Genomic DNA, 63,140 nt, shown 5'->3' on the forward strand with positions numbered 1-63,140 from the left:
ATCATGCTTGGTAAAGTACCGGATCAGCAGAAAAGAGGAAGACCCTTGACAAGATGGACTGATACAGTGGCTACAACAATGGGCTCAAGCATAACAATCACGAGGATGGCGCAGGACCAGGCAGTGTTTTGTTCTGTTGCACACAGGGTCACTAAGAGCGGGAACTGACTCGACGGCACCTAACAACAACAACATGTTTTTCTGAAGAGTGTATTTTTATTTCATTAATTTCTACTTCATTAAAAGGATAATTTCTGTATGTAATCTGCAATTTAGTTTTTCTCCTATTATTATTTTGTCACTAAGATTTCTATACTATTGTGTGTTGCTGCAGTTCACTCATTTTGACTGCTATATAATAAATGCTGCATTGTGAGAATAAAACACATTCCCCTATTGATGGGCATCTGAGTTGTTTCTGTTTTGTGTTTAAGCAAAAGTTTACAAGTCAAGTCAGTCTCTCATACAAAAACTCATACACACCTTGCTGTGTACGCCTAGCTGCTCTCCCCCGAGACAGCACACTCCCTCTGTCCACCCTGTGTTTCCCACGTCCATTCAGCCAGCTCCTGTCCCCCTCTGCCTTCTCATCTCCCCTCCAGACAGGAGCTGCCCGCATAGTCTCATGTGTCCACTTGAGCCAAGAAGCTCACTCCTCACCAGTATCATGTTCTGTCTTATGGTCCAGTCCAATCCCCGTCTGAAGAGTTGGCTTCGGGGATATTTCCAGAGAATGAACGTCCTTGTATACGTCTCCTGATGTACATGTGTGAGGGCTTCTCTTGGATATACACCTCAGAGTGAATTCCTGGATTTGGGGGCATGTAAATGTTCAACCATAGGAGATAACACTTTTTCCAAGCGGCTCACCAATTTATGTTCCCACTTGCAATGAATTGTTCTGTTGAACTTGGGAACATGCACCCTCTCCAGCACTTGGTGTTTGTGCTGAATAGCTTCCATCTCTCCCTCCTGATCAACTTGCCACCCTTTTCTACCCTACTCTGTGCCCCAGAGGCTGACCTGTGTGGACTGCATCTCTGTCAGTTATGTATAGCAAATATCTTAATTTGTAGCTTTTTTTTTTTCCCCTCCTGATTTCTGGTGGGATTCATCCAGAATGGGACCTCTGCCAGGAGATCAGGTAGAGAGAACAGAGTGGTTGAGATATTCATCCCCGATCCCTCCCTGGGGGATTGTAACAGGCTGTCTGTGTTCCTTAACTGAAGGTCACAGTCTTGACAAGCATCCTTCTATCACAGCCCTTTCTGTCTCTGGGTTCTGGTACCACTCCCTTCCCCCAAGCCTTCAGTCTTAGCAGTGATAATGGAGCCCTGCCCCAGGATAATACTCTCTCTTGTGGTTTCTGTAGACCCAACGGCTGAGGAGTTGGACCCAATTCATGGTGACCCCATGCACAATGGAACAAAATGCTGCCAGGTCCTGCATCATCCCCATGCTCAGTTGGGGACTGGACTGTTGCGATTCATAGTGTTTTTATTGCCTGATTTTTGGAAGTAGGTTGCCAGGCCTTTGCATCTTAGTCTGGAAGCTCTGCTGAAACTTGTTCAGCATCATAGCAACACACAAACCTCCACTAACAGACAAGCGGTGGCTGTGCACGAGGTGCACTGGCCAGGAGCTGAACCAGGGTCTCATCGCTTCATGTATTTATTAACCTCACAGGGTTCCTTTTCTTGAAATGCTTATGTTTCTTGTCAATATTTCTATTTTTTTTCTACTTAATGATTTGTAGAAGTTTATATACACATAACTGACCATTTATATATATTTGGTATCAATTATTTGTCAATTATGTGTATAGCAAATGTATTTTCCTAATTTCTAACTTGGTTTTTTTCCCTTTAAGGTATAATTTGATGAATATATTCTTAATTTTAAAATAGCCAAATTTAACAATTCTTTCTTTTCTAATTAACACTGTAATTTTTGTTTAATATTTTCCTGCCCAAAGTCTAAAAGATATTCAACTGTATTTTTTTACCTAGAATTTTCAAGTTTTTTTTTTTAACATTCAAATCTTTCTTTCAGGGTAAGACAGTACACAATCATAGGGAAGCCAGCACAACTTGTCCAAGACAAGGTAATGGAAGCTCCATAGACACATCCAAACTCACTGAGGGACCGAATTTCTGGCTGAGGGACCTGGTGATCATGGTCTCAGGGAACATCTAGCTCTATTGGCATAACATAGTTTATAGAGAAAATGTTCTATATTCTACTTTGGTGAGTAGCATCTGAGGTCTTAAAAGCTCATAAGTGGCCATCTAAGATACACCAATGGTCTCACCCTGTCTGGAGCAAGGGAGAAAGAAGAAAACCAAAAACACAACAGAAAAATTAGTCCAAGGGACTAACAGACCACAACTATCACAGTCTCTACCAGACTGAGTCCAGCACAACTGGATGGTGCCAGGTTATGACCACCGAGTGGTCTGACAAGGATCACAATAGAGGGTTCCGGGCACAGTTGGAGAAAAAAGTAGAGAAAATTCTAATTCACACACACATACAAAAGATCAGACATGACAGTCTGACAGAGACTGGAGAAACCTAGAGAGTATGGCCCCCGGACATCCTTATAGCTCAACAATGAAGTCACTCCTGAGGTTCACCCTTCAGCCAAAGATTAGACAGGCCCATAAAACAAAACTAAATGGGCAAGGATGAGAAGGCAGGAAGGGACAGGAAAGCTGGTAATGGGGAAGCAAAGTTCAAGAAGGGGAAAGGGTTGACATGTCATGGGGTTGGCAATCAATGTCAAAAAACAATATGTGTTTGCTCTGTAAGCCTTCATCTAAAGTACAAAAAATTTTAAAATAAATATACAAAATATAGATTTTCTGCTGGATATATCTTCAGCTCTGTCCAAAAAAAGAAAATCCTTCACCGATCTGGAGTTGATTTTTGTTTATTGTGGGAGGTGGGAATTTAATTTCATCTTTTTGGCAAGCAGATAATCAATTGTTTCTGCTCTATTGATTCAACTGTCCCCACTTTCCCCACTGGCCTGATATACTTTCTCCTTCTGTTACGTCTGGGGTGGCCATGGGTCAGGGGCCAACTCAGTGGCAGCTAACAACAAAAAGATGATGTAAAAGACACCGCATAATAATTACATGTTATTGGACACAGTGTATAAAGATGTAATTGGTGACAACAACTTACGGGGGAAGACAGAACTGTACAAAATACAGAATTTTTTGGTTAGCAGCTGAGCTAGTCACCACTGTAAAGCCACATATTAAAAGGATTTGCAAAAATTTATAACATCACCTTTCTCACTAAATGTTTTTGTTTTAAAAATAGTTATTTTTCATAAAAGGCATGTTCACATGTAAAGGGTTTATTTTTAAATGAATTTAAAACATTAAAACGTTTTCTCGGTTTGAGACTCCTGTGGCAAAATGACCCACTGTCCTAGGCAAGGGCAAGGTTCCCTGGGAAACATTCCGATGAATCTCTGTGGCCAGGAGGTTTCCTGGGGGCAAGTTCTGGGGAGCATCACTTGTAAGGGAACGAGGGAGCAGAATCGGGTGGGAGGAGGAGCTGAGCTGTGATGCAGTCGCAATCTTTCGGTGAGCTCTAGAGATGGGATGGCTCTTTGGAGTTGTCCTAAACCGAGGCAAAGAGGACCAGGCTGCCTTTGGGGACGCAGTATAGCCTTTGGCAAGGCCGCTCCCGTCAGCCAAGCGCAGTTCCTAGAGAGGACCTTATCTGTGAGTTGCTGGCAGTCAAGATAACCAGCAGTTGGCATGAGGCATGAGTGTCTTGGTCCTGAAGGGGAATCTGACAACTCTGGGGGGGTAACTCACTGTGCAGTAAAGATTTTACCCTTGCCCAAAGAGAGGTCTGGTCTTTGCCCTTGGGTCCTAGGAGGTTATTCTTAAGCCCCTGGAATGTCATACCTGGTAGAAGCGCCTGTTTTTCTGGGGGCCACAGGCCACACCAGATAGTCCAACAATGTGATTTAGGGTGAGTATCAACTCAGCCTCTGGAGGGGCTGGAGTCGGAGATCAGCCAAATAAAGAAAGGGGCAGAAGACTTAAGCCATATGAAGTATGGGCCAAAGAAACAAGAAGAAAATTAGGAGAAAAATGACAATTTAGACAAAAAAAGCCTTCTCAAAACTAAAAGTATTTACACAAGTTTTCTTGACTAGATAACACATTAACTCTGAAAACTATTAACAAATAAAGTCTACAGATGTTACGCATGCTTCTGAAGCTGGATTTATCACACAGCCTACTAAAGATGAGATTATGAAAACACAACGCTCATGCAGATATTCATAAAAATCAGTCCCTGCTACTTACATACGTAAGTCATTGTCAGTCTTCGAAAACGGCTGCTAGGAGTCAAACACTGATTCAGTCATGGTTGCTCTTCACAACTTTGACAGGAACAGACTGAATTTTGTTAAATCAGCTTCAAATAGATGTAGTTGATGTTCAAACATAAAAGCTAAAGATTCCATTTGATCAACACCCCCAAGCCCGGATCTTTTAAAAAGCTCTTCAGATCAAGTAATACTGTGGAGATGGCATAATAAAAACATCAATGGAAGTAACGGTTGGTTCATGCACTGTCACAGGGAATCAGGCTCTTTTAGAGGAACTATGTTATTATTACCCAGCGTCTGAGGCCACCGCCACTGCTTCCAACCCAAACTGGAGAGGATGTATAAATCAAGGGCTGTAGAAGGAATAAAACGATTGAAGCTATTTTACATGATTGCTTATGGCCACTTCAGAGAAATAAAAAGCCTTTCTCATTTCAAAATATTCTAATAATTAAAAATACTAATGCCTATGCTAGTCACATGGCAACGTACGGACAAGAAAACTAACATCCCAGAGTCAATTTCTCAGAAAACCGTATTCTCTCCACAATTACTCTGCACCTAGTATTAATTAGTTATGAAAACAACAAATATGTTATCAAATAATGCCAGACATGCTGAATGGATGGAGAACACGAACAGTATACCATGATGCTCTAAAATTGTAAGTAAAAACATATTTGATCTGTTACACTGTCATCTGATTTTAAAATTTTTAATAATTACATATTTACTTAAACCTAAGACATTGGTTGAAAGTATGAGTCTTGACTCCGGAAATGTTACAATGTAAAAAAATATGGATCACAGAAATGAGAAAATATATTAATTTTATATTACATAATAAACATGACTATCATTTCTAATTAATTTTCTGGAAACATTTCAGTGAAATAATTTAGCATCTGATAAGGCATATGGATCCATTATAACTTATTTTCTGTACGCACAGGCTTTCCCCTGGCTCTCTAATTCTGAGATATAAGTAGAAAATGCTATTAAGACAAGACACCCACATTACCATCATACATCATAACTTTTATGATTTATTTTATATGTTACCAGTCTTCTATTTAAGACATAAAAAATTACAAGTAAAGCTAAAGGCCCCCTTCAATCAGTATCCCCAATCCCAATATGCTAGACATGACCAATATCAATAATTTGGTATACACCCTGCTAGTCATTTTAGATAGTTTTACATACATACATATATATAACAAAAGGATAGTTCTGTTCTTTGTGAATGATTTCAATTTACATTAAAGTCATTATGCAACATCATTTGTATCTTGATTTTTTTCATTTGATATTGTTTCTGATAACTATTCATATTACAAATACATGTTACACTGTAACTGATTTTAACTGTTGTATAGAATCCCATCATTTGAATATATCATTTTATTTACCCATTGCCACTAATGAATGTTTAGGTTGTTTCCAATTCAGGCACACACACACACACACACACACACACACACACACACAGACTTGTGAGTTTCTTTAGGATGTATATGCTGAAGAAGTGGAATTGCGGGGTCTTTTTATTTTTAAAAAATGCTTACCTCCCTCAATGTCATAAAGACACTCTCCTGTATTTTCTCTGAAGAGTTTCAAAGTTTGGTTTTTCACAGTCCAGTGTTCAAATCCTTTGAATTGTTTCTTTATATGTTGTAAGCTTGGATGTAATTTTATTTTCCCCAATATGGAGAGTCAAATAGTTCAACAATTTGTTCTGACTAGGCAATGGTTTCCCTACTTACGATGTCTTCTCTAACACCACGTTCACATATATTCTGGGGACTGTTCTAGACACTCTATTCTGTAAAACCTGTTATTTACCTAAAAAACAATTTCGAATGACTATAACTTCCATAATATGTGTAGTATATGATATGAGGGTGTTTCCTCTGTTCTTTTTCAAAATTTTCTCAGCAATCTATAGACTTCTACTTCACATGATTTTAGGAGCATTTTGTAAATATTCTAAAATATTCTTGTGAGATTTTGTCTGGAACTGCATTAGTCAATCAATTTGGGAGAACTGATAGTTTTTATGATATTGGATTATTCCATTTAGGTACATAGTATTCCTCTGCATTTATTCAAGTCTTATGCCCTTCAACAGTTTTACTATTTTTTTTTTCCATAAAGATCTTGTGAATTTTTGTTGTTGTTGAGTTTACTCCAAGATATTTTAAAAGTTAAATAGAGCATGGTTTGAATTTAAGAGAAGTCCTTCTCTCATTCAGTACACATGGTGTTTCTCGCCTGTATGACCTCTCTTATGTATAGAAAGAGACGCTCTCTGAGAGAACGCTTTCCCACATTCATTGCATTCAAAGGGTTTCTCGCCAGTATGACTTCTCATATGTATAATAAGTAACGAGCATTGAGAGAAGGCTTTTCCACATTTATTACATTCATAGGGTTTCTCCCCTGTATGACTTCTCACATGAAGAGTAAGGGATGAGATTCGAGAGAAGGCTTTACCGCATTCATTACATTTAAATGGTTTTTCTCCAGTATGAATTTTCTCATGCTCAAGGAGATTTTGTCTCTGACTGAAAGCTTTTCCACATTGATTACAATGATATGGTTTCTCCCCAGTATGAATTTTCTCATGTTCAGTAAGATTTGATTTTTGACTAAAGGTTTTCCCACATACTGTACATGCATAGGGTTTTTCACCAGTATGAATTCTCTGGTGTCGAATGAGGTTTGACATCTGAATAAAAGCTTTCCCACATTCATTACATTCATAAGGTTTCTCTCCAGTATGAATTTTCTGATGTGTAAGGAGATTTTCTTTCCGGCTGAAGGCTTTCCCACATTCATTACATTCATAAGGTTTCTCAGCTGTATGATTTCTCATATGCACAGTAAGGGATGAACTTTGAGAGAAGGCTTTCCCACATTCACTACATACATAGGGTTTCTCACCTGTATGACTTCTCATATGTATAATAAATACTGAGCATTGAGAGAAGGCTTTTCCACATTTATTGCATTTATAGGGTTTTTCCCCTGTGTGACTTCTCATGTGTAGAGTAACAGATGACATTCGAGAAAAAGCTCTACCACATTCATTACATGCATAAGGTTTCTCCCCAGTATGAATTTTCTCATGCTCAATAAGGTTTTGCTTCTGGCTGAAGGATTTCCCACATTCCTTACATTCATAGGGCTTTTCTCCAGTATGAATTCTCTCATGTTCAATGAGATTTGATTTCTGACTGAAGGCTTTCCAACAATCCTTACATGCGTAAGGTTTTTCCCCAGTATGAATTCTCTGGTGTCTAATAAGGTTTGACATCTGAATGAAAGCCTTTCCACATTCATTACACTTAAAAGGTTTTTCCCCAGTATGAATTTTTTGATGTGTTATAAGATTTTCCTTCCTGCTAAAGGCTTTTCCACATTCTTTACATTGATAGGGTTTATCTCCAGCATGAATTCTCCCATGTCTGATGAGGTCAAATTTATGATTGAACTCCTGTCCACATCGATTACACTTAAAAGGAATTACAACACGAGATGAGAAATGGTAAAATGGTTTCCCATACTCATTATATTCATAATTTTTCTCTCTTACACAGTCTTTCTCAAAACTAAGTAGGTCTAAATTATGTTCCAAATCCTTATCAACTGAGTCACATTCATAGAAGCTTTGTCTCGAAGTTGCAATGTCTGAGCTCAGAGGAATTATTTTTGCAATTTTTTTGCATTCGCTGACTTTTTCTTTAATCAGAGCTTTCTTGGAGATGAATGTGAGTTTCCTTACAAGTGTTCCCTGTTGCTTCTTGATCTGCTCATCAACTTCCCAAATTTCTAAAATGGAGGACCAAAAATTATTATTTGTAAATTTTTCTACTACTAAACTATTAATAACATTTCAAAAGTTTTCTAATGTGAAGTTGAATGTCTGATGTTGGCCTTAGTTTCCCAATGTGAAAGAAATCCAAAACGCAAACATCCGTAGTTCCTAAGGTTTGAGAAGGTAAACTTCAATACAAAATACTAGAAAGAGAAAACTGGTACTTATAGGTCAAAGTAGCTTTGATTGGTTTTAAAATTGTCTCTGTACAATAGAGAAATCAGTAAAATAAACAGAATAATTAAGATGAAAGGCTGAACACATAAAGAGCTGGATAGGGAGTTGAATGAGCAGAGGATAAAATTCACACTGTGGTTAAACACAGTAGATTGAATGTACATGTTTATTTCTCCCTCCTCGCTAAAATTCCATTAAAATCACAGTCAAAGAATGAAGGGTCAAACCTGTAGGGACAGAAAAAAAAAAAGAATGTAAACAAGGATGAACAAGAGATTTCAACAAAATACTGGAAGGTGAAAGGTTTATGGGGAACTGTTAAGTGATAGCAGAGCTAAGAAGCTAAAGTAAAAATACAATGAGGATGAAAGTGCCAAGAAGCAACAAAATGATTTGGCCACAGAACACTGGAAAAGCTCATGCACTGGAAGATTCAAGTACTCAAAAGGTGGGAATAAGAATGGGGCTGAAAAGAAGAGGATTAATGTAAAGTTTGAGTAGGGAGTAGTTAAATGCCCTGATGCAGGTATTGTGAATTTGCTTGGGTAACCTCTATTCCAAACGTGTATTTTTTTTATTCTGAAGAGGCTGAGACAGTTAAAAACTACATTTCCTACACACACTTGCATGTAAGTTTTTGGATGTGATTTACGTTCACCATATACAATGCACTAATAAAACATTTTAATTCAGAACTGAATAAAAAGAGGAAAGAGATGGGGCATGAGACATCCATTATGCTCATGACATTACAAAAGCAGCAGCTGGTTTCTGGAGTCCACAGCTGCTGTCTTTCTGGTTTAATCAGAAACAACTTCTTGATCATGGTGAGAGAAGGGGCTCTCTTAGCAACTCAGTTCTATGGTCTGAGTTTGATAATCCCTCAAAGCTTATCTCCTGTAGTCTATCCTTTTATTTCTCACAAAGATTCTGTAAACCATTTAATACTTTGATATAAATTTCTTCCTTCTTAAAATAAGAACTAGTAAATTCTTTTGTCTGTAACTGAACCTTAACCAATACACTCAGTTCTCTTTAATTGAAATAGGAAGTGGCAATGTCTCCACCACCTCAGCAGGCAAAGGAAGGTTTACTTCCTAGAGAAAATGAGCCAGAGAAGCTACAGATTTAGGGACAGATGATGAAGCAGATGCAGAGGAAATGCCTCATACTGAAAAAAAGGGAATTATGAGAAAGTTTATATACTGAATAGTGAGACCTCCAATTCCTTTCTGTTGCTTATCCCCATGAATGCAGGCATGTACGTCCACATAGGAGGAGATGGGAGGATTAAAAATAAAAAGCCTAAAGATACTGGCATTTGGGACTCCACGATAAAGTTGTAGGTTGTAAGCCAACCATCCTACAGTAGAGCCGACTAACCAAAATCCCTACCTATGAACACAGAGAGATAACAAACAGTTTTAGACCATCATTCTTAAATATGAACTGACAGCCAAGAATCACCAGAATTTTGAGAACAATCTTTCATATAAAAGGCAGACATCAAAACACATATGAAACACTGATGAAACACAAGTATCGGAAAGAAGCAGGTTTCAAAGAAGATTATATCAGTATCACAGAGATACTAGAAATGTGAAATAAAAAAGAGAACAATCAAAATAAGAAAAAATTCTTAGAAATTAAAAATGAGCAAACACAATTTGGAAATTAATGTCGAGGCTCTCTCCTAGAAAGCAGAACAACGATGACACATAAATAGGACAGAGGAAAAAAGAAAACTACACTCAGTCCATAAAAGTCAATATCATATTAATAAGGGAGAGAATATGGAAAAGTGAAAATATTAAAGAAAGAGTCTGAAATTTTTTTAAAGTGTTAAAACATGTATTTCTACACCAAAGGGATTCACCAGCACAATTAACGAAAAAAGCCTCTACCCCAGGGCACATCATCAAAAAATGTCAGAACTCTGGGAATAAAGAGAAGACTCTCAACGCCTTGAGAGAGAGATAGAAAACAGTTACACACAAAGTTATAAAAGTCAAAATGGCATCAGAAACTCTAAAAGAGGACGGTGGAGGAAAGCATTTACATTTCTTAGGGAGAACAGTGTACTGCCTAGAGTTTTATACGTAAGCAAAGTACAGTCAGAAAAAAGATTTTCTCAGACTTGCTAGAGCTCAAAAACATGACTTGAAATGTACCCTTCCTTCCTCAGGAAGTCACCAGAATGTGTATCCTACCAACACGAGAGGATAAACCAGGAACGAGGGGAAAGTGGGATCCAGCACACAGAGGGTCGCACAGAGGAAGAGGTAAAACTGACCGGTGTGAAACTGGGGAGAAGTGCCAAGCTAGCAAATGAGCTGGAGGTCTAGCCGTTAACTAATCCAAATGGGCAGATGACTCCAGAGGGGCTGTCTCACTCACACACACACACTCACACTCACTCACACAGACACACGCACACTCATACACACAAAGAAAAATGAAATTGACCGATTACTGGATATGCTTGGCCATGTGAAAATAGTGTTGAGAGAAATTTTACATTTCTCTTAGGGAATGTGAAAAAAAATTAATGACAGTTACTGTAGTACCTGAATAATACATGGCTGGTATTTCATTTGGTTAAAGTTATTTTTGTCCATTTCCTTTTCCATATTATAAATTTAAGATTCTTAAATATGACCTTTTCTATTGGTGCTAATGGAATCCTAGTGCTTGGCCTTGAGCACGGTGAAGGAATGTCAGGAAGACAAAAAAAATGTCCCTTCTCCTCAGTTGCAGGAAAACACCTATCATTCTGAGTTATAAAGTTAGCTCAAAATGCCTGTGATACTGAGACTATTCAAGAGGTAACCAATCTTACACTCCTCCTATCCAGTCTCTAGAATCATATGGCAATTTATAACCAGGACACCATGTTCTGACTTCAATTACAAAATTTAAGAATAACTGTTACTTGTAAAAAAAATGTTTTTAAGGCACCTGGACTTCAGAGTTTGTTACTATATCTTGTGAAAGAAAACTTTTAACCTCTAAAACAATCTGCTTTTCTAACTGCCTGTAATGCTTTTTAAGTTACTGTTCAACTTATATAATAATTAAACGGATATCTCCCTTTGGAGGAGGGAGAGATAAAGGTAAAATTTCTTTGTTAGCTACAAAATCCTTTGGAATTTCCTTCTTACCTCTTCTTGTATTAAAATGAGGTAAACTAATAACACTGATGGAGTCTTTACTCAAAGATTTTGAGACTCCTGTTTAAATTAAAAGCACCTAGAAAATCAAGTAAGCAGAAAAAATAATTTTAAAATTAGGAATTTCAAGAAGAACAAAAGCTATATAAAGGTACATGATTAATAGTCACTTCTTGGTTCAGTGGAGCCCTGGTGGTGGTGGTTAAGAAGTGTGGCTGCTAACCAAAAGGTCAGCAGTTCAAATCCATCAGCTGCTCCTTGGAAGCCCTATGGGGCAATTCTACTCTGTCCTGTACAGGGTCGCTATGAGTTGGAATCAACTCAGCTGCAATGGGTTTGGTTTGGTTTTCTTGGTTCAGTAGTGAATGACACTACAACAATCATAGTAAAGGAAGCAGTAAAGATTAAATTAGCCAAAAGTGTAGTATGTCTATATTCAGAGAAAGAGGTGAGGAAAAGTGGAGATGGTGGTATGAGACTACTAAACCCCATCTTTTACTTATATTGAGTTGATAAAAATTGGAAAATTACCAAACAGCAATATATTCGAAGATGCCTACCTCCCACCCTGTTTCTGAAACACTTTTTCCTCCTTCACCCTATGAGTAACTGGTTTTTATTAGGTTTTGGATGATTCTTTCATTCTTTTTAACTTGAAAGGTAACACACTGTTCTACAGCTTTTTTTTTTTTTTACATACATGTAGATCCTAGATGAAAGTAGGACTTCTCTGACTGTAACTTGTTTTACAGTTTTGACACTGGAATCATGTAAATGATTTTTCATAATGAAAACAAATTTAAAAAAGTCAAAGCAATCCCTAAATATTAAAAACAAATTGAAGCCTATATATGAAGTTTGGGGCATAATCACACAGAGAATAATTATTTCAAGTAACTTTAAAACACAGTATTCTGACTGTATATCCCTAGTAGAACACACCCTATAGAAGAGAAATCTAAAACTACATTCAGTAATATTGGTATTACTCTAAATTTCATAAAGGAAGAAGAAATGAAAAATAAACTGAGGAGAAATCAGAATCCTTTAGAGAGGAACGAAGAAAAAGGTTTCCAAGAGTGATCCAGGGGTGAGATGTAGCACAGAGGACCTCCTGTTTCAGTACGGTAGGGTTCTCTTTGCAAACATGGAGAACGAGAAACTGAAAAATAAGCGACACCTTTTAGGACACTAAAACTAAGCTCCAACTCGAGCGTATGAGGAAAGACCACAGTACAGAGTGGACCCGGCAGGGAGGACACCCACACAGTGGCTGCTGCTTCTTGTTAGGCATTATTCTTGATAAAGCAGTCTACTGGTGTAGGGGGCGGAAGAGACACCCTGTGTGCTATGGGAACCACGCAAATGATCATTTCTCCCTGACTGGGGAGAAGTAAAGGATAAACCGGCTCCCAGCACAAAACCTTCTAGGATAAAGGACTCCACTGTGATTTATAGAAGCTTCCAAATTGCTCAAGGTTTTTTCTGGACAATCTCCAACACTATGCTTCTGTAAAGAAGCCAGAGGAAGAAATACCCTCATTCACAGATGAATAACAATAAATGGAAAAGGAACCAGCTTCAGACCTATACAATGATGCTACAAAAGGCAAAAAACATGAATCCCTCATGAGTTGAAAGAAAAAACTGAGACTAGCTGATCAATACAAGCCAAGGCCATATAGAAATTCCAACAGGTTTCTTTGGAAGTAGACAACTGAGTCTAGAATTCACATGCAAAACCAACAAAGAATAGGCAAGATAACTCTGAAAAAAAAGTAGTATACACAGCTGGGGAAAGGAAGGGACTAGGCGTCAGGATGGGAAGAGGAACTACTTTTCAGTGTGTCTTTTGACAATCTATATTTTTTAACTGAGTCCATGTATTGTATTAAAAAAAAATTAAAGGACTGGAAGGTGGGCGTGAACGGGAGAGGGCATCAGTCCCTAAGTCAGGAACCTGGAAACCTGCGTGGGACTGTAAAGGCTGTGAAGTACAACGCAGAGCGTGAGTATCATTACAAAACAGAACTCTGAGGTTTCTGGAAATGAAAAGAAGGAATGAAATGGAAAGGAAATCCAAGTGTCAAACATACACATTTTTTAGAATATTACACACTCATGAAATACCGAATGCATAAGAAAATAAACTACGAACGTGAAGGAAAGAAATAGCCTACAGATCAGAGAGACGATAATCCTGAATGTACAGTTATAAATGAGTTAAGGAGGGATGTCATCCTGGAATCAGATAAGAGGGGCTACTGGTCCTCTAATTTGGAAAAAGGAGATAGCCCCAAGATAGGAAGAACAGTATATAAACATGTCACAGTAATCTGAAACATCTATACCATGTGTCACTCTAGAAGACTAGGGCCTTTAAGAATGGTATTGACCTCTCTAAACAACTGCCACATGGCTGCCCCGAGGCTTTCTGGTTCACAGCTGCCTGGTTTTCACTTACTCACCTGGACAGTGCCTCCCAAACATTCCTTCCTCTACCACCCAGGGCTCCTCTTCCTGCTCCAACTTGAAGATCACATCTGGTTTGGTGACTTGACAGCCTATTATGGGAAAAGGCAAAGCACTTGGATGTTACTGGTGAAGATGAAAATAAATACAGAAAAAACCCATCTCAGATCTTGGGCAGAATTCTGAGGGCTTATGAAGGATGAAGAGGGAGGAAATTCCAAAGAAGCACAATGAAGCAAGCAATCAGCCGTTACCTTGGAGACTAGGGAGCCCTGGTGGTGCAGCGGTTAAGAGCTTGGCTGCTAACCACAAGGTTGGCAGTTCAAATCCACCAGCCACTCCTTGGAAACCCTATGAGGCAGCTCTACTCTGTCCTATAGGCTATGAGTCAGAATCGACTCGATGGCAAAGGCGTTTTTGGAGACTAGAGCACATACAGTCACGTGAAGAAAAGAAAGGCCAGGCTCATCTAGCCAGTTAGTCTTCACACACTTTAGAAATGGTAAAGAACTCTGAGTTAAACGGCAAAGATACCCTTACCCACTGTGACAAGGTTGCTATAGTTCTCCAGCATCACATCCCGGTACAAGTTCCTCTGAGCAGGTTTCATTTGCTGCCACTCCTCCTGGGTGAAGTCCACAGCCACGTCTTTAAAAGTCACTGTTTCCTGTAAAAACACAATCTTAGTTAATCTGAAGTCACCTAAATGAAACATCGTGGTAAAATCACACAAAACACGTTTAGCAAGTATGTAGGGGTCAGAGTCCATTAAAAACTCCATATTGCGCCTTTATATTTATCTAACTTTGTATTATTCAGTGGGGAAAATAAACCATAGAGTAAATATACTGTTAGAGTAAGATAATTATTGAGTCAGCACACTTAAGAATTCATTGTCTGTTACGCAGGAAGGCGGAGAGGGTACTCACTGATTCGTACCAGGCTGACAGAGACGGACCTGTTGAACAGGCCTCACAGGCTCAGAGCCTTTCCAGGTGGTCGTTTGAGAAAAGGAACATGGTAAGGAACAGGAGGTGAGAGTAAGAAGGCAGAAGGAGGAAAAACGGGCTTGAATAAGCAAAAGTTAAAATCCCGCTGGGACTTTTGGATGGAAATGTCCACTGTGCAGTTGGAAGTGTAGAGAAAGGAAATGAGAATCTGTTAGCTGGCCGATCTAAACTGGACAGAAGCTGAACCCATGACTGAAGGCTGTGAGTGGTTGTCCAGAACGTGTGTGGTGGGTACAGGGCCAAGGACAGAATCAACAGGGAAGCATCAAAGGAAGGAATTCAGGGTCTTGGTTTTTTGTTTTATTTATAATCTGAAGATCAGAATTAAAACCTGAGACTGGTGTAACAGAAGCCAAGAGACAAATTTCCAAGAAATTGCTAGAAAAGAATGTTACTTAATCACAGATATCTAACTCCTTCTCCTCATTTAAGATCTTCAATGTCCAAACAGGGAAATTAGGAAATACCTCCATCTGTGAAGGCCCTAGGAAAGAAAAACAACCACATATGCCATGTTGCCGTTGAGTTGCTTCTGATTCACAGTGACCATATAATAGGAATTTATTCAAGAAATACTATAAGCTGGATGAGTCAAAGATGAGAAACACATATGGGAAGTCCCAAGGGCAGAGTCACAGTGTTTCTGAGAAATGATCTCTATGATGCTGAGATCACTACTATCATCAGTATTATCACCGTTGTCACTTATTGAGCGCTTACTATGTTTCAGGTGCTGTTATAGCTCCTTTAGGTATATTAACTTTTTAAGTGCCCCCAATATGGCTATGAAGTAGCTATTATTATCTATCTTAAATGTGAGGAAATCGGGGCTAGAAAGTAACTCCCGTGGTCAGCCAGGATCCCACCCCACATCCGGCTGCAGGGGCCATGTTCTCACCCCGCACACTACACTTCCTCTCAGAGGCAGCAAGCAGAGTCTCAGAACCCCACAAACATCCCGATTCAAGACAGACACTGGACAAAAAGGAACTTCTACACTCAAACCCCCCTTTTCTTGCTAGGTTGGAAACATGTAATATCATCAAGGATGGAACAAATGCCAGGCTTAAAAAAAAAAAATCAAAATCCACTGATACGGGACATCATCCTGACTTGGGGAAGCACAGAGAAAAGTCTGGAAGGAGACTGAAGACAAAACCAGATGTGAAAAACTGACCCCTGGCACAACGGCTTCACTAGTCACTATATTAACAAAAACAGAAATAAAATCTTTTTGGTGTTAGTGTCTAAACCTCCTGATACCTCACAAGACACTGGATTAACAAATTAGTCAAATGAACTTACAGAAATTAGTGTTTAAGATTTTATATGTGAAGACTGAGGCAATTAGTAAAATAAATTTCAAGCAAATACATGGGATGTAAGACTTGGTAAACATAAAGACAAAAATAAGTTAATTTTACAGTAAAAAAGCTATAAATATATATACATGTACCTCCATTTCTAAAAATGGATACCTTTATGATTCTAATAAAATAGACAAATACTCATCAAGACTAAATCAAGAGAAACAATTATTCAAACGTGGAATTTAAAAAGGATGTGTGTAATAAGTTGTATACCTATAAAAAGTTGAATTGGCAAAAGCTGTGTCATAGATACGTTTACAAGAAGAAGAGTAGCTGCTGAGACTGCCTGTGTACAACCAAACATGGGATGTGGTTCCTTGATTTGGAAGTTTAGGGTCATGATTTCATGGAACACTTCAGTTAATTGGCCTCATTACATGTTTAGTGCTTCTGTTCTACCTCCTAGTTTGTTGCATAGGGTCTGGGATCTTAAAAGCTTGCAAGCAGCCATCCATGGCACAACAATTGGTCTGTATTTACCTGGAGCATCAGAGTAAGAAGGAGAGTCAGAAATATAAGGAGGATATGGAATGTGTGGCTAACTGCTTCCATGAACTGTCTCCTTTGCCATGAGACCAGAAGAACTGGATGGTGCCTGACTACCAGTACCGAACATTGATTGAAGATTCCATAGAAGAATGCTGATCAAAAGCGGAAAATGTAGAACAGAATTTCAAATTCTCATGAGCTCTAGATATTCTGGAGCCACGGAGGGTGAATGAACCCCTGAAAACTATTTCCCTGAGATAATCTTTAAACCTTAAACCAAAAATATCCCCTGAAGTCACTTTAAAACTAAAAAACAGTTCAGCTCAACTAGTTAGAAAAAAAAAAGTCTGCCTTGAGCATTATGCTCTTCTAAGAACTATCTATATGGGATCAAATTGACAACAGGAACTCAAAAGATCTGATAGAAACCTGAGGGGCCAGTGTGTTTATGTTAATGAGGGAGGAACAAATCAGAAAAGGAGGGTGAGGATGGCTGCATAACTCAAATAACATAATCAATATCACTAAATCGTACATGCAGAAACTGTTGAATTGGTATATGTTTGCCGTGTACATTCTCAACAATAACAAAATAAAAAAGAGAGGGAGGGACATGTGTAATAAAAGACAGAATGAGAAGCTCTGAAAACTTATGAGAGGACTTGTACTCGGGGCAGCCTGAGGCGCTCCATGGACCTGTTCCCCAGAGAGACTAGCGTACGTAGTGAAAACTCTAAGAAAAAACACACCACCACTGACGGTTCCCGGAAATTGTCCTAAGGGTATACAGCAAACAAACACACATTTATTCAAGAAAATCTACTAAAACTTGGCAAGAATTGTAACATTTTCTGCCATTTGAGTCGTGATCCACTCCCTCTCTCCCCTGGCCCTAGCATAGCTTGACAGAAGCTCCACTCTGCATGAGTGTGGCTAAGATGGGGCTTCCTCTCTCTCAACTACCAGTCAAGAAATATGGTATCTCATCAGGAGGAGCAGGCAGCCAGCATTCTCATCCTCTTCAAGTTGAAGAGACTAAATTCCTGGTGTGGCTGAGGTTGGGGGCTCCTTTCCATCACCCAGGCCCCACTCATGAGGCAGAGGCTCTACACCAAGGATGGCAGGCCAAGAATAACACGGCCTTCATCCCAGCTTACTCTTAGGGCAGAAGTTCTACACCAACAGAGGCAAGTCAGGAAGACCAGGGGCTATCACCCTTAACCAGCATCTAGAGTAAGGCTCAGAGATTTTACCTAGGGATGCTCTCCCCAGAGGAGCTGACTTTATTTGAAACAGGATGTGGGGGAAGTTCAAGCCAAATGGCATACTCAGAAACAATGGAGATTTTGGTGATAAGCAATTAAGACGAGGTGGCATGGGCAGTGGTTAAGAGCTTGGCTGCTAACCAAAAGGTCAGCAGTTTGAATCCACCAACCGCTCCTTGGAAACCCTACGGTGCATTTCTACTCTGTCCTATAGGGTCACTATGAGTCAGAATCAACTCGATGGCAACAGGTTTGGTTTTTTGGTAGCTTCTTTTATTTCTTAAATATTTTATTGTGTTTTCGTTGGAAGTTTACACAGCAAATTAGGTTTCTATTTGACAATTTCTATACAGATTGCTCAATGGCATCAGTTACATTTTTCACAATGAGTCAACATTCTCCTTAATTGCGTTACACTTGTTCTGTTTCCAACGCTCCAGTCTCCCTGCCCCCGTATGTTCTCATCTTTGCTTTAGAGTAATGGTTGGCCTTTTGGTCTCATACAGATGGTTTTTTAATGGAGCACCGTACTAATGGATAATATCCTTTATTTTGTGTACCAATCTGTTATTTCACTAAAAGGTGAATTCAGGGGATAGTTTTGGTGCAAGGTTTAAAGAGTATCTCAGAGCAATAGTCTCAGGGAGTCTTCAGTCTCAACTGGTCCAATAAGTCTGGGCTTTTTAAGAATTTGAGTACTGTTCCCCTTTTTTTCCTGTTCTAACAGGGTTATCTATTGTGGCCCTGGATCAAAATAGTTGGTAGTAGTAGCTAGGCACCATCTAGTTCTTATAGTTTGGTAACTCCTTTTAATTAAGAGCAACAAGGTAAAATAGAGGCCAGCTAGTACACCAGAGAAAATCAGGAAGAGACAGCTAAGAAGAACTTTCCTGGGGTTAAAACAAACTTTAGAGACTGGCCTCAAGAACTATCCCTGCCTGACTTTAATTGAATCAGGCTATGGAAAAACTTATGCCCAGGGCACTGTCAAAAAAAAAATAGAGAAACCAGGAAGCAATTCGTGGCACCTAAAAGCTGGGTGTGATATCAAATTAGACAGCTTAAACAAGAGATGAAGGCAAGGGACAGTCAAAGAGGGCCCTGATAAAACCACTGTCATCAGAGAGTGTGCATGCCCAAGGCTGTGGCCTCTAAGGAGTGACACCAAAGGCTTCAAACTTCAGGGGAAATAAAAATTTCACTAAAGTATTCTAGGCAAGTCACTAAACAAATACAAGTCAACAAAAACAAGCCTCAGAAGAAGGGGGAAGAGAATCAGTACACAGAGTTGCTACAATTACCCAAAATGATTAGTTTTTTAAAAAAAATTACGAGACAGACAAAGTAACAGGAAAGCACAAAGACTACAAAGGAAAAAAAAGCAGACAATTGAAACTGCCCGTGAGAGGACCTAGATGTTAGATTTAACATGCAAAGACATCAAAGCAGCCAGTACATATTCAAAGACTAAAAGACACCATGCTTAAAGAAGTACAGAAGGTATGACAGCAACACCGCACCTAATAAAGAATATCAATAGAGAGCCAGAAGTTACACATTAAAAAAAAAAATCAGGTGGAAATTCTGGAACTGAACAGTAAAATAACCAAAATGAAAAATTCACAAGACGGGTTCAACAATAAATTACATCCAGCAGAAAAAAAATCACCACACTTGAAGATGGATCAATAAAGATCATGCCATCCAAAGAACAAAGGGAAAAAAAGAATAAAGGAAAATGAACAGAGTCTCAGAAAAATGTGGGATACCATTAAGAGCACCAACATATGCACGGTAGGTGCACAGAAGAAGAGAAAGGCATAGAAAAAAAATACTCAAAGAAATAACAGATGAAAAGCATTAATTTACACGTTTAAGACATTCAATAAATTCTGAGTAAGATAAATGCAAAGAGATACTCACCCAGATACATCACGGTAAAACGCTGAGTTAAAAAAAAAAAAAAAAGGTGACAGAATAGAGCTCTGGTGGCACAGTTGTTAAGGGCTCAGCTGCTAAAGAAGAGGTCGGCAGTTTGAATCCACCAGCTGCTCCTTGGAAACACTATGGGGCAGTTCAACTCTGTCCTATAGGGTCGCTATGAGTTAGAACTAACTCAACAGTAAAGGGTTTTTTGTTTGTTTGTTTAATCTAGCATCAGGGCCTGTCAACATCCAGGAGAAGAGATAAGAATCAGGATCACAAAGCTAACTCTTATGAGGTAGAGGTCAGACATACCTCCACTCTTCAACTTCTTCATTTCTGACACCAGCTGTCTCTCCCACAGCACTCTACTTCTCTGCTGGGTTCAATAATTCACTGCAGTGGCCACACAGAACTCACACACCATACTCACGATTATGGAGTTTATTAGTAGTAACAGGTTATAACTCAGATCAGGATCAACTCACAAGTACTGGTAACAACTCAGGAGACAGGATACAGTTCATCCATCAGGACAGTTTCTTCTCAGTCATGCCTGCAGGCAGGCCTCTGCCACTGAGCCCTGTTCTCCGCCTCGGCTCCCACTCTGCCTCGGCCTGTTCCCTGGTTGGGCCTGGCCTCTTCCCTGCTCAGTCGAGTGTTACAAAAGCTCTTTAGCTCCACTGATAAGTGCCCCGAAGCACCCCACTCCACCAGCAAGCCTCATGCCTGAATGCCCTCGGCTCTCTTGCTCCATGGGTCAGCAGGTCCACTGTGGCTGCCTCACTCTGTGGAACTATTCCGAAAGCCAACTCCTCAGACAAAGATTAGACTGGACTATAAGACAGAAAATGATACTCATGAGGAGTGAGCTTCCTGGCTCAAGTAGACACATGAGACTATATGGGCAGAGCTCCTGCCTAGAGACAAGATGAGAAGGGAGAGGGGGACAGGAGCTGGTTGAATGGACACAGGGAATACAGAATAGAGAGGAGGAGTGCGCTGTCACATTGTGGGGAGCAGCTAGGAGTACATAGCAAGGTGTGTTTAAGTTTTTGCATGAGAGACTGACTTGAATTGTAAACTTTCACTTAAAACACACACACAAAAAGAACTGGGCATTCTTAAAATTCTCTCATATCAAGTAAAAAGACTAACGATTTAAAACGGACAAACCACATGAACAGACAGCTAGTAGAATTTGCATTTCTTCACTCACGAGTAAGGTTCAATCTGTATAGTATCACACAGCGTGGGCCCTAGAGTCAGACTCCCAGTTTTCAGCTCTAGCTTTATCAGACACTTGATGTGTATTCACGCAGTTTATGCATGTTTCTTAATCTTAATCCAGACTCCTCACCTCCAGCCTTCCCGGGTCTGTACCTGTGGAGAAGAACCGGTTCCCGGGGGGCCCCGATTGCTCCCTTCACGAATCTAACTGTCCTGCCAGGCGTGACGCAAATTCCTGCAAAAACAGAGTCCGCCACCGGGTCCTCTGGGAAATGTGGTCCACAGCAGGACTCACACCGACAACATGGCGTTTGGCCTCTCGGCACCTGGCCTGGGCCGACCCAATGCTACTGCTCCCGCACCTCTCAGTGTCCAGCCAGGTCTCGGAGTTTCCGTCGTGCCATAGGCGCATGCTGGCGGAGCGTCCTCTGCGGACCTCGCTCACACGCTCCCCACAGGGTACACGCGGCCTGCGTCCTCACCGGAAGTTAAGTGCCGGAGGGGCCTTCTGGGAGATGTTGCTCTGCACAGCCCGATGGCCAGGAAGCGGTGTGGAGGAGGGTCCGTGGGTGAGGTGCTTGGCCTGGGCCTACCTATCATTGCATTGGTGATGGAAACAATGCCAGAAATGGAATGATACAAGTTTGCAAGAGCAACGACTTCTTCATTGCAAATACCTTCTGTCACCAACATAAAGGGTGACTAACATGGACCTTGCCAGATGGGACACACAGAAACCAAATTTACTACATCTGTGGAAAGAGACAATGGAAAAGCTCAGTATCATCAGTCAGAACAAGGCTAGGGGCCGACTGTGGAACAGACCATCAATTGCTCATATGCAAGTTCAAGCCGAAACTGAAGAAAATCAGACCAAGTCTACGAAAGCCAACATATGACCTTGAGTATACTTCACCGGAATTTGGAGACCGTCTGAAGATTAGATTTGACTCACTGAACACTAGTGACCAAAGACCAGACCAGTTGTGGAATGACATCAAGGACATCATACATGAAGAAAGCAAGAGGTCATTGAAAAGACAGCAAACAAAGAAAAGACCAAGATGGATGTCAGAAGAGACTCTGAAACTTGCTCTTGAACATCGAGCGGCTAAAGCAAAAGGAAGAATTGATGAAGTAAAAGAACTGAACAGAAGATTTCAAAGGGCGTCTCGAGAAGACAAAGTAAAGTATTATAATGACGTGTGCAAAGAGCTGGAGATGGGAAACCTAAAGGGAAGGACACGCTCAGCGTTTCTCAAGCCGAAAGAATTGAAAAAAAAATTCAAGCCCCGAGTTTCAATAGTGAAGGATTCCACGGGGAAAATATTAAACGACGCAGGAAGCATCAAAAGGAGATGGAAGGAATACAGAGTCATTATACCAAAAAGAATTAGTCGATGTTCAACCTTTTCAAGAGGTGCCATATGATCAGGAACCAATGGTATTGAAGGAAGAAGTCCAAGCTGCTCTGAAGGCACTGGCGAAAAACAAGGCTCCAGGAATTGATGGAATATCAATTGAGATATTTCAACAAACAGATGCAGCGCTGGAGGTACTCACTCGTCTATGCCAAGAAATATGGAAGACAGCTTCCTGGCCAACTGACTGGAAGAGATCCATATTTATCCCTATTCCCACAAAAGGTGATCCAACTGCATGTGGAAATTATAGAACAATATCATTAATATCGCACGCAAGCAAAATTTTGCTGAAGATCATTCAAAAACGGCTGTAGCAGTATATCGACAGAGAACTGCCAGAAATTCAGGCCGGTTTCAGAAGAGGATGTGGAACCAGGGATATCATTGCTGATGTCAGATGGATCCTTGCTGAAAGCAGAGAATACCAGAAGGATGTTTACCTGTGTTTTATTGACTATACAAAGGCATTCGACTGTGTAGATCATAACAAACTATGGATAACATTGCGAAGAATGGGAATTCCAGAACACTTAATTGTGCTCATGAGGAACCTTTACATAGATCAAGAGGCAGTTGTTCAGGCAGAACAAGGGGATATTGATTGGTTTAAAGTCAGGAAAGGTATGCACCAGGGTTGTATTCTTTCACCATACCTATTCAATCTGGCACTGTTTTTTTTTTTTTTTTTAAATTCAGTCTATTTTTTTTTTTTTTTGTATGCTGAGCAAATAATCCGAGAAGCTGGACTATATGAAGAAGAACGAGGCATCAGGATTGGAGGAAGGCTCATTAACAACCTGCGTTATGCACATGATACAACCTTGCTTGCTGAAAGTGAAGAGGACTTGAAGCACTCACTAATGAAGATCAAAGACCACAGCCTTCAGTACGGATTACACCTCAACATAAAGAAAACAAAAATCCTCACAACTGGACCAATGAGCAACAGCAGTGATAAATGGGGAAGAGATTGAAGTTGTCAAGGATTTCATTTTACTTGGATCCACAATCGACAGCCATGGAAGCAGCAGTCAAGAAATCAAAAGACGCATTGCATTGGGCAAATCTGCTGCAAAGGACATCATATGCATGTGAAAGCTGGACAATGAATAAGGAAGACCGAAGAATTGATGCCTTTGAATTGTGGTGTTGGGGAAGAATATTGAATATACCATGGACTGCCAAAAGAACAAACAAATCTGTCTTAGAAGTACACCCAGAATGCTCCTTAGAGGCAAGGATGGCGAGACTGCGTCTTACATACTTTGGACATGTTGTCAGGAGGGATCAGTCCCTGGAGAAGGACATCGTGCTTGGCAGAGTACAGGGTCAGTGGGAAAGAGGAAGACCCTCAACGAGGTGGACTGACACAGTGGCTGCAACAACGAGCTCAAGCATAGCAACAACTGCAAGGATGGCGCAGGACCGGGCAGTGTTTCGTTCTGTTGTGCGTAGGGTCGCTATGAGTCAGAACCCACTCAACGGCACCTAACAACGACAACAAGAACCATTATTATCCCCATTTACAGATAATGTAACTGAGGCACAAAGAGATTAAGAAACTTGCCTATGATCACGCACTACGTCACTGGGCCAAAATCTGAACACAAGTCTATCCATAAGCACAGACTGTTCTCTTGACAAGAGAAAGAGGTGGGTGAACCACATGATCATGCCGTCAAAAGATGTGTTTTTCAGGGCGAGAGATACTTGAGCTGAGAGGAAAAAAGTCAGTGAAGTGGGCAATCTTCAACATAGAGGAGTATGAGGAAGAGCTGACAGAGAGAGGCCCCAGAGGTAGAAAGGGAGTCAAGGGCAGAGAAGGATGGGTCATTTTGTAAAAGGATGGAGGATACCACATGTTCCGAAACCACTAAGATGTAGTGTATATTTTGCCTCAACTTCTATCAAAAGCTCAATTTAAAAAATACGTAGGCTCACCTGAAAGACAGGTGTTCCATTTATTCCTCCAGAGTAAGTTTTTAATCCTTAGGCAAGACAGGATTTTTTTTTAAAAACGAGTTTAACAATTATAGAATTATTTCAGAATTTCTTTTTGACCTAGTGCCACTGAAAAGCTTTTTCCCCCTAAGCAGTTTGTAATGGATTGAATTGTGTCCCCCAAAACATGTGTCAACTTGGTTAGGCCACGATTCCAAGTATTGTGTGGTTGTCCTCCATTTTGTGATTGTAATTTTATGTTACGAGGATTACGGTGGGATTGTAACACCACCCTTACTCGGGTCATCTCCCTGATCCAACGTAAAGGGAGTTTCTCTGGGGTGTGGCCTGCACCACCTTCTATCTCTCAAGAGATAAAAGGAAAGGGAAGCAAGCAGAGAGTTGGGGACCTCATACCAGGAAGCATGCAGCAGCGGGAGCGGAGTGTGTCCTTTGGACCCGGGGTCCCTGCGCCTGAAAAGCTCCTCGACCATGGGAAGATTGAGGACAAGGACCTGCCTTCAGAACCAACAGAGAGAGAACGCCTTACCCTGGAGCCAAGGCCCTGAATTTGGACTTGTAAACGCCTAGGCTGTGAGAAAATAAAGTTCCCTTTGTTAAAGCCATCTACTTGTGGTACTTCTATCACGGCGGCACTAGGTGACTAAGACACAGTTGTCAAGCTTCTTTGTCATACGCAGTACAATTTGTGAAATGAACTCTATCTCCCAGTTTGCTGTGCCTCTTCAGATCATAGTCAAAGCTGAGCCCAATCTTAGTAACTGTGCACGGACATTTCCTTGCATATTCATATCCCAAATTTCCTCTGGTTCTGGTCTTCTATTTATATTTTTCCTCATCTTGATTTTCATCTATTGTTTTTCTCCCATTTTACTAAGTGGACCTTGGTAACCCACTACAACATTGCAAAATAAGGCAGGAAATAAATAACGTGCTTAAAACGTACATGAGACCTGGTCATATCCTCCTCTTCCCTGGAAAGGGCACAGTCCTGCGGACGCCAAGCTGAGGGGAGAGAAATAAAAGAGACTTGTTTCAGAGCTGCAGAGAAACAAAGACGGAAATCTTCAGCACTGGGCGGCTGGCTGTATGGCCCCCTGTGGATGAACGACCCTTAAAGAGTCATGAGAAACGTTAACCAGCACCGGGCTATGGAGATGCTGACACGAACATGACAGACTTAATCACAAAGGGTCTGATGGGGATAGCTGGAGGGCAAAGCAGAGGGTGCCCGAAGAATTCACTGGCAATATAGTATTCTCCTAGGCTCTTGCTATTTTACTCCTGGAAACTTAACCTAAGTACGTAGTAGTATAGATTAAATACAATCCCAGCAAGGGTTAAGATGCTCTTTAAGGTGATATTTTGATAATGAAGAGTTTGGGAAAAAACTTTAATTGAAACTGGTTACAGGTAGGCATTTTGGAACAATTATATGAAAGAATGGAAAGCAGTCATGATTCTAACGACATATTAAAATAACTGATTTATTTTTCACCACAAAAAATTCAGGGCCTAAAATGTGGGAACAACCCAAGTGTCCATCAGCAGATGAATGGAAGAACAAAATATGGCGTATACGTACAACAGATGATTATTCAGCCATAAAGAGAAACGAAGTGCTGATACATGCCATTACATGGATGAACCTTGAAAACGTTATCCTGAGTGAAATAAGCCAGACACAAAAGGACAAATATTGCGTGATTCCGCTTCGATGAAATACCTAGAATAGGCCAATGCCTCAGACAAAAGTTTATTAGTGGCTGCCAGGAGCTGAAGGGGGGGGAGGAGAATGCCTAGAAAAAAATTTTTTAATATAAATGGAATATACTCCTAGTTTTTTTTTTTAGTAACAATGACCACCTTCTAACTAACTACCGTACATAATTTATCATACATATTATCTGTCAACCCTCCCCCCATATAAACTTCATGAAAACAGGGATTCTTCTCTGTCTGTTTTTCCTACTGATAACAGGCTGTCAAAAATATATATGTTGAACAAATAAACTACTACTAATTTGGGGTATTAAAAATTAGAAGTAAAACACAATAATAACAGAAATGGGTGAATAGTTTGGAGTTAAAGAGTCCTAAAGTCTTTTTTCAGTATGGGTTTCCTTAAGTACGCATGTTAAAAATTCAAGGGTAAGAATAGGAATAGAATTAGCAATTTCCAAATCAGTGGAGAGAAAAAAAGGGATAAGCTAAGCCTGCACAATTAAAAAAGGTATAGGACAAAAAGAAGAAGTAAAAACAAGCTAATACATATCAGTAATCACAATAAAGGTAACTGAATTAAGCTCACCTATTAAAGTATCAGTCAAACAGGATGAAATGGAAAAAAGCCGAGCAACATGCTCTTTACAAGAGAGAGACCTGAAACAAAGACATAAAGAGGTTAAAAAACCCGGTGCCGTCGAGTCGAGATAAAGAGGTTAGAAAATTAAATTTCTGGAAAATACAATAACAACAAAACCTCATAAACAATACTATTAGACAAAAGAGAACTTGTACTAAAAAGCATGCACCAGGATAAATTGGCATGTTTCTTAATGTGGTAGACTGGAATAATGGTCCTAATTCTTCATTCCTAATAAAACCCGTCGATTCTTAATCATAGTGACCCTATAAGGCAGAGTAGAAAACTGCCCCCATAGGGTTTCCAGCTGGTGGATTCAAACTGACCACCTTTCAGTTAGCAGCCAAGTGCTTAAGCGTTGCACGGCCTGGTCCCAATGCTTCACTTGTGATAGGATTGTACATTCACGCTATTTGCCACGCCCTCCTGCTGTGTGTGTTTTCCCATCCTGCTGATGTTAAGCTTAGGCACATGATGTGCTTGGGCTAATATCTGTATACCTGGGAGCACAGGTTCTAACGGTGTTTGCATGATTTGTTTTGTGGTCTTGCGCTTTGGTGATCCACCAGTAGAAGATCCACCCACTGCCAATTCCAACTCATAGCGACCCTACAGGACAGGGCAGAACTGCCCCATAGGGTTTCCAAGGCTGTAAGCCTTTCCAGAAACAGACTGGCACATCTTTCTCTTGCACAGGGGCTGGTGGGTTCCAACCTCCCACCTTTCCGTAAGCAGCAGAGTGCTTTAACCACTGTGCCACCAGGTTCCTTATGAGAAGATCATGCCCTGGTAACCACTGTCCCTTTAGCCAGAGCCCCAGGAAAGACTCATGTGGGGCAGATCTGAACCCACCCTAGAAAAGAAGCAAGCTATACCATGATGAGATAATGATGAGCCTGGAAAGGAGACTGAAAAGGAGTAGCCAATGCAGAGGGCGAACCACTAGAAACCAAACACAGAAATGCTTTTTTTTGAAGCAGTTACAAACTCTGTGACATGCTACAGAGAAGTCAGGTTAAACAAGAACCACACACATCATGATCACACACACCTCACCAAACTCTCAGCTCGTTCTCTCTCACACACACCACCACATCCTTCATCCTGATCACGCACACCCCACCACACACTTCATCATCATACACACAAACACGTATCATCACAATCACACAGACCATAATTACGCCACCACACACACATCCAGCCACACACACCACCATTCTCACACACGTATCACAGCCACTTAAACCACTACAGTTGCTCCTGCCAGCACCACACTCAGACAGCCCATTACACGTGTCATCACAATCACACACGCAGGGTCACGATCTCTCTCTCACACACACAATCTCTCACACACACACAACCTCTCACACACACACAGACACACCATCTCCCCCAGCGTCTTGCTCCAACAGCTCCCACCACTCCTTAGGCGCGGACTCCCAGGCTGAGCGCCCGCGCCCAGCTCCGCGGCGCCGCTACCCCGGACACTCGCCGGACTCCCCAGAGGCTCCGCCCCGTCGGCCGCCCGCGGCTCGCCATCCAGGCCGCTCCGGCCCCACCTCCACGCCCCGCTGCGAGAAGGCGGCAGCGTCACCTGCGGGAAACGCCTCCCGCGCACAGCTTCTGGGAGCTCGGGCGAAGGCGACCCGTAGGTAGGCCCGGGCCGAGCGCGGCACCGCGGACCCTCCTCCGCACCCGCCTCCCGGCCGCCGGGGCCGCGCAGAACTACATCTCCCAGAAGGCCCCGCGGCCACCGAACTTCCGGCCAGGACGCAGGCCGCGTGAACCAGTGGGGAGCGCGTGAGCGAGGTCCGCGGAGGACGCTCGGGCCCGCGCGCGCCGATGGCACGACGGAGACTCCGCGACGCTGAGAGGTGCGGGAGCGGTAACGTTGGGTTGGCCCAGGCCAGGCGCCGAGAGGCCGGACGCCATGTTGCCGGTGTGAGTCCTGCTGTGGACCACATTTCCCAGAGGACCCGGTGGCGGACTTTCTTTTTGCAGGAATTTGCGTCATGCCTGGCGGGACAGTTAGATTTGTGAAGTGAGCAATCGGGGCGGAACCGGTTCGTCTCCGCAGGTGCCGACCCTGGAAGGTCCGAGGTGAGGAGTCCGGAGGATGGTACTGACCTTGGGCCGCGGGTCTCGGACCTGTGCGGGCGGAGTGGCCTAAGAAGGAGAGGTTGTGTGGAACATTGTGACACTGCGGGCTTCAGTGCAGGTGTGGGATCCCTGTCATTGTGGGGTTGTCACTCTGTGTCCCTTGAATAGGGCGTGATTGTGTGCGACATCGCGGGGAGCCTGCGGCTACGCGGATGTGACTCTCCGTCCCGTGGTGGGTGTGGGTTGTAACTGTGGGACCCCATGTGGCGCTGTATGTGTGGGTGTAGCTATACGTGTCCCCTTGGTTTAAGTGTGACTGTGCCTGTATGTGCCGCAGTGGTTAAAACACTCAGCTGCCAAGCACAAGGTCGGCAGTTGGAACCCACCAGCCGCTCCTCGGGAGAAAGATGTGGCAGTCTGCTTTACCTAAAGATTAAAAAAAAAATTTACAGCCTTGGAAACCATATGGGACAATTCTACTCTGTCCTGTAGGGTCGCTGTGAGTCGGAATCAACCCAGTGGCAATGGGTTTGGTTTTGACTTGGTCCCTGTATGTACGTGGCACTGTGTCTGGGGGTACGAGGTTTCTGCCACCTGCGTGGTTTTGACTACAGAACACTGTCCCAGGATACCTTGAGTGGTGACCAGATTCTGGCCCTGAACAGCAGTGACCTCATCCTTGCCCTGAGACACTGGACTGGGCACCATGCTTCTCTCCCCTCTGACCTCCTGACCGTATGTGTGGTGGGTGATGGGGGGCTGTGAGGGGGTGACCTCTAACCTGACCAGTTTGGACACCACAAGCACAGTTATTTTCTCCTCCCCCAGTTCTGCCCTTTCTAGGTGAGGCCCAGAAGTGGAGGGAAGAATGCATGATGAACTTCTGCAAGCAGTGGCCAAGGTGTGGTCGAGTTTCCTCTGCTTTGCTTCTGAAAATTCTTGCTTAAAAGGATGTGTAATTTGATTATAACTAAAACCAAACCAAACCCGTTCTGACATAATTTCTAACTCATGGCGACCCCATGCAACTCAGAGTAGGTCTGTGCTCCCCAGGATTTTCAATGTCTGTGATCTTTTTTTTGTGTGTGTGATCTTTTGGAAGTAGATCACCAGGCCTTTCTTCCGAGGAGCCTCTGAGTGGATTCAAACTGCCAACCTTTCAGTTAGTAGCTGAGCACTTAACCATTTGTGCCACCAGGGACTCCTCATTTTCGTTGTTGTTAGGTGCTATACAGTCAGTTCCAACTCATAGTGACCATATGTACAACAGAATGAAACACTGCCTGGTCCTGTGCTATCCTCAAAATCATTGCTATGGTTGAACCCATCGTTGCAGCCGCTGTTATCAGTCCATCTTATTGAGGGGCTTCCTCTTTTTTGCTAACCCTCTGCTTTACCAAGCATGACGTCCTTCTCCCGGGACTGGTCCCTCTTGATAACATGTCCCAAGTACGTCAGACGAACTTTTTCCAAGACAGATTGGTTCATTGTACTGACAGTCCACAGTATATTCAATATTCTTCGCCAACACCGTAATTCAAAGACATCAGTTCTTCTTTGGTCTTCTTTATTCACTGTCCAGCTTTCGCGTGCATCTAAGGTGACTGAAAACACCATGGCTTGATTATACCCAAATCAAATCCATTGCCATTGAGTTGATTCCTACTCATAGTGACCCTATAGGACCGAGTAGAACTACTCCATAGGGTTTCCAAGGCTGAAATATCTATGGAAGCAGACTGCCACATCTTTCTTCGGGGTTTGAGTGTAAATCCTTATAATTTTCCCATTGGAGAGAAGGATAGTTAGGCCTGGTATTAGATCTCAGTACCCCCCATATACCTAATGTTCACTATTTGGATAACGGCCCTACTTCTGTGTGTTGCATTCTCAGTTCTCATCTTTTTAAATACAGTTATTTATTATAATTTCAAATCATGATTAATATAAAGATTTTGAAAACACAGAATTAGCATGAAAAAGTAGATAAAATTTAACCATTCAGAAATAACCGGTGTTAATATTGATGTGTTACCATTATTTTTCCAAAATTAAATTATGCTCCATTTATTGTTCCATAGCATACCTTTTCACTAAAAGGTATTGTAAGTATTCTCCTGTGTCATCCAGTGGAAACCCTGGTGGTGTAGTGGTTAAGTGCTATGGCTGCTAACCAAAAGGTCAGCAGTTCGAATCTGCTAGGCGCTCCTTGGAAACTGTGGGGCAGCTCCACTCTGTCCTATAGGGTCGCTATGCGTCAAAATCAACTCGACGGCAATGGATTTGGTTTTTGGTTTTGGTCATCCAATGGTCTTTGTAAATACTTTTCTTCAAAGATATGTATTATTTCTTTGGATGAATGGGCTATGATTGCTAACTTTGTGGCGTAATACAGCGTACATGCAGAAAAGTATATAATGCATATACCTGTAATTTAGCACATAACCACAAAGGGAGTCTCATAAATAAACTCAAATCAGTAGTACCCGGACTTTAAATTTTTGCCACATGTGGTGGGCAACTAATGATTTATACACCCACACACTCATGTACATGCATGAATACGCACACACACACACGACACACACACACACACACACACACACACACACAGAGTCAGTTCTCATTCGAGGTTGTTACGTTACTTAATTTGCAGATTCTGAACCATTGCCCCAGCCTCTGGTCATAATATTTTCATCAACTGCTCAGTACACACCTGTTTTATGTGTGTTTTCCTTTCCGTAAATATTGTTCACTTACGGGCAACAGCACTGTAACTCATGACTGGACGGGCTTGTCTGAGACATGCGCTTTTTCCTAAGGCACATGCCAGCCTTCTCGTGCTTAGGAAACGAGGTAGCACTGGACCACTATACTTGGGAGCCATTTTAAGTAGCAAAATCATCAACAAAAATGTGAAAACCACGGCACTAAATTCACTGTGAAAAGGACACTCGTTCACAGTATGAGAGCTGGAACGGGAAGACAGCATTGCCTTGGTCAGCGTCAGCTGGGAATGTGTGCATCGGGCAATTCACGTTTTTTGTTGCCCTGCACACATTTGTGAATAGCTGTAAAAGCACTGTGAGCGTTGATTTTGGGGCTGCCGATAAGTTTTAGTGAGCAGGATCTCTGTTTCACAAATACACAATTTGCAGGTAGTGAGGATGCACTGTGTGTGTTTTAGTTTGGACTTTCATGATTAACTATGAAATTGAACACCGTTGCAAATATTTATTGGTCATTAGTTTTTTCTTTTTTGACATGCCTGTTCATAAAAATGGCATGGCAGAGGCATCTGACCTCCTCTAACTTCACAAGGGGGAAGGAGACTCCACATCAACAGCCCAGGGCTGGTTCCTGTGAGGCGGAGGTCAGACATACCTTCTCTTTCCAACCTTTTACCAATTCCGACACCAATCTTCCCTCCCACGGCACTCTGCTGCTCTGCTGGGATTGATAATTCGTTGCAATGACCACACAGAACTCATAGACCATACTCACAGTTACGGGGTTTATTAGGGAAGTAACAGGTTATATACAATTCAGGTTCAGGAATGACTCAGGATATGGTTCTTCCATGAAGACAGCCTCTTCTCAGCTATGCCTGCAGGCAGGCCTCTCTCTGGCCCTTGGCCCATCAGCCAGGCCTCTGCCTTGCTTGGGCAATTGTTAAGAAGCTCTTTCAGCTCTGCCAATAAGTGCCCCAAGGCACCCCACTCTGCCAGTAAGCCTTGGCCTGAAGGCACTCAGCTTTCTTGCTGTGTGGGCTCCTGGCCCATCATGCCATCTCCTGCCACTATCGCTGCTATTTCTCTGCCACCACTGCTTGCTACTTCAGTGTTACAGCTCTCTCTGTCTCTCCTGGAATTCTCCGTACAGGAATTCTGGGTCCAAAGGGTACGCTCCACTCCTGGCTTTTCTTCCCTGAAGTTGGTGAGATCCTCCCTTCCTGCCTCTCAACCATCATATGTGAGTCACCAAGACAATAGCTAGAAAGCCCACATTATGCAATCCATTGCACCACACTGTTGAAGCCTTTCACCTGTTTTTCTCTTGGGTTCTCTCTTATTGATTTGTAGGAGTTCTTTATACAATTTGGGTATGAATCTTTTATTGATTATGTTTTCCTACTATTTAGACTGTTTTATCACTTTTTCAGATGGGTTTATGAACAGAAGTCCTCATTTTAACATAGTCACATCTATCAATTTGTTTTCCTTCGTGGTTAGAGCTTTTTGTATCTTCTTTAAGAAATCCTTTTCTGTCCCAAGGTCCTGCAGATATTCTCCGATATTTATGCTTAAAGGTGTAAGTTTTGCCTTTCTCATTTAGGTATTTAGCTCACCTGTACTTGGCTTTTGTGTATGGTGAGGCAGGGTCAGGTTTCTATCGGAGAGGCTAATATGTTCCGATTGCCCTGCAGATGTATGCCGTGTTCACACGTGCGTGGGTCTGTCCGTGAGCGCTGTACGCGTCCATCTGTCTGCCGTATGTCCCTGTGCCAGCACCACCTGGTCTTGGTTACTATAGTTCCTCCCTTTGAAGATAATCTGTCTTTTCTTCCTCTGGCAGTTTTTAACATTTTCTATTATTTATCTGCTTGGGATTCGTAGGAGTTCTTGAATTTGTACACTGATAGCCATTCTGTCTTCAAATATTGCTCCTGCCTCATTCTCTCTTCTTTTCAGGCTCTAAAACACTGGTTAGAAATTCTCATTCTTTCCTTTTTTGTTTCTTAATCTCTTTTTGCTATTTAGAGTTGATATTTATAGTTCAAACCAAAGCAATATTAAGCAAAAGAACCACGCCTCATCTTAGCAGGGGCCACTTACCTCAGGAGGGGCCTGTCAGGATGACAGGCTGCTGGAAGTTTTTGGATACTTCCCCCAAATGGTAGTAAACATCTTCATTCAGTTTGTGTTACAACACTTATAATCGTGGGGAACTTGCTAAATCTTGCGGCTGTCATTTACCTTACGATTATCTTATCTGAACGTTGCAGGGTACGGGGGTAGAGTACTGAAAATAGAGCTAGCATTTCTCCAGGTATGAAATTGGTACTCTGCGTGGGCTTGCTCTCAAAACAAACGTGGGTGTTTGGTACAGATGCAGAGAACATTAGGTTAAGAGTCAGTCTATTGAGTTTAAGGCCTTTGTATCTGAATTTCTGTAGAAAAGGATCGTGTCTTCCCAGTCCATCTCCTGTGCCAAAGACCAGGGTGTCCGTTCCCCTCTCCCCCTCCACCGTCTCTGCGGTGAAGATTAGTGTCTAATGCTAATGGGAACAACTCTAGAGAGGCAGTATACTGTGCAGGAAAGAAATTTTAAAAGGGGTAAGATGAATTTTGTTCTCAGAAGGTAACCTAATGTTTAATCAGGAAATATTTGAATCATCCCCAGTAAAAGCAGAAAAAACACCAGGATATGCACCGTCATCAGTGTTTATCGTTGTATCATTGGTTTTAACCAAAGCAGTGAGGCAAGAGGAAAAAACAGAGAGGTTAAAAATTAGAAAAGAAGATGCAAGATTATCACTTTCTGCAGATGGTGTGACTTTGTACTGGAACACCAAGCCAGTTTATAACCAGCACTGTGAAATACGCAGGACTCCATAGGAAGCAAGCAATTATTTTCCCAAAATTTCCACACTCAGCCTTCTCCTTCTCTGTGGGCTAATAATTTTGCTGCCCTGAAGGAAAACTAGCACAGGCCCTGTAATTGTTCTGAACACTCTTTGGTATCCCTTGGTCATTCTCAGTTACAAGATCTGTGTCACTTTAGTGATTACAGTACCTCCGTCAGTGTCATAATGTGTAAGCTTTATTTAAAGCCCCTCTGCACTTAGGCTTGCTTCAGGCTAGATGCTGGCAGTGTAACAGCGGGGACATTCCAAGCTTTTCTTTTTCCTCACCCTGAACTTGTCCTCTCCCGCTCACCAGGCAGTGTCCGGCTCCTGTGGGATTGGAACAGGGTAGGGAAGAGGTGGTAAGGAGAAGGGAAGTCTGACGTGACTGCTCTGTTGTTTGGCGCCGGCTTCCCTCGCCTGTTGGGCGTTCAGCATTGCCTCCTTTTCTCACGGTGTGCTTCTGTGACTTTCTCAGAGAAGCCGCTGCTGGGAACCTCTAACTGCACTTCCTGTGATTGGGCGGCACCCGTCTTGACAGTGACTGCCTACAGTACCTGTCTTTGGGCATCCTGTGATCAGCTCCTTTGTTGGGGTCACAGTGTCCCTTCATGGGGTCCACATCCACGTCTGGTCCAAGGAGGGAAATAGGTACCAGTCTCTGTGCCCTTAAACTCCAGGGTAAACAGCAGAGTTCTTTCAAAGAATCTCACTGTTCGACTTTGGGCTCTGGAATCTTGCTTGGCCTAAGGTGAGGGACAAGCACCCTCGTTTCTCCAATGGGACAGGAATGCGCTACACACTAACAGCTTTACGGAAGTAGACGTCTCACCTAAAGACAGCCTTTGTTCTCGGACCTGCCAACCTATGAAATACCCTTGAGGTAGGTATTGAACTAAGGGTCACAAAACCAATTTTTAGTCACCAGCTTTGCAAGTGCTGCGTAGATGGTCCCCATCCTCATTTTGGAATATATGGTACTTGGCACCTATTGTTTGCACTCTCTTTGGGGGACTTTCAACAAAACTGACAGGCACATTTTGACATCTTGTAGACCAAAAACTAGTGAAAGTAATAAGAGACTTAGGATCCTGTGTCTGAACATAACACCTAGTTTTGATGGAGCATATAGTCAGTCTGGTAGCTTCCTAAGAAAAGCTGCGTGGGAGATAATTTTATCCTTTTTACAGATCTAGAAATGTCTTGATTTAGTCTTCATGCTAGCTTGGTAATTTGACTGGGTTTAGAATTCTAGGCCAGATTTCAGGTTCCTTCATAGTTTTATGAAATTGCTTTGCTTTGTCCTTATTCCAGATGGTTCTGTTGAGAAGTCCGTTGCCTTTGATTCCTAAATTTTTTTTGAACCGCATTTTCCTTCTGTAAGCTTTTAGAAAGTTTTCTTTTTCCCCGATATACTGAAATTCCACCCTAAAATATACTGCGAGATGTTTTTTAAAGTCCATCGCGTTTTTCCCTCCCTTGGATCTTAAAAGGAAAAAGGGAAGGAAGAAGGAACTCACATGTATGAGGACTTTACTACGCGCCAGGCATTAAGCCGGGTGCTTGCTGTTTCGTCTCATTGGAAGAGTCCATTTGTACATTCCTAGACATTGCCCTCTGTTTCCAAGAGATAAGTCTCCTACTGATATAACAGGGTTCCAGCCCCTCCAGGTCGCTCCCTAATCTGTTTTGTGCAGAGCCCTCCGCCGCGTCCTCTAATACCACCTTTTTCTTCTCTCCTTCCATCCTGAAAGTGTGTCTGTTGTTTCAGGGGTTAACGATGTTCAGGGATGTGTTCGTAGACTTCTCTCTGGAGGAATGGGAATGCCTGGCCCCTGCTCAGATGGATTTGTACAGAGAGGTGATGTTGGAGAATTACAGCAACCTGGTTTCAGTGGGTAAGGATAACTGTCCCCTAGAATGTAGTCTGCCCTCAGGAACATCATTGTGAATTCCTCGTTTCCAGTAGCCTGCTAGATTTCTGCTGCCTGTTCCCAAAGGAATGGAATGGAAGTGTTGTTGACGGGCAGCTCCGGTGGGCTGCAGCTGAAGCTTTACCTTTGCCATCTTTCTCTGGTCCTTCCTGTAGTGGCATCTTTTCCTTGATCATCAAGGGAGTGGATCTCATTTCTGGGAGGACACCCACAGCATAACAATGTCCCATGTCTTTCTTGCGAGCAGGACTTTCCAATTCTAAACCAGCTGTGATCTCCTTATTGGAACAAGGAAAAGAGCCTTGGATGGTTGACAGAGAACTGACAAGAGGCTTGTGTTCAGGTAAGTGAGGGATAATGGTGCAGGAAGCAGGGCGCTTAGGGGATAGCACCTCTGAGATGTTATCCAGGAGCTCCCCTCGGAGGCCCTCGGCCTCTTTCCTGTGAGATTTCAAGCTGTTTTTCTCTTGTCCTTCCTTTGCATTTCGGCATAGCGAGTGCCTGCCTTCTTCATATCCAAGGCAGCTGTTCTCTCTGCATCTGAGATTTCATTCCTTCTTAGCATTTGCTGTATTTAGACTTGTATAAAAGTAGATACTTCTACCCCCTCTCCCCAAAAGAACTGCCTGTGTGTAAATGTGTGTGTGTTCTCTTTTTCTCTCCCTGCACCGGTTTTTCCTTTAGTTACTTCCCAGTTATTTGTTAACTTCTTTGACCAGTTCATCCTAGATTTAGCAGTTCCTCCTTTCCTTTATCCAACATTTGATTAATTTTCACTTAAAAAAAAAAATTCAAATGTAACATACATTAGAAAACTACACAATTATGATTGAACAGTGCAATAAATTATGCAAAGTGAATGCGCTCAGGTAACCACTGCTCATGACGAGAAACAGAACTTTACAACTCATGACCCCTCTGTGCCCCTCCCAGAAAATAACCACTTTGTCCTCCCCCAGAATAACTGTCCTGACCTCTGACACCATGGATTAGTTTTGCCTGTTCTTGAACGTTATATAAATGAAATCGTACAGTATATATTCTTTTGCTTGTGGCTTTTTTTGTTCAACATTATGCTTGTACGATCCACTCGTGGGGTTGCATATACCTGATGTTAGTTCATTCCCATTTCTGTGTTGCATTCCATTTTATGTATATAATAAATTACGCGTCCTTTCTGCTATTAACATTGAGTTGTTCCCAATTTTTATCTAGTGTACATAATGCTAGGAAATTCTGGTGGCGTAGTGGTTAAGTGCTACGGCTGCGAACCAAAGGGTCCGCAGTTCGAATCCGCCAGGCGCTCCTTGGAAACTCTATGGGGCGGTTCTACTGTGTTCTACAGGGTCGCTATGAGTCGGAATCGACTCGACGACACTGGGTTTGGTTTTTTTGGGAACATAATGCTGCTGGGAACGTTCTTGTACATACCTCTTGGTGAACGTATTTACAGATTTCTGTTGGACATACCTAGGGGTGGATTACTGGGTAATAGGATATGTGTAGGTCAACTTTAGTAGAGAATACTGGTTTTCCAAAGTGACGGTACCAATTTACACGTCCACCAGCAGTACGAGAGTTGCCATTACTAATTCTTGGTATTGCCGGACCTTTTAATTTTAGCCATTCTGGGTGTGTGTGTGTGTGTGTGTGTGTGTGTAGTAGTAGTAGTAGTAGTAGTAGTACTGTGTCACTGAGGCTGAGCCACTGTTCATGTTTATTGTCATTTGAATATGCTTTTCTGTGATGTGCTTGTTTAAGTTTCTTGGCTAAATTTGTTGGGTTGATTTGAAGAAGTTCTTTATATATTCTTTAAATTGAGCCCTTTATTGGTTACAGGTGATGTAAATATCTTCTACCACTTTGTAGTTTACCTTTTTACATTCTTAATAGTGTCCTTTGATGAACAGAAGTTTATTTTAATGTAGCCAAGGTTATCTATTTTTTACTTTATTAAAAACAAGCCTGTTGCCATCAAGTGGATTCCAACTCATAGCAACCTATAGGACAGAGTAAAACTGCCCCATAGAGTTGCCAGGTTGCGGCTGGTGGATGTGAGTTGCCGCCCTCTTGGTTTACGTAACCACAGTGCCACCAGGGCTTCTTTTCCTTTGTAATAGGTGGTGTTCGTGTCCCGCACAGGAAATCGTTGTCCACCCCGGTCATGGAGATACTCCCCATGTTAGATTATAGTAGCTTTATTGTTTTACCTTTTACATTTAGATCTGCAGTTCCCTGGAATTGATACCTGTGTGTGGTGTGAGTGGTGTGAGGTGAAGTTTCATTTTTTTCCATGTGGATGTCTCATTGACCCAGCTCTGCTTATTGAAAAGACTGTTTTTTCCCCCACTCTCTGTAGAGCCATCTTTGCCATAAATGAAGTGTTCTTATATTTGTGAGTCTGTCTCTGGACTCTGTTCTGTTTCATTACCTTTTTTGTCTATCTTTGTTCCAGTACCACACTATCTTAAACCTGTGTTATGTAAATGAGCCAATACAGCCTCTGTGTGGTAGCCCCCAGGTTATTTCTGCATAGCAGCGAGCTGGGGTTCATTGGCCGAAAAGCCCTCCATTACCCAACTCAAATTTTACACACCCAGTTGTTTTGAAAAACAGTCCAAATAAGTATATTTGTAGCCATTTACAGCCAGGGTATTTTGCATACCTTGTGAAGCTGGCAGCGGTTTTTGGGTGTGAAGCTGTACCTAGCATCTGCCAACCACAAAGAAGATAAACTGTAGAGACCCTAGGCCACTGCTGCTCTTCAAAGCTCTCTGACCCAGAGACTCAGTCTTGCTGCTAATGTAAGCTCTCTCTGCTTTTACTCTCCCCCTGGAGTTCCCTTGCCCTCTTCCCGTTCCAGTGGTCCCTCCATGCGGCTGGCCTGTGGAGGCTGTCCTGCAGCAAGGGACTCAAGGGACTGCCCCCGCACGCACGCAGTACTCAACGTCGGCCTCAGTAAATAGCTTGTTTTGTAACACTGCCATCCTGAAGTCATATTTTTTCCCTTGATCAGCCCGGAAATCCCTTGAATGTACTATGTACTGCAGCACGTAATCAGTCTTGATGTCTGGTAGAGCAAGTTCTGCTCTTTTCTTAAAAACTTGGATTTGTATTTTCATATGCATTTTAGAATAAGTGGGTTTTTTTTAAATTAACATTTACACAAAAAATTACTCCTGCTACCGAGGTTGAAATGCGTTTGTAGATCAGTTTGGGGAGACTTAACATCATTAAATATTAAATCTTGTAAAAACATTGAATTTTTTAAATTTGTGCAGGTAGTCTGCTGGGTGCTACATAAAAAAAAAAACCCCACTGCTGTGCTACATAGTTTATAAAATATGTAGGCTTATTCACAGACTCATTGTCCAGTGGGGGAGCTAGAACATTTCTGTAAATAGTTTCCACAAAGTAGAATCTTCAGAATTTCAAGTAGGAACGTAAAAGGAAAGTTGTAAACCAGTCAAATATAGAAGTGGAATTGATTCAAGTAGAAGTAGTAGCTGGAGCCTTGGGAGTGGACATCATCACCTGTAGAGATGAATATAGAATATCCATGTCTCTACTGAGATCGAGAAGCAATTCTGGATCTAACAGAACTCCAGGAACCTAGGCAGGAGCTTGCAACTCTTCACTCTCCCTGCCGGCAGCGTACCTTAGCTGCTCTGAAGCCTTTATTTCTCTTTTACTACTTTTCCTCCCTACCAGGTGGCTAATTTACCCTCTACTCTGTCTCCCTTTGGCCTCGTACCTTACTGCTTACTCGTGGTCTGTTTATTATTAATTTTTTCTTTCCATCAAGTTAAAACTTGTATAGTATTAACAAGCTTACATTAATGTTTTTGAGTTGTACACTTAAAAATGATTAAAATGGCAAATTTTACATTATATATATATTTTACCACAATAAAATAAAATAAAATAAAAGCTTATATTGAGAAAAAGCAGTCTCTTTTTTCATCTGTGCATTTCCTTTGCCACCACCCTAGTCCCGCTTATCAGAATAAAATCATTTCAGCTGTTAGCTTGATACTTCTAGTAATTAACTTCATATTTTGAACAGTATATTTTGTAATTTTATGATATATTAAATGTAAAAGTATCTCTTGATGTCTTGTCCTGGTAGTTGAGGCTGGGTTTGTACAACTGCCATGTATTTCTTGGTTATATCAATATTCACAGTTCATATTCTAGTTATATACATATTTTTATAACTTTCCTTTGGTAGCTTCTTAACATACATCTCATTGCTAACATGTATTACTCTCACATTTACTGTAGTTCATAGTTTCTATTTTGATATCTTTGCTAAATAAGAGTCATTTAAGACTGTTTTAATAGTTCTTCCCAAGACCAAACCCTAGATTGAGAATAAACCCATTGAAATTGATATGTCATTTATACCTAAACTCTCTCTTTTCGTTTGGAATAACCAGTTTTCTAAGACTACCACCTGTGTGTCAGTTCGTCGTACTCTGGTGGCTTGCATGTATGTGTTGCTATGATGCTATGAAAGCAGGGTTACCTGTGGTGGGCGGGTTTCATCAGAGCTTCCAGACTAAAACAGCATGGCAATCTACTTCCCAAAATTAACCAACGAAGACCCCAAAATTAACCAATGAAGACCCACTGGATCACAACAGAATATTACCTGATACTGTGCTGGAAGATGAGCCCCTAAGTTGGAAGGCACTCAGAATACACAGTGGATTCAAGCATACCAACAATTGTGAAGATGGCGCAGAACTGAGCAACGTTTTTTTCTGTTGTACATGGGTCACCATGAATTGAAGCTTATTTGATGGCAGCTGACACAACAACAGTTTTAAAGAAAAAAACTATTACCTTTTTTTCTTCATAACAAAAACACATCCATTATATCTCTGCTACCATTATTCCCAGATAGCCTCAGCTACTAATATTAATTATAATCCGAAACAGAGTAACAAAGCTTCAATTCTGTGATATTACCCCCCACAGCCACCCACATCCCTTTTAAACCTTATAAATGGACAAAAATGAATGTGTTTGTTTACATTACCCAAAGGTATAGTCACTCTAACATGAAAAATAACGAGGCGTGTATATTAGTGATTACACATAAAAATGATGCTTTGGGACCAAGATTTTAGTGTTTTATTAATTATTCTTATTTAATAGTCCAAGGTCTTAAAGTTAAACTAAGAATCTTAGGTATTATGTTTAATCAGACACACTACAGAGCAACACAATTAAACTATTGAGGTGAAAGTCTCATGAAATTAACCATTTTAAAGTGAACAATTCAGTGGTATTTTAGTATTTTCACAATCCTGTGTAACCATCACCACCGTCTAGTTCCAAAACATTTCAATCACTCCAAAACACCTTACTGGTTAAACAGTTTCTCCCCTTCCCCAGCCCCTGGTAACAAATACTCTGTATTCTGTCTATGGGTTTATCTATTCTGAATATTTCGTATAAATGGAATCATACAATATGTGACCTTTCATGTCTAACTTCTTTCACTCGGCATAATGTTTTGGACATCTCTCCACATTGTAGCATGTAACAGTACTTCGTTTCCTTTTGCTGCTGAATAATACTTTCTATCCATGAATTTCTTTATCCATTCATCTGTTGATGCCCATTTGGGCTATTTCCACCTTGTGCCTATTTTGAGTAGTGTTTCTATGAACATGCATGTACATGTAGTTGTTTGAGTACCTGTCTTAAAGTCTTTGGTTACATATCCAGGAGTGGGATGGCAGAGTCATATGGTAATTCCATGTTTAGTTTTTTGAGGAACTGCCAAACTTTTCTATAGCAGCTCAACCATTGTACATTCCCACCAGCAGTGTACAAAGGTTCCAGTTTATCCACAGCCTCCACAACACTTGCTATTTTTTGTTTTTTAATGATAGCCATCCTATGAAGTGGTATCTCATTGTGGTTTTGATTTGGAGTTCCGGTGGTGCAAATAGTTAAGGGCTGTACTACTAACCAAAAGGTTGGTGGTTCAGACTCACCCAGATGTGCCTCAGAAGTAAGGCCTAGTGATCTGCTTCCAAAAGGTCACAGCTTTGAAAACCCTATGGCGTGCAGTTCTACCCAGCACACTTGGGGTCACTGTGAATCAGAATTACCTGTAACTTGTTCATTAAATTTGGATAACCCTAATGTTGAGCATCTTTTCATGTGTTTCTTGGCCATTTGTGTGTCTTTTTTGGAGAACTTCAAGTCTTTTGTCCATTTTTAAATTGGGTCATTTCTGTTTTTGAGTTTTAGTGTTCTTTATATATCCTGGATTCTAGACCCATATAAGATGGGCCCAGTTTCTCCACATCCTTGTCAACACTTGTTATTATCTGTATTTTAGCCATCCTAGTTTTTAGTGGGTATGAAGGAGCCCTGGTGGTGCAGTGGTTAAGCACTTGGCTGCTAAGCTAAAGGTCGGCAGTTTGAACCCACCAGTTGCTACACAGGCAGACCTGCCAATCTGCTTCAGTAAAGATTATGGCCTATGGGGCAGTTCTACTTTGTCACGTAGGGTTGCTATGAGTCAGAATCAAGAGCACCTAACAATGACAACAATGTAAGATATATAATTTGCAAATATTTTCTCCCATTCTGTTGGTTACCTTTTCCCTTTCATGTTGGTTATCTTTTCTCTTTCATGATAATGTCCTTTGATGCACAAAAGTTTTGATTTTTGATGTACTCCAGTTTATCTATTTTTTCTTTTGTCGCTTCTGCTTTTGGTGGTGTATCTAAGAATCCATTGCCAAATAAAAGATCCTGAAGATTGCCTCTATGTTTTCTTTTAAGAGTTTTATGGTTTTTTTATATTTACTTTGTTGGTCTATTTTAAGTTAATTTTTAAATACGGTGTGAGGTATGGATCCATCTTCATTCTTCTGCATGTGGAAATCCAGCACTGTTTGTTGAAAAAAACTGTTCTTCTCCTCCTGAATGGACTTGGCATCCTTGTCAAAAATCAGTTGTCTGTGAATGTATGGGTTTATTTTTGGTCTTCCAGTTCTATTCCATTGGTCTATATGTTTATCCTTATACTGGTACCGCAGTGTTTTGATTACTGTAGCTTTGTAGTGCATTTTAAAACTGGAGAGTGTGACTCCTTCTACTTTGTTCTTTTTCAAGATTGCTTTGGCTATTCGGGGTGTTAAAACAAAAATCACATTAAGCCAATAATAGAAAATAGATTGAAGTTTCTTGAATATACGATTTGCAAATTAGGGTAACATTCCAACTAGAGTGTCCAGAATGTTCCAAAGATGAGAAGAACTTCCCAAGTTTTTATACCAAATCTTACCAGCATTGCCATAGAAAAAGGGGTGGGAACAGAACTAATAAACAAATTTGTGGTCAGGAAGGATTTCCATACAGCATTGTCTTAAAGAACAATTAAAATAATTACTGATTTATCCTAAACATAGCTCCTAGTTTGACCTTTTGGAGGCTGTTTCTCGAAACTGACCAAATTTTTCAAAAGAGCAAAACCCTCAAAGCAAAATGGTCTTACTAGTTTATCTGGACCATTGTTTGACTCAAAAATGGCTTTTAGGAACCAGTGTTTCCAAGGTTCAAAAGGACACCTAAGGGCAATGGCCTGTGTGGGTTACCCCAACTTCCATGACAGCCAGAAATCTGGATTCTGGGAGAAATAAAAGGATTTTGTCAGGGCGCTCCTGGCAATTCCGTGTAGCTTTTGCATTTCTGTAAAAAAGGCTGTTGGAATTTTGATAGGGATTGTATTGACTATAGATTACATTTAGTATTGACATTTTAACAATATTAAGTCGTCCAATACGTGAACACAGGATGTCTTTCCATTAACCGTTTGAGGAACTGCCAGCCTGTTTTCCAAAGTGTCTGCACAATTCTACATCCCACCAGCAGTGTACCAGGGTTCCAATTTCCCCACATCCTTGCTAGCACTTGTTATTATCTGTCTTTTTTATTTTAGCCACCCTAGTAGGTGTGAAGGAACCCTGGTGGCCCAGACAGTTAAGCCCTTGGCTGCTAATTGAAAGGGTGGCAGTTCAAGCCCACCCAACAGTTCTGCGGGGGAAAGACCTGGGAATCTGCTTCCGTAAAGACGACAGCCAGGACGCCCTGTGGGGCAGCTCTGCCCTGTCGAATGCGACTGCTGTGAGTTGGAATCTACTCGGCAGCACCCAGCACCCAGCACCCAGCACCCAGCGGCCACGTGGGTGGGCGGTGCTATCTGACGGACCAGTGATGCTGAACATCTTTCCATGTGCTTTTTGGCCATTTGTATATCTTTTTTTGAGAAATGTCTATTCAAGTTCTTGGCCCATTTTTTAATTGGATTGTCTTTTTATTATTAAGTTGTAATAGTTCTTTATATATTCTATATGTGATTGCCTTATCAGCTATAATTTTCAAATTTCTCGGTATTTTCAAATATTTTCTCCAATCCTGTGTGTTGTGCGTTCACTTTTTTGAAGGTGTCCTTTGAGGCACAAAAAGTTTTTAATTTCGTTGAAGCCCAATTTATTTTTTCTTTGGTTGCTTGTGCTTTTGTTGTGAGCTCCTTTAATTTAAGAGCCTTTACAATCCGATTTACTAATACTCTCTGCAGGCAGGAAAATATTTCACACTCGCCCTGTTGACAGGTGGAGGTTTTTCACAATTACAGACACACACAGCTTTCAACTTTAGCTCTGCAACTTTGTCCATTAATCAGTAATCAAAGAACTCACTGTTAGAGATCTCTAGTGCTTATTCTCCTTTCCAGTAGGCACAAAACATTACAAACAGATGTAAAAGAAAGATTTGAAAACAACACATTCTCTGCTGTCTCACCCAACAATACGGATCCCCAGATAACTGGGACAGATTTCCACCATCCATTCAACAGAAATCATCAAAGAACTGGATTCCTAATCAGTATAACTTACAGCTTTGCACAAACGAGAACCAAAACTAGACTTGGCCAGAAACAAAACCGAAGACACACTGAGGAAAGGAGATAGTACAGAGTGAACGAAAATAGTTTTATTGCTGTCTGGGATTTACTTTGGCAGCCAAGAAAAGAAGACATGCCCGGGCTTTCACAGCACGTGAGGTTCACTTCCCAGGCATCACAACTTAGTTGACTCCTCAATGGGATCTTCAAAAGTTAAAAACATGACTCTTTTGTAAGTATATGATAAACATGTTTCAAAGAATTATTTTGTTCATTACCAAGAGGACAGTGAAGCTGGTTCAGAGGGTCTAGGAGAGATTGAGTTCATACATTCACCAAAGGAAAGAATGCAGGAATGACATCACTAAGTAAGATGCAAAATTGTTTTACAGGGCAGTAAAACCGTCATCTTCAGATTATTTTTTCACCAGACAAATCATTAGCAAGTTACCAATCTTCTTCAAATTAACATCTAAATTTAACAGAGCCTGGCCTGGGTCCTAAACAGTAGTAAATAGTAAACAAAGGTACATTTCCCTAGAGAATTCAATAATCCTCAAATGGATCTGTTAGATGATACATTGATATGACATTGGAGGGACATGCAGTAGTCATCCTTTTACATTGTTTCTAAGTTTGCAATTATTTTCCTTAACAGGGATGTCTGCCCCAAAGTGGAGCATGTATGTACTGTGTGACTAAGTAGTACCAGACAGCTCTGTGGAATGGTAGCACAAGTCCACAGCCCCTCCAGAAATGCCTAAGAGTATCTGTATCCCTGCCCACACCTGTCTATCCAGCTTCCTACTTTCCCAAGTTTAGTGGGTGAAAGGCCATCTCTCATTTTACTTTAATTTGCATTTATAATGGCTGATTAATACGAACATCTTATATGCTTACTAGCATTTTAGCCTTGTTCATAACCTTTGTTTTTTTACTGAGGTCAGTAACTTTTTCTGTAATTGATTGCAGAGATCTTCTGGTCTATTGTCTGTGCATTAAATTTATCCATGGTGTCCTTCATTTAACAAAATCCTTAATTTTTATGCAAATTCATGTTTTTTGCCTTAAGGTTTGTGCTTTTGGAATTTTATCTTTGCCTGCCTATTTCATAAATATTTTCTTCTGTAAACTATAGATTGACCTTTCACATTATATACTTAATCCATTTGGAGTAAATGCATTCAGGTGGTGTGAGGCAGGGATCCAGGCCCCCCACCTCCCATATACCAAACCAGTTTTCTACCATTCATTAATAATTTTGTGCTTTCTTCATTAATTTGTAGTGACAACTCTATTGGATAAGGAATTCTCATACATGGATAGGTATATAGTGATCTCTTCCTTTGATATATTTGTCTGGATTTATGGCAGTACGAGAATGTTTTTAAGTCTTGGGGTGTTTCTTAAGATCTGAAAGAACACCACCTCTTTTACTCTTGCTTTTATATCCAAGATTGACTTAGCCTGTGATGTACTTTTATTCTTCCATATAAAATTTTAGAATAAATTTACTGAGCCATTCAAAAATATCCAACTGGAGTTTGGGTTGGGATTACTTTCAATTCATAGATTAATTTGGAGAGAATTACTATCTCTATAATATTAAATTGTCCCTTTCAGGAACACATAACACATAACATTTCTTGATTCATTCAGATTATTTTTATATCCTTTATTAGAGTTTAAAATTATTCCCCATAGTGATCTTTTTATTCTTAGTTGAGTTACTTTCTAGAGTTTTAACTGGATTTTGTTGCTGTTATGACCGAGATACACATACATATTGTTATATTTAATTTTCTAGTTGAGTATTGCTGGTGTAGAGAAATATTACTAATTTTGTAAGTTGACCTTGTATCCAACAACTTCACTGAATTTTCTTATTCTAATAGTTTTTATTTTTTATTCTGCTGGTTTTTCAAGGTAGATCATCATATTATCTGCATGTAATTAGATTTATACCTTCCCTTCCAGCCCTAATACTTCTTAATTCTTTGTGTATACTGGGAGCCAGGACTTCCCAGACTGTTTCCATGGGTAGCAGTGACAGTGGGCATCTGATTCTTTTCCCCATCTCACAGGGAGCATATTTTAAAGTTTCTTCGCTTACCTATTACGTTTGCTATAGTTTTTGTAACTTTTATCAAGTCACAGATGTTACGCTGCAATGCTTTGTTTGCCAAGAGTTACTAAAAATAGGTGTCGATCACGTCATACAACTTTTCTTTGTTTCTTAGGATGATCATGGCAGTCTGTGGCCTGACTTCACAGCAGTTGCCCCCTCGGGTGTGTGCCTCTTCTGGCTTGTGAGCCTGTGTTCCCATATTCCTATCTTGCCTGTAGTGTGCCTGAGCAAAGGCGGAAAGCCATGCCCTGACCTGTCCCTCCAGGTGGATTTAGGAAATGTGAGGAGATGGTCTCAGAGAGGAGAGCGTCACAGATCTGCTACGGAGATCACGCCCACCTGCTGCTGCTGCACACGCCGCTTTTCTCATCAAGGTGTCCTCTTTCTACACTTACAAAGCAGCAGCCTCCGCAGGAAGAGCTGTCTCCCCGTGTTGTAATCCACCAGCCCTGGGGGGTTGAGTAGTGCCCGAGGTGAGGTGAAGGAGGGGACATCTGCAGGCACCTGTCGGTCCTCAGCTTCTGTGGTGAAGCCACAGGCAGCGATAGTCCCAAGGCAGTTCAGGTAAAGGCAGGACTGGGACTTGCAGACTTCACTGCCAGCCTCTCCCTGCCTCCTCCTGCTATCATCTATCCAGGCAAATAGCCTCCACCCTCCAACACAGAGTGGTCTGCACCAGTGTTCTGTCTACCCGGAATTCTTCAGTTTATGCCAGTTCCGCAAATCCAAATTCTATAATTTTTCCAGGGTCCGTTGAAAGAAGCCAGAAGTTTGTGCACATTTGCCATCTAGACAAGAATAGTTGGTTCTGTTACTTATTTTTTATTCTGTTGTATTTTCAGTATCTCAGAATTTTTTCTGTGTTTTCTTAGTGTTTATTTGGCTTCTTATTTTTGTTCAATGGATACCAGATCTTCTGTTACCTCTCTGAGGCTATTGTTCATTGTATTTTTTCTGTTCCTTGCATGGACTCTGTTTCCTCACAGATACTTTATCCTCTTCTGGTCCCATTTTTCATGTTGGAGGCTTTCCCCAAATGTCTGGCTTTCTGCTCATTTTCAAGAGTGAGGTACTAGGAAAATGACTGGAACCTCTGTGTAGTGGGAAGTGGGGCTGGTTTACTTGAGGTTGATCTGGCTGGGTTAATTTATGGACGACTTCCCACTGTCAGTAACTGTTGGCCTTTTCTTTTGGGCCGAATTCTCTTGAGAGGAGTCCTTTAGTTTCCCTCCTGGAGTTATGAGCCTGGTTACCAGTGTTCTTGGGGTCAAGTTGGGGTAAGATAATAGGGTCTCGTCATTTCAGTATCTGCATTTTCTGTTGATCCTTTGCTCTTAGTTCAGTACCCACACCCATGGCTCTGCCTGATGTTCCCGAGTCCAGATTCTCTCTGGTTCCATTTTTCGAGACTTCTGGTTTTCTGTGAGAGTGGAAATGTATAACCATCCTTCTGTGTGGGGCATGGGATGTGACCTTGGGGTCTCCACTTCTACAATTTTTTAACTTAAATTCAGCTTGCAGCATGCCCCGTGCACCCCACTGTTAGAAGTGCCTCATGCTTCCAGTTCTTGTACTTTGTGAGGATCTGCACCACAAATCAGAACTGTGGATTCACCCACTTAGGCTTAGAGTCCCGCTTTCTCTGGTCAACAGACATTTATCACTTGTCCATTGGCTTTCCAGCCTCTGAGCTTTATGACTGCGGTCTCCTCTCAAGTGTCCTTCATCCTAGTAGGGTTTTTCCGTCCCCTTACTAAGCATTTATGTAATTTTACGATGGATTCCTGAAAGAGCAGTAGTAAATTATATGCTCAATCTGCCACTTTTAACAGAAATTATGCCTTAAATAAAAGTATGTATTTTTCAAAAAATTATTTTTGTGGAAAACATATCTAAAAACTCATCTGTTGCCTCAGTGATTCAACAAATATGTATTGAGCTTCTGATAATGTTTCAGGCATCTTGCCAAGTGCTGAGTATGCATCAGTGAAGGTAAAAGACATTCATGTCTTAACTGGGTTGATGCAGATAACCTTACAAATAATAAGTACTGTTAAAGAAAACACAGACAAAGAAGAGTGCTCTGAGGTATAATAACTGGAAGACCATAATTTCAACTAAAGATCAGGTGCAGACTCCCTAGAGATACGCTATTCAAGCAGAGACCTAAGTGATACACAGCAGTTAGCAGGGACAGTGGTGCAGTGGCACCATTGTCCCTGTGCCTTCAAGGCTAAGGGAAGATCCCTGTGAAGGCTCTGAGGGAGGGGAGAACTTGGTTTATTTGAAGAAACACGTGGAAGTGGACAGTAAGACAAGGTTGGAAAGGCAGACAGGAGCCACGTCATTGGGACCTTTGTTGGTAATTACCAAGGAATTTGGATTTTAGGTAGGGCAAAGCCAGGCAGGCCAGATATTTTGGCTTGATTCTTCAAGCCATTTCATTTGCCCAGTGTCCTTATTTTAGCAATGACATTCTTCCATAATAATAGCTATCAGGTACTGAGCACCTTACACCAAATTATCTACATATGTAATTCCTCTCCTTCCAGCAATCATGAGTTAAGTATTATCCCCAGTTTACTCTTGAGGAAGTGAGGGCTAACTAAGTAACTGCCTGAAAACATAAAACTGGGGCTGACCTCTCATGTCTACATGGTGTTCCCACAGAGTACGTTTCATCCTGTCTTACTCTTCTGTGTCTCAAACTTGATCTGCCTCCCTTATTCACTGCCATGACCCTGAAGAAGCCATTCCTCTCTCTCCTAAAGTCAGTATTACAGAATACCAAAGCAAACTTATTTTTAGTGAATCCTCCACACATATCATACTTTCTCCACTGAAGTCTTACCTATCTACCATTCTTATCAGTTTCATCCAGGACATTAGACTTGCTTCAGGCTATCCTCCCCCCGCCACGTGAATTTGCCAACAGTACAGCTATTTTACAGAGTTGCTGACCTCCCTTTCCATTTATATTTTTCTACACATTTATTCCTCTTAATAGTCCTTTGATGTGTGTCTGACAGTTGTCCACAAATTGCAAAACATACAGTATGATGCTCAGTGTGTGTGTGCTGTTGTTGTTAGGTGCAGTCAAGTAGATTTTCTACTCATACTGACTGCATGTGAGAGAGCAGAACAGCCTCTGGGGTTTTCTAGGCTGTAATCTTTACGGAAGTAGATCACCAGATTTTTCTCCCATGGAGCCTCTAGGTGGGTTGGAACTGCTCACCTTTCAGTTACCAGGAAACGCTTAACCTGTGTGTGTGTGTATGTGCTTATAGACACATATATATGACTAGAATCACTGTATATGGAGGATGGCCCTGAGCAGGGTGTATTCACCAACATTTCCAGGTGATGCTGATCCATACCTAAATTTGAGGATCCTCTATTTCTTTAGTCACCCTCCTGTGTTTCCTCTATTACTTATTTTAATCTCTGCTTTTTTACAAACAGCCATATTTGAGAAATGTCTGTACATTTGCTTTCCCAGATACTATTTTCAGTCGAATTCTCTCATTTTTTCTTCAGAAGTTTATCTTCTCCCAGAATAAGAAAAATGAATATTTGCCTTTTTATTTTCTTTCAGATCTGGAATCAATGTGTGAGACCAAGATATTATCTCTAAAAAAGAGACATTTCAGTCAAGTAATATTAACCCATGAAGACATGGCCACTTCTATTCAGCCCACATTTCTTACTCCACATCAAAAAATTATTAATGAAGAAAAACCCTGTGAATGTAAGAAATGTGGAAAGGCCTTTAATCAGAACTTACAAATTATTCAACATCAGAGAATTCATTCCTGTGAGAAGCCCTATGAATGTAAGGAGTGTGGAAAATCCTTTAGTCGTGGCTCACTTGTTACTCGACATCAGAGAATTCACAGTGGTGAAAAGCCCTATGAATGCAAGGAATGCGGCAAGGCCTTTCGATATAGTTCATATTTTTCTCTACATCAAAGAATTCACACTGGTGAGAAGCCCTATGAATGTAAGGAATGTGGAAAAGCCTTTAATTATTGCTCAAACCTTAATGATCATCAGAGAATTCATACTGGTGAGAAACCCTATGAATGTAAAGTATGTGGGAAGGCCTTTACTAAGAGCTCACAACTTTTACCACATCTGAGAATTCATACTGGTGAGAAACCTTATGAATGTAAGGAATGTGGGAAGGCCTTTACTCAACACTCAAGGCTTATTCAGCATCAGAGAATGCATACGGGTGAGAAACCTTATGAATGTAAGGAATGTGGGAAAGCCTTTAGTAGTGCCTCAACACTTACTAATCATCACAGAATTCATGCTGGTGAGAAACTCTATGGATGTAAAGAATGTGGAAAGGCTTTTATTCAGAGCTCAGAACTTATTCAACATCAGAGAATCCATACAGATGAAAAACCATATGAATGTAATGAATGTGGGAAGGCCTTTAATAAAGGCTCAAACCTCACTAGACATCAGAGAATTCACACTGGCGAGAAACCCTATGACTGTAAGGAATGTGGAAAAGCCTTTGGTAGTCGCTCAGACCTCACTCGCCATGAGGGAATCCATACTGGGTGAATGATAGAAAGTAAGACCTTTTTATTAACCTTTATAATGTTTTTAAAAGCGATAATGCGTGACTGAAGGTTCCCCTATTAATGCTGTTCTTCCTAATTCATTTATAATTTCCTTTTATGGATAACTTAATAATTCAAATTTATTTTGTGAATTCAGTGTCTAAATTAAACCTCTTCCCCCTCCAAAAACAAGATTTTATCTCCTAACTACTTATTCAATAATTTCTTCCCCATTGTTTTGTTTGCTTTCTTGGTAATATATTTGTCTTTTTATTAGTTTGTTTTAGGGCTGTCTTCTCTATTCTTGTGATCTCTAGATCTGTGTTCCTACCAATACTACACTGTAAATTGTGTTACATATATATCTTTTAATTCCTGAGAGTATTGTAACCTTGTTTTTGATACGTTTTCCTTTTGTGAAATTAGTATTTTCTTACTGTAAAAAAAGAAAACATAAAGAAGCACAAAGAAAAAATTAAAGACTTTTTGTAATCTTACAACCAGAGATAACCACACTCAAATCATTATAACTTCTTCCATACTTTTTTAAATAAGTGTAATCATGGTATGCATGCTATACAGTAACCAGCTTTTATCATGCCGGAATATACCATGACTACCGTTTCAGTAAGTATAGACTTTTATCATTATTTTTAATGGTGTTATAGTATTCTTTTCTGTGATTGACTATCATTTTGCTAAATTACTGACTAACATTATGGCACTCTCTAAAGATCTGCAATTATAAAAAGTTGCCCTCTAAACAGAACTTTAATGTTTGTCTTTTGTGTTGTTGTTTCTATTTTCTTTAAAATGTTAATTTTCAATGCCAAAATTACCGATGAACATTTTCTCCCTGTAAAATATTGCCACCACCAACAGCCCCAATCCCCTCAACACAATCATTGTTACTAATTTTTTATCTTTCCATACTTTTTCTTACTATTTTACTAATGTGTATGTATACACATGTGCACATGCATACACATGTATTTATATATGTAAGTATACAGATACTACTTGCAGAAATGTTAGGCCTGTTTTATAATTTTCTCATATATAAATATGTATACCCATGATAAGTGTATTGTGTTGGCCGGAGGCGTAAATGAATTAATAAATGTAAAATGGCTGGAACTGCTTTTAACACAGTAAATACTTAGTGGATGTTGGCCAATATTAAATAGGTTCATAATTATTATTATTTGTGGAGGGGACTTTAACCATGTTATCCACCTTAGCTGACATCAGAGAATTCATAATGAGAAAGAACAGTGACTATAATGCTTGTTGGAAACCTCACCAACACTTGTACCTTATTCAGCATAGAGAGTTTTTTAAAAAGAAACAACTAAGAAATAGAAATCCAGGAAGACAAAGTATGGTTGGCTAGGCCTACATTCATACCTCATCTGTCATGCTGCACCAAAAGTCATGTCAGTTTAAAAACCTATTTACATAATGAGAATAGTTAAAAACACAGTTGTCAAAAAATTAGTATTATTATAAATATTACCTAAAAAGTCATGAAATCACCCAGCAATTCCTCAAAAAGAGCAGAAAATATGTAAGTGACATTCTTTTCTAGAATCGGAAAAATATTAAAATGAGATAGAAAAAAAAACCCACTTCCGTTGAGTCAATTATTTTTAAATGAATGAAATGAGCACTTTATGTAGAAAAACCTCAGGATTGGCAACCAGATCTTATTCAGAAAAAATGTGTTGCCCAATAGGCGCACCTAAAAAAACAAAGCCTATTGCCGTCAAGTTGATTCCGACTCATAGTGACCTTATAGAACAGAGTAGAACTGTCCCATAGGATTTCCAGGCAGCAGCTGGTGGATTCGAACTGCTGACATTTTGGTTAGCAGCCAAACGTTTAACCACTGTGCAACCAAGGCTCCACCCGGTAGGCATACAGATAAATACCAAGGGACTATTAATAAATGAATTAAATGTACAACATGAAAAGTTAGAAGATACAACCACTTTGGAAATCGATTTGGTGCTGCCTTAAAAAGCTAGAAATAGAACAACCATACGATCCAGCAATCCCACTCCTTGGAATATATCCTAGAGAAATAAGAGCCTTTACACAGATATGTGCACACCCATGTTCATTGCAGCACTGTTTACAATAGCAAAAAGATGGAAGAAACCAAGGTGCCCATCAATGGATCAATGGATAAATAAATTATGGTATATTCATACAATGGAATTCTACACATTGATAAAGAACAGTGATGAATCTGTTTAACATTTCATAACGTGGAGGAACCTGGAAGGCATTATGCTGAGTGAAATTAGTTGCAAAAGGACAAATATTGTATAAGACCACTATTATAATAAGAACTTGAGAAATAGTTTAAACAGAGAATAAAATATTCTTTGATGGTTACGAGAGGGGGGAGGGAGGGAGGGTGGGAGAGGGTTTTTCACTAATTAGATAGTAGATAAGAACTATTTTAGGTAAAGGGAAAGACAACACAATACAGGCGAGGTCAGCACAATTGGACTAAACCAAAAGCAGAGAAGTTTCCTGAATAAACTGAATGCTTCGAAGGCCAGTGTAGCAGGGGCAGGGGTTTAGGGACCATGGTTTCAGGGGACATCTAATCAATTGGCATAATAAAATCTCTTAAGAAAACATTCTGCATCCCACATTGAAGAGTAGTGTCTGGGGTCTTAAACGCTAGCAAGTGGCCATCTAAGATGCATCAATGAGTCTCAACCCACCTGGACCAAAGGAGAATGAAGAACACCAAGGACACAAGGTAATTATGAGCCCAAGAGACAGAAAGGGACACATGAACCAGAGACTACATCATCCTGAGACCAGAAGAACTAGATGGTCCCCAGCTACAACCGATGACTGCCCTGACAGGGAACACAACAGAGAACCCCTGAGGGAACAGGAGAGCAGTGGGATGGAGACCCAAATTCTCATAAAAAGACCAGACTTAATGGTCTGACTAAGACTAGAAGGACCCCTGTGGTCATGGCCCCCAGACCTTCTGTTGGCCCAGGACAGGAACCATTCCTGAAGCCAACTCTTTAGACATGGATTGGACTGGACAATGGGTTGGAGAGGGATGCTGGTGAGGAATGAGGCTCTTGGATCAGGTGGACGCTTGGGACTATGTTGGCATCTCTTGCCTGGAGGAGAGATGAGAGGGTAGAGGGTGTTAGAAGCTGGCGAAATGGACATGAAAAGAGAGTGGTGGGAGGGAGCGGGCTGTCCTATTAGGGGGAGAGTAATTGGGAGTATGTGGCAATGTGTATATAAGTTTTTGTGTGAGAGGCTGACTTGATTTGTAAACTTGCACTTAAAGCACGATAAAAAAAAAAAAAAAAAAAAAAGGAATGGGATCCTGAAAATTGGAATGGGGACATACATGGGCAGATGTGGATGATGACTGGGACATCAAGCCCCTAAATTCTGTTGATAGTAGAATGAGCCCTTCCACCTCCTCTGAAGAAATTAACCCAGCTTTGTCTGCTAAATCACCTTTGCTAGTAAAATCAGCCCTTTCACCCCCATCTGATCAGATTAACTCAGCCCTGAGTTCTTGCCTGAGCCATCACCTGGGGCATTGCCTGAGGCATCACCTGAGGCAGAAACCTTGCCAAGACATTACCGAAGGTTCCCAGGACCCAACCCTTCCACCCATTTTTGCTTCTAGACCTATGACTAGACTCAAGTCCCAGTGAGCCCCAAGAGGTGAGGTACAAAGCATGACCCATGAGGAGGTATGCCACACTCTGAAAGAACCACTTGATTTTCCTAATGCGTACAAACAAATCTGGGAAGTATGTGTGGGAATGGCTATTAAGGGTGTGGGATAATGGTACAAGGAACATAAAGTTGGATCAGTCTGAGTTTATTGACGTGGGCCCAGATGCATAGATTCTTCATTCAATGTTTCAGCTCAAGGGGTTGGAAAAGGATATAATAGTTCATTTGGTTGGTTGACTGAAAGAGGTGGCCTACACTAAATGAAGTTGAAATGCCAGAACTGCCTTGGTATACTGTAGAAGAAGCTATCCAAAGCCTTAAGGAAACTGGAATGTCAGAATGTGTTCATCAAGTTGGACTCACAGACTCACCCAGGGAGTGTCCAGAGTACACTTCCACAACGACTGTGAGGAATACATTTGTGAAGGGAGCCCCAGCACTTTTAAAGACTGCTGTGATTGCTCTCCGTGTGGGTCAGATATTACCATGGAAACTGCCCCCACTGAACTGGGACACCTAACTACAATGGGGGTGACTGGGTCACCTGGGGTGGGAGAGGCCAAGTGGTGGCACTTAATTGCCAAAAACAAAGTGGGTGTGGCTACCATAATGGATAGAAGAGTCAAAGCAGTATTCCAAATAGTCTGACTTGCATGGACTTATGATACTGGCTAGTCACTGTGTCCCTAGGAGTGAAATACGGGAAACCTACTAAATATTTACTGATCTGTTCAAGCAGAAGAATTTTAGGTCAAGTGAATGGCCGTCTAACTTAAACTGCCAAAAGAGTCATGGCCTCTCAGTTTTCAGGCTTGAGCCAGTTTACAGATGCACAAAAGGGAAGGCCAGGTCCCTCTGAGGAAAGACTGTCAAAAAATGTATAACGTTAATCTTTCCCCAAAGGAATTTACGGCCTTTTATGAGAGTGACTGTTCATTGGGAAAAGGAAATAACCAGGCATTTCAGGGATTACTGGACACTGGCTCTGAACTGACACTAACTCCAGGAGACCTGAAATGTCACTGTGGCCCAATGGTCAGAGTGGGGCATTTAGAGGTCAGGTTATTAATGGAGTCTTGGCTCATGTCCGTCTCACAGTAGGTGCAGTGCGTCCCCAAGCCCTGTAGTGATTTCCCCAGTCCCAGAGTGCATAACTGGAGTAGATGTACTCAGCAACTGGCAAAACCCCACACTGGACCCCTGACAAATGAGTAAGGGCTATTATGGTAGGAAAAGCCAAGGGAAAGCCATTAGAACTGCCGCTATCTAGGGAAAATAGTAAAACAAAAGAAATACCACATTCCTGGAGGAACTGCAGAGATTACTGCCACCATCGAGGACTTGAAGGATGCAGGGACGGTGACTCCCATCACATCCCCATTCAGCTCACCTATTTGCCTGTGCAGAAAAGAGATGGATCCTGGGGAATGACGGTGGATTACAGTAAACTTAACCAGGTGGTGACTTCAATTGCAGCTGCAGATTCACTGCTTGAGCAAATCAATACATTTCCTGGTATCTAGTAGGCAGCTATTGATCTGGAAAATGTCTTTTTCTTGATTCCTTTTCCTGAAGACCATCAGAAGCAGTTTGCCTCAGCTGGCAAGGCCACCAATAGACCTTCATTGTCCTACCCTCAGGGGTATGTCAACTGTCTTGTCCTATGTCATATTTAGTCCAGAGGACCTTGATTGCTTTTCCCTTCTACAAGACATGACACTGGTCCATTATATTGACATTATGCTGATTGGACCTAGTAAGGAAGAAGTATCAATGACTCTAGACTTATTGGTATGACATTTGTGTGCCAGAGGGTGGGAAATGAATCTGACAAAAATCCAGGTGCCTTTCACCTCAGTGAAGTTTCTATGGGCTCAGTGATGTGGGACATGTCAAGACATTCCTTGTAAGGTGAAGGTAGTTGTTGTTGCATCCGGCCATTCCTACAACTAAAAATGAGGCAAAATGCCTGGTGAGCCTCTTTGGATTTTATAGGTAGCATATCCCCCATGTAGGTGTGCTACACTCCAGCCTATTTACCAAGTGACTTGAAAAGCTGATAGTTTTGGGTGGGGCACAGGACAAGAGAAGGCTCTGCCTCTTGGGCCATATGACCTGGCTGATCCAATGATGCTTGAAGTGTCAGTTGAGGATAGACATGCTGTTTGGAGACTTTGGCAGCACCCTATTAGTGAATCACAGCTCAGATCCTCAGGGTTTCGGAGCAAAGCCCTGCCATCCTCTCCAGATAACTACTCTCCTTTGGAGAAACAGATTTGGGCTTGTTACTGGGCCTTAGTAGAGACTGAATGCTTAACTGTGAGCCACCAAGTTGCTACGTGGCCTGAACTGGGTGTTGTTTGACTCAAAGAGTCATAAAGTTGGATGTGCACAGCAATACTCCATCAAACGGAAGTGGTATATACGAGATCAGGCTCGAGCAGACCCTGAAGGCACTAATTATATGAGGAAGTGGCCCAAATCCTCATGGTCCCCACTCTTGTCCCATTACCTTCCCTCTCCACCTGCACCTATGGTTTCCTGTGCAGTTCCTTATGATTGGTTGACTGAAAAAGAGAAAACTTGTGCCTGGTTTACAGATGGTTCTGTGTGATATGTAGGCACTATTAAAAAGTAGACAGCTGCAGCACTGCAGCCACCTTCTGGGATTCCCTGAAGGACAGTGGTGAAGGGACATCCTCCCAGCGGGCAGAACTTCAAGCTGTGCATCTGGTGATTTTGTGTGGAAGCGGAAATGGCCAGATATGTGATTATATACTGATTCATGGGCTGTGGGCAATGGTTTGGCTGGATGGTCAGGGAATTGGGAGGAACATGATTGGAAAATTGGAGACAAAGAGTTATGGGGAAGAGGTATGTGGGTAGACCACTTCGAATGGGCCAAAGAAGTGAAGATATGTGTCTCAGGTGAAAGATCACCAAAGAGTAACCTCAGTGAGGAGGATCTTAACCATCAAGGGGATAGGATAACGTGTGCTGTGGATACCAGTCAGCTCCTTTCCCCAGCCATTCTTGTCATTGCCCAATGGGCTCATGAGCAAAGTGGCCAGGGTGGCAGGGATGGGGTTATGCATGGGCTAAGCAACATGGACTTCCACTCATCAAGGCCAACTTGGCCAATGCCACTGCTGAGTTCCCAATCTGCCAGCAGCAGATACCAACACTGAGTCCCCAATATGGCACCATTCCTCCAGCCTATCAGCCAGCAACCTGGTGGCAGGTTGATTACCTTGGACTGCTTCTGTTATGAAAAGGACAGCGTTTTGTTCTTACTGATATAGACACTTACTCTGGATAAGGATTTGCCTGCTCTGCACACAATCCTTCCGCCAAAACTACCATCTGTGGACTTAGACAATGCTTTATCCACCATCATGATATCCCTCACAGTATTGCCTCGGATCAGGAAACTCACATCACAGCAAACGAAGTATGGCCATAGGGCTATGTTCATGGAATTCACTCATCTTACCATGTTCCCTATCATCCTGAAGCAGCTGGCTTCATTGAATGATAGAATGGTCTTTTAAAGACTCAATTACACTCATCAGACATGGAAGGGACTGGACAATGGGCTGGAGAGAGATGCTGATGAAGAGTGAGCTACTTGTATCAGGTGGACACTTGAGACTGTGTTGGCATTTCCTGTCTGGAGGGGAGTTAGGAGGGTAGAGAGGGTTAGAAACTGGCAAAATTGTCACGAAAGGAGAGGCTGGAAGGGCTGACTCATTAGGGGGAGGGTAAGTGGGAGTATGGAGTAAGGTGTATATAAGCTTATATGTGACAGACTGACTTGATTTGTAAACGTTCACTTAAAGCTCAATAAAAATTATTAAAAAAAAAAAGACTCAATTACAGCGCCGGCTAGGTGGAAATACCTTGCAAAGATGGGATAATGTCCAGGATACTGTATATGCTCTCAATCAGCATCAAGTAGATGGTGCTGTTTCTCCCACAGCCAGCCAGGTTCCACTGGTCCAGAAATCAAGGGGGGTGGAAATGCGAGCAGCACCACGATTGCTTCTAGTGACACACTTGCAAAATGTTTGCTTCCTGTCCCCGTGACCCTATGCTCTGATGGTCCAGAGGTCTTAGTTTCAAAGGGAAGAATGCTCCTACCAGGAAACACACTGGAGTTTCTATTGTACTGGATGTTAAGGATGCCACCCAGCCATGCTGGGCTCCTCATGCCTCTGAATCAACAGGCAAAGAACAGGTTTACCACATTGGCTGGTATGATTGATTCCGATTACCAATGGGAAACTGGACTGTTATTACACAATGGAGGTAAAGATGACTATGTCTGGAATACAGGAGATCCCTTAGGGCGTCTCTTAGTATTACCATGCCCTATGATTAAACTCAATGGAAAAGCATAACAAACCAATTCAGACAGGACTACTAATGGCCCAGATCCTTCAAGAATTAAATTTTGGGTTACCCCATCAGGCAAAGAACCACAACCAGCTGAGGCACTTGCTGAGGGCAAAGGGAATATGGAGTATGTAGTGGAAGAAGGTAGTTCTAAATGCCAGTTACAAACACATAACCAGCTGCAGAAATGAGGACTGTAATTGTTATGAGTATTTCTTCCTTGTTTTGTTTTACGTGTGTTGTGTGTATATATACACAGCAAATATGTACATTATATAGCAAATATCTGTTTTCTTCCGTCCCTCACCCCATTACTTATTATAAAATACGATATGTATAAGTGGCTAGTGTGTTTTCAATTGTTGCATGTCGTATGAATTTAAGTGCAAGTTGTTGTCAGGTGCCGTCGAGTCAGTTCTGACTCATAGCAACCCTATGTATAACAGAACAAAACACTGCCCGGTCCTGCGCCATCCCCACAATCTTTGCTGTGCTTGAGCCCACTGTTGCAGCACTGTGTCAATCCATCTTGTTGACAGTCTTCCTCTTTTTCACTGACCCTCTATTTTACCAAGCATGATGTCCTTCTCCAGGGACTGATTCCTCCTGATAACATGTGGAAAGTATGTGAAATGAAGTCTCCCCACCCTTGCTTCTAAGAAACATTCTGGCTGTACTTCTTCAAAGGCAGTTTTACTCATTCTTCCGGCAGTCCATAGTATATTCAATATTCTTCGCCAACACCATAATCCAAAGGCATCAATTCTTCTTCAGTCTTCCTTATTCAATGTCCAGCTTTCACATGCATATAAGGAGAATGAAAACACCTGGGCTTGGGTAAGGGTACTTTAGTCCTTAAAGTGAAACCTTTGCTTTTTAACACTTTGTTGTTGTTGTTGGATGCCATCGAGTCAGTTCTGACTCATAGCGACCCTACGTACAACAAAATGAAACACTGCCCGGTCCTGCCCCATCCTCACATTCGTTGTTATGCTTGAGCCCATTGTTGCAGCCACTGTGTCATTCCATGTCGTTGAGGGTTTTCCTCTTTTTCGCTGACCCTGTACTTTACCAAGCACGATGCCCTTCTCCAGGGAATGATTCCTCTGATAACATGTCCAAAGTGTGTGACACGTAGTCTCGCCATCCTTGCTTCTAAGAAGCATTCTGGTCGTACTTCTGCCAAGACAGATTTATTGGTCCAGTTGTGAGGATTTTTGTTTTCTTTATGTTGAAGTGCAATCCATACTGAGGCTGTAGTTTTTTGATCTTCATCAGTAAGTACTTCAAGTCCTCTTCACTTTCAGCAAGTAAGGTTGTGTCATCTGTATATGGCAGATTGTTAATCTTTCTCCAATTCTGATGCCGTGTTCTTCTTCATACAGTCCAGCTTCCCGAAATATTTGCTCAGTATAAAGATTGAATAAGTATGGTGAAAGGATACAACCCTAACCTACACCTTTCCTGACTTTAAACCAGGCAGTATCTGCCTTGTTCTGTTCAAACACCTACCTCTTGATCTATGTACAGGTTCCTGATGAGCACAATTAAGTATTCTGGAATTCCCACACAGTCAAATGCCTTTGCATAGTCAATAAAACGCAGGTAAGCATCCTTCTGACATCAGCAATGTTATCCCTGGTTCCATGTCCTCTTCTCAATCTGGCCTGAATTTCTGGCAGTTCCTTGTCAATATACTGTCCAGCCGCTTTTGAATGATCTTCAGCGAAACTGTACCTGTGTGTGATAATAATGGTATTTTTCCATAATTCCCACATTTGGATGGATCGTCTTTCTTTGGGATAGGCATAAATATGGATCTTTTCCAGTCAGCTGGCCAGGCAGCCGTCCTCCAAGTACCCTGGCATAGACAAGTGGGCACTTCCACCACCACATTCATTCGTTGAGACATCTCCATTGGTATTCTGTTGATTCCTGGAGCCTCGTTTCTCACCAGTGCCTTCAGCGCAGCTTGGACTTCTTCCTTCAGTGTTATTGGTTCTTGATCATATGCTACCTCCTGAAATGGCTGAACGTCAACCAATTCTTTTTCGTACAGTGACTCTGTGTATTCCTGCCACCTGTTTGATGCTCATAGGATCCTTTCCTTCACTGCTGCAACTTGAGGCTTGCATTTTTTCTTCAGTTCTTTCAGCTTGATTAATGCCGAGTATGTTCTTCCTTTTTGGTTTTCTAACTCCAGGTTTTTGCACATCATTGTAATACTTTGTCTACTTGAGCCATCCTTTGAAATATTCCATTCAGCTCTGTTACTTTCATCATTTCTTGTCTGTTTTAGATACTCGATGTTCAAGAGCAAGTTTCAGAGTCTCTTCTGACATCCATTTTGGTCTTTTCTTTCTTTGCTGTCTTTTTAATGACTTCCTGCTTTCTTCATGTATGATGTCCTTGATGTCATTCCACAGCTTGTCTAGCCTTGGGTCATTAGTGTTCAACACATCAAATCTATTCTTGAGACGGTCTCTAAATTCAGGTAGAATATATTCAAGGTCGTACTTTGACTCCTGTGGACTTGTTCTAATTTTCTTCAGCTTCAACTTGAACTTGCATATGAGTAACTGATGGTCTGTTCCAAAGTGGGCC

At 41.4% G+C, this 63,140-nt stretch overlaps 2 protein-coding genes across 21 annotated transcripts; one reads left to right on the top strand and one right to left on the bottom strand.

Annotated features, from left to right (window-relative positions):
• Positions 1–5,227: 5,227 nt before the first annotated feature.
• Positions 5,228–28,812, bottom strand: ZNF568 (zinc finger protein 568). 10 transcript variants are annotated; one of them, XM_049902220.1, is made up of 7 exons: positions 28,701–28,812; positions 27,047–27,117; positions 26,321–26,399; positions 25,682–25,740; positions 14,603–14,729; positions 14,059–14,154; positions 5,228–8,197 (listed from the first exon to the last, which is right to left on the bottom strand). In XM_049902220.1, exons 4-7 carry the CDS (start codon positions 25,694–25,696, stop codon positions 6,615–6,617), a joined length of 1,821 nt encoding a protein of 606 aa, XP_049758177.1. In that variant the 5' UTR covers positions 25,697–25,740; positions 26,321–26,399; positions 27,047–27,117; positions 28,701–28,812; the 3' UTR covers positions 5,228–6,614. The 10 variants fall into 10 exon arrangements, with proteins under 10 accessions (XP_049758177.1, XP_049758176.1, XP_049758178.1 ...); XM_049902219.1 differs by lacking the exon at positions 26,321–26,399 and adding an exon at positions 27,976–28,042; XM_049902221.1 differs by lacking the exons at positions 26,321–26,399; positions 28,701–28,812 and adding exons at positions 27,976–28,042; positions 28,491–28,665.
• On the top strand, positions 28,685–52,491 carry ZNF829 (zinc finger protein 829). Of its 11 annotated transcripts, none has more exons than XM_049902252.1 (5): positions 28,685–29,941; positions 30,035–30,107; positions 36,604–36,730; positions 37,014–37,109; positions 51,425–52,491. In XM_049902252.1, exons 2-5 carry the CDS (start codon positions 30,075–30,077, stop codon positions 52,402–52,404), a joined length of 1,236 nt encoding a protein of 411 aa, XP_049758209.1. In that variant the 5' UTR covers positions 28,685–29,941; positions 30,035–30,074; the 3' UTR covers positions 52,405–52,491. The 11 variants fall into 11 exon arrangements, with proteins under 11 accessions (XP_049758209.1, XP_049758212.1, XP_049758211.1 ...); XM_049902255.1 differs by having other exon boundaries at positions 28,685–29,206; positions 29,821–30,107; XM_049902254.1 differs by having other exon boundaries at positions 28,685–29,206; positions 29,834–30,107.
• Positions 52,492–63,140: the final 10,649 nt, after the last annotated feature.

The sequence above is a fragment of the Elephas maximus genome, chromosome 11, assembly GCF_024166365.1.
Source record: "Elephas maximus indicus isolate mEleMax1 chromosome 11, mEleMax1 primary haplotype, whole genome shotgun sequence".
NCBI lineage: Eukaryota > Metazoa > Chordata > Mammalia > Proboscidea > Elephantidae > Elephas > Elephas maximus.

Coding starts and splice junctions, on each gene's coding strand:
- ZNF829 (XM_049902252.1), top strand. CDS start 30,075: ATGCATGATGAACTTCTGCAAGCAGTGGCCAAG. Junction 36,731..37,013: donor CAGCAACCTGGTTTCAGTGG/GTAAGGATAACT, acceptor TCTTGCGAGCAG/GACTTTCCAATTCTAAACCA. Junction 37,110..51,424: donor GACAAGAGGCTTGTGTTCAG/GTAAGTGAGGGA, acceptor ATTTTCTTTCAG/ATCTGGAATCAATGTGTGAG.
- ZNF568 (XM_049902217.1), bottom strand. Junction 14,155..14,602: donor TAGCAACCTTGTCACAGTGG/GTAAGGGTATCT, acceptor TTCCCATAATAG/GCTGTCAAGTCACCAAACCA. Junction 8,198..14,058: donor GTTTGGGAGGCACTGTCCAG/GTGAGTAAGTGA, acceptor CCTCCATTTTAG/AAATTTGGGAAGTTGATGAG.